Raw genomic sequence first — 72,089 nt, forward strand, 5'->3', positions numbered from 1 at the left:
CCGGGTCCCAGGGGCCCATGGGTCAGCGACCCAGGGTGGGGCCCATCGAGCCACGTCGGCGTCGGCGCCGGAGAGAGCTCCGGCGACCAAAAACGCGGCGGAGCTCGCCGGACTTGGCCGGAAAAACGCTACGGTGCTCCGTTCGGGGCGTGCTTAGGCTCGTTCGAACGAGCGTTCAACGCCGCATCCATCTACGGGAGCGGTGCGGCCGTAAACGGCCAGAAGCTACGGCGGCGGGCGGCGGAGCGGACGTCGAAGTTTGGCCCTCGCGCGAACTGCGGCTAGACGGCACGGCAAGACTACTGGGGAGGCTCTACGGGGTCCTGGCGAGGCCTAGAGCACGGTGGCGAGCTCGGGTGAGCACGACATCGACGAGGACGACGGTGACGAGCTCCGTTGCGGAGTGCGCTTCGGGCGGCGATGGCAACGGCGGCTACGGTGATGAATCCGTGCGGGGGAGCGAGGGGGGAGACGTGGTGGCTCACCGGGAGCCGTAGGGAAGTGGCAGTGTGCTCGGGGAGGCGCGGAGCATCCGGAATCAATGGCGATAGATGGCGGCGACCCGAGGAAGGAGAAGAAGATGGCGGCGGCGTGGAGGCCTCCCAGCTCGTTCCGTTCGGCGTAGTCGACGTAGTCGACGGCGGGGGGCCGTTCGGGCACGTCGGCGGGGCAATCGGGGCATGGTGGCCGCGGGATCGAGCGTCGCTACGGCGAGCTCTCGGGCAAGCTCGCAGCAGGAGCGATAGAGAGAGCGAGGGGGAAAACTGGGGGTAGCTAGGGTTTCCCGGGGGTACGGGGGCGGCCTTAGCCGTGCGGGGGCTCGGCGGATGGTCGCCGCGTGGCCATCCGCGGCCTGGATGAGCGCCCGGCGGCCACCGAGCTCGGATGAGCAGTAGGAGGAAGGAGGGGACTCCAGGTGGGCTGGGCCGCACCTGTAGCTAGTAGGCCTAAGTGCACAGTAGAACTTAGGCCCCTTTTTATTTTCTTATTTCTGTGTTCTGTTTTTCTTTTACTGTTTTATTTTAGTTCCTCTTTTATTTAGTTTTATAAATTATAATGTAAAATCCTAAATTAGCGATATTAATTATGCTACTTCCCCATTATCTTTTTGGCAACTAAATGAATAGTTTAATGTTTTATAAAATACAAAAGGCATTTATTTAATTGTTTTAACTACTGTTTTAATTATCTTAGAGCCTTTAAGCATTCTATAAAAGTGTGGTTTCTCCACCATAATCACCCATCTAATACTTGGCACTAACCGAACATTTTTGTTTTAATGTTTGAAAACTTATGTTGTTTGCCATATTTTGAATTTGAATTTTGAATCGGTTCCGAACTAACGCGTGATTAGCAACAGTAATCGAAGTGACATGGCATCATTAGCAGAGAATTACTGTAGCTTGATTATCCGGGCGTCACAATTCTCCTCCACTACAAGAAATCTCGTCCCGAGATTTACGCGGTGTAGTAAGGGGGGAAGGTGCTGGTAGCGAAAACCTAACGAGTCTTGTCGGTCTTGGCTCCCCTTTCGAAGAGGTTGATCCCTTTCGTTGATGTCTTCATTTCTGTGCTTCAAGTCACCATGTTCAAGTCGTCATCCTTTCTTCGGGAACTCCATCGTACTTACGAAAGAATAAAGGGTGGTTATTCCGGAAGAACGGACCTCTGCAAGGTTGATTACCTGGTAGCTAACATCGGGGAAAGGTGGCGGGAAGTAACTCTTGAACTGAAACTTAAGAAAATTTCGAGAGCAAAGTAAGAAGGTACTATGAGAAGTTTAAGCGGGTAGGCAATCATTCGATGCCTGAACAAAGTGTGAAAGGGGTCCAGAGTAACGAGAATAAGTATTACGTCTGACACCAAAGTATATTACTAGGAAGATGATCCATGAATTATATACGAAATCAAGCGCGAGGAACAACTTTGGCAACATGGGGGTACAGGAGAGTCAGGTCTCGATCCTGTGGAACTGTGGGTTATGGGCCCACCATGTGGGATAAAAGTCAAAAGGGTGGAGACGTCTTGCGTGATCATGCAAGCAAGGCATGTCAGAGGGTAGCCTGTCGATTATGTCGGCAACAACGTCGGTACCAAGGGCGAGGGACAAAGAGAACCATTTTCCTGCTCGTTGAACGAGGCAGACCAATAGGCAAGGTTCTCGTCCATCGGTGGCTACCGGAATGTCATCAACAATAGTAACATGGTATACTGAGAGAGTGGTACAACGAGGTGCTCAACTAAGCAGGGAATTATCTCTGCTCAGCTAAGTCAGATTACAAGAAAGGTTAAACAAAACAATGGAAAGGAAAATATGATTATCAGAGTAAACAGAACAATGGAAAGGAAAATGTGTTTAAACACATATTTCAAGGGTATAACCTTCCCAAGGTCAAGCAGAGCATGATATCCATGACAGGATATAATGTAGAAAACCCTTTAGGTAAGGGGAGAGAAATTTCATGTCATTACCCATACAACGGTGTCTGGATAATTGAGCAAGAAACAATTAGCTTTGGGCTTCAAATGTTTTTATTGAAGATCGGAGTACCATAGACATTCTTTGAGATAGCATTGACATGGTCAACGGGTGAATATCAGACTTTGGAAACAAAAAGGATCCATCAGGAACAACTTATAGAATAAGTCTTACAATTTCCTCATGGAAGAATGGCTAACCTTGCTAAAAGGAAACTATAACAATAGGTCCCCCGGGCAGGTGTGTTAAGCATGGCATCACCTTACCGGGTCTTATAAAGACCAATGTTATAACTCTTGGAAAAATGTTCCAACCATCATATCTGACCGAGATTCAGATCTGATTGGTGTCAGGATAACTCAGACTCAGGATGCCTGAGAAGAAAGGTGCAACACAAATTGTCGAGATGACATTGTAAGATTCTCGAGAATAGAACTATGGAAGCGAGTTCCGAAACAAGATTTCATCATTAAACCAAGGAGAGGATGAGGGGGTGGCTGATGGACTCAGCGACAATTCCTCGAGATTTCCAAAAAGAGGGATTTCCACACTTATGTGAACAAGGAGATAACATTTGTCAGATCAAATGATATAATGAGGTATGCTCGAGGAAAACATACACAATTAAACATTGGTTGAAAGGTGCACCCGAAAGATGGGCTGGGTTGCACGACCAACGTCGGAATGGTGATTCAATAATCAATAGTCTAAGAATGAACATCCGACCATTAACTTCAAAGGATAGGGTTGCTAGAAGGGCAGAATCCAAACAACACAGTTCACTTGTGGGTACCTCGGTTGGAATCAACACGAGGACCAAGAAAGAATGGTGATGGTGAGAAGTATCATTATAGCAAGAATTCTTAAGAGGTGGAGCAATCCTCATAACATCCTTGACATCAAAGATGGTAATACTCCGCGGGAGAACTTAACATAAGTTGGATAGCAAGGAAATCAAAGTACAACACAAAACACGAACAAGTTTGTGTTGAATGGAAGGCAATAAGATGGTCGATGATAAAACAAATCATCGAGGGCAAGGATGGTATTTCTCATCCAGAATTCGATAGATATCTTGGAAGAGCTTAGAATGTTGATGATGTTCACGACCATTTGTAGCGAGAATTTATGAAGAGGTAATCGATCGGCGATGACATCAAGTCAAAGGAATGATGAAGCGAAAGGTTATTGGAACCAGGGGTACGACACAAACTCGAAATCAAGCTTGTTGTTCAAGGCTAAATGATATGGCAAGGAAAATCAACGTAAGCTTAGCTCATCATCGAAGTGGTGTTCCAAGAATAAGGACCAGGTAGCACAGTTAAAATCACCACGACAATGATATAGCCATACAGGCTAGGAATGACTTGAAGGATTATTAAACTCGTAAGCAACGAAATTTACTTAGAGTTATTGAATCGAAGTGCGGGATCGATTCTCTTATCGGTGTTCTCGAGTGACTGATAACTCAGAACCCGGGGGAAAATCTGAAATCGGGGAGAATATTAGTTGATGAAGAACTCATAAGAAATTAAGTAGTTCCTTGGCATTCTCGAGATACCAGGGGGGTAATACTCGACGATAGACCAAAGTAGAGGTTGGACGGGGGTATTGCTCTGCAGAGGACAAGTGCTTAAACTTGCACGAGAAATGGTATTTAAAGGAGAACATGGTCAGAACCACGTCCACGGATACCAAATGAACTTATTACAAGGGGATAATTATTTTAAGAGAAGCTTTTAATGATAAGATCTACATCGTGTCCATGGGCATGAACACAAGGTTCAAGGTCGACTCCCACTTCTGCAATGCATAACCTTTCATTCACTGCTCTATTAAAAATAATTTGAGTGCGAAGACCTACCTGGTGAATTACCAGAGGAGTATGAACCTTGGAAAACTTTCGGGTTCACACAGATTAAGGAAGGCATAGGTTCAACCCATCAGGGCATCTTAGGAACATATACCACAAACTTCGGAGTAAATATTACAAGCTCGAAAGAAGAGCATTGTTCAAAAGCAGATGATACAATTTACCAAAGGCATTATATACCCATGGGAAGGCTCACAAGGTTATTCAATATGAAGGACACTGTCGGATAAAATCCAACAAAGGAACCGATGGTCCACAAGGGATCTGATGTGAGCATCGGTACTCAACCAGAGGAAGAAGAATGCACGGAGATCTGATGATAGAAACAACTGACTAACTCAAAGTTCAAATGCAAAAGAATTATGATCTCCAATTCAGGGGGTCAGAAGCAACGCTCTGATCAAGGATGGATAAGTTGAGTAGGCTTAGGGGTACAATCGATGGCAATTTGATAGGTCGAGATCCAGCTCACGTTTAAAATGACGTCTGAGCCGGAAGGATGAATTCTAGGATCTGATTGAGGATTGCGGGCATTCGCAACAAATTGAATCAACGGACTCAAAATGATAATGACAAGAGATGCCAATAAGGTTACGAGAATTATGGGATTAACCATAATGCAAGCAAACGAGAATTTCAAGAGCAATAGGCTCCTGAGGATTTTCGGAAGATCGAATAGTATTTTGAAGACTATTGTGAAATACATGAATCAACTGGGGATGAGTCGATACTCGGTAGGTGCGAGTAATTATCCGTATGGGTATTTCTGCGGCAAGGAACTACAAGGCAGTGGTACAAGGGATTCTTAAAAGCCGGAGAGTAATTCGATGTATCTGGTAATAACAAGAGAAACTCAGAGTAATTGTATGAACATCAAGTGTATGTCATTATCCATATGAATATATCGGTAGTAGGGAATTGAAAAGGCAGAGGGCACAAGGGTCTCGGGAATGATCGAAGAGTATCTTCAACATCTTCTGGTGCAGTCGGCGATCATCTGGCCGGAAAGGGCTCTCCGGGAGAAAGTATTTATGAAAACCTACAGTTAGTCCTTTTAGCAAAATCATTTAACCTGAATAGGAGAGAGATCAGAGTCCCAGAGTAAAGGTCCAGGAGTAAAAGATCCTAGTACCACCCAATGGCGACGTGGGCCCGTAAGTCACACAGCCATGTTAGTAAAAGTTTAGCAATGACTAGACTCAACTTCGGCCAAGGAGTTGGAAAGGGGGATTCCTACAGGCAGTCGGCTCTGATACCAACTTGTGACGCCCCCGATTTGACCGTACACTAATCATGCACGCAAATGTGTACGATCAAGATCAGGGACTCACGGGAAGATATCACAACACAACTCTACAACATAAATAAGTCATACAAGCATCATAATACAAGCCAGGGGCCTCGAGGGCTCGAATACAAGTGCTCGATCATAGACGAGTCAGCGGAAGCAACAATATCTTGGTACAGACATAAGTTAAACAAGTTTGCCTTAAGAAGGCTAGCACAAAAGTAGCAACGATCGAAAAGGCAAGGCCTCCTGCCTGGGACCTCCTAACTACTCCTCGAAGCCGAACTCCATGTAGCATCATCCTCGGGATCTCTAGCTCCTGGACTCCAGCATCTGGTTGCGACAATCAGGAATAGAAAGGGGAAAAGAGGGAGAAAAGCAACCGTGAGTACTCATCCAAAGTACTCGCAAGCAAGGAGCTACACTACATATGAAATGGGTATATTTGTAAAGGGCCATATCAGTGGACTGAACTGCAGAATGCCAGAAGAAGAGGGGGATAGCTAATCCTGTCGAAGACTACGCTTCTGGCGGCCTCCATCTTGCAGCATGTAGAAGAGAGTAGATTGAAGTCCTCCAAGTAGCATCGTATAGCATAATCCTACCCGGCGATCCCCTCCTCGTCGCCCTGTTAGAGAGTGATCACCGGGTTATATCTGGCACTTGGAAGGGTGTGTTTTATTAAGTATCCAGTTCTAGTTGTCATAAGGTCAAGGTACAACTCTGGGTCGTCCTTTTACCGAGGGACATGGCTATTCGAATAGATAAACTTCCCTGCAGGGGTGCATCACATAACCCAACACGCTCGATCCCATTTGGCCGGACACACTTTTCTGGGTCATGCCCGGCCGCGGAAGATCAACACGTCGCAGCGCCACCTAGGCTCAACAGAGAGGTCAACACGCCGGTCTAAATCCTATGCGCGCAGGGGTCTGGGCCCATCGCCCATTGCACACCTGCACATTGCGTGCGCGGCCGGAAGCAGACCTAGCCTAGTAGGCGTTCCAGTCCAATCCGGCGCGCGCCACTCCGTCGCTGACGTCAAGAAGAGCTTCGGCTGATACCACGACGTCGGGATACCCATAACTACTCCCGCGTAGATGGTTAGTGCGTATAGACCAAATGGCCAGACTCAGATCAAATACCCAGAACTCGTTAAGCGTGTTATTTGAAGTAACCGCGAACGCCGACCAGGGCCAGGCCCACCTCTCTCCTGGGTGGTCTCAACCTGCCCTGTCGCTCCGCCACAAAGATCCACTTGGGGGCCGTCAGGAACCCAGGCCCACCTCTACCGGGATGGAGCCACCTGTCCTTTCAGCCCCCCTCATCAGAATCACTTGCGGGTACTCCTACGAGCCGACCCGACTTTAGTCATCACATGTATCATGTATAAAGTATATAGTATATACCCGTGATCACCTCCCTAGTGATCACGGCCCGATAGTATAGCATGGCAGACAGACAAGTATGTAGGGCCACTGATGAAATACTAGCATCCTATACTAGGCAAGTAGGATTGCAGGTAAAGGTAACAACAGTAGGAGCAAGGACAGGCTATGCATCAGAATAGGATTAACGGAAGCAGTAACAATTGCTACACTATTCTAATGCAAGCAGTATAGAGAAGAGTAGGCGATATCTGGTGATCAAGGGGGGGCTTGCCTGGTTGCTCTGGCAAGTAGGAGGGGTCGTCAACTCCGTAATCGAACTGGGCAGCAGCAGCGTCGGTCTCATAGTCTACCGGAGAGAAGAGGGGGAAGAAATAGTAAATATAAAGCAAACATAGCATCACAAAGCACAACGTGGTAATACGACATGTCGGATGTGACCTAACGTATGTCTACACGAATAGGTGAAGGGGGGAAATTCAACCGGGAATGTTTTCCCGGTCCCGGACCTGTGCCACACAGATGACCGGAGGGGGAAAGTTCCATGTTCAGCATGCTAGAGGCATGTGACAAATGAACGGACCGCGTATTCGGATTCGTTGGATTTTTCTGAGCAACTTTCATATAGAAAACATTTTCATCCGAGCTACGGATTATTTTATATGATTTTTGAAAGATTTAACAATATTCTGGAATTATTTATATTAACACAAAAGGAATATGACGTCAGCATTGCGTGGGGATGACGTCAGCAGTCAACAGACTCGCTGACCATGGTCAAACCGGGCCTGTGGGTCCAGTGGGACCCACATGTCAGCCTCTGTTAGTCTAACAGTAATTTAAACTAAACTAACAGTCTAATTAGAGGGATGGGCCCCATATGTCAGTGAGTGTTTAGGCTAGTATAGTTACTTGTTTTTATAAAAACGTTTATTAAACTAATTATCAGATCGGGGGCCCACATGTCTGTGACAGAAGCCGGCCCAGTCAGCGTTGACCTCAGTCAACTGGTCAAAGTGGGGCACCTGGGCCCACCAGTCAGTGGCTGGGGCCTGCCCAGTCAGCAGTTGACTAAAGTCAACAGGGCAGCCGGGTCCCAGGGGCCCACGGGTCAGCGACCCAGGGGCGGGGCCCATCGAGCCACGTCGGCGTCGGCGCCGGAGAGAGCTCCGGCGACCAAAAACGCGGCGGAGCTCGCCGGACTTGGCCGGAAAAACGCTACGGTGCTCCGTTCGGGGCGTGCTTAGGCTCGTTCGAATGAGCGTTCAACGCCGCATCCATCTACGGGAGCGGTGCGGCCGTAAACGGCCGGAAGCTACGGCGGCGGGCGGCGGAGCGGACGCCGGAGTTTGGCCCTCGTGCGAACTGCGGCTAGACGGCACGACAAGACTACTGGGGAGGCTCTACGGGGTCCTGGCGAGGCCTAGAGCACGGTGGCGAGCTCGGGTGAGCACGACATCGACGAGGACCACGGTGACGAGCTCCGTTGCGGAGTGGGCTTCGGGCGGCGATGGCAACGGCGGCTACGGTGATGAGTCCGTGCGGGGGAGTGAGGGGGGAGACGTGGTGGCTCACCGGGAGCCGTAGGGAAGTGGCAGTGTGCTCGGGGAGGCGCGGAGCATCCGGAATCGACGGCGATAGACGGCGGCGACCCGACGAAGGAGAAGAAGATGGCGGCAGCGTGGAGGCCTCCCAGCTCGTTCCGTTCGGCGTAGTCGACGGCGGGGAGCCGTTCGGGCACGTCAGCGGGGCAATCGGGGCACGGTGGCCGCGGGATCGAGCGTCGCGGCGGCGAGCTCTCGGGCAAGCTCGCAGTGGGAGCGATAGAGAGAGCGAGGGGGAAAACTGGGGGTAGCTAGGGTTTCCCGGGGGTACGGGGGCGGCCTTAGCCGTGCGGGGGCTCGGCGGATGGTCGCCGCGTGGCCATCCGCGGCCTGGACGAGCGCCCGGCGGCCACCGAGCTCAGATGAGCAGTAGGAGGAAGGAGGGGACTCCAGGTGGGCTGGGCCGCACCTGTAGCTAGTAGGCCTAAGTGCACAGTAGAACTTAGGCCCCTTTTTATTTTCTTATTTCTGTGTTCTGTTTTTCTTTTACTGTTTTATTTTAGTTCTTCTTTTATTTAATTTTATAAATTATAATGTAAAATCCTAAATTAGCGATATTAATTATGCTACTTCCCCATTATCTTTTTGGCAACTAAATGAATAGTTTAATATTTTATAAAATACAAAAGGCATTTATTTAATTGTTTTAACTACTGTTTTAATTATCTTAGAGCCTTTAAGCATTCTATAAAAGTGTGGTTTCTCCACCATAATCACCCATCTAATACTTGGCACTAACCGAACATTTTTGTTTTAATGTTTGAAAACTTATGTTGTTTGCCATATTTTGAATTTGAATTTTGAATCGGTTCCGAACTAACGCGTGATTAGCAACAGTAATCGAAGTGACATGGCATCGTTAGCAGAGAATTACTGTAGCTTGATTATCCGGTGTTCATGATAGGCATACTTCGTATCTTCGAGGTTGCCCTCCTCTTCTTCCTCTTCATCCTCTTCCTCCATACTAACCTTGGCCTTTAAAGCAAGGTTGGGCTTCTTTACTCTTTGAGAACAAAGAACCGCATTGTCGGCGGTCTTGTCCAAGATGCTCATAGCAACAAATTCATCCAACACTTCACTTGACGATAAGGTGTGGAAGTCCGGCCTTTGACAAATTACGGAGGACATGGCTTTGTGGTAGGGCATCATTGCCTTGAGGAATTTGCGCTTGATCCAATTGTCATCCGTGTCCTTACTTCCATGATCTCGGAGAGAGACCGCGAGTTTGGTTACTCTCCGAAAAAGCTCACGAGGTTCTTCATCTTCTTTCATTGCAAACTCGTCGGCTTCATCTTGCACCACTTCATAGTTGGAGCGTTGAATGCTAGCGCTTCCCTGATAGAGGGAAACAACTTGGAGCCAAGCATCTTTGGCCACAGTGTAAGGCCGGAGATGAGGAAGATCTTCGGGTGGGATTGCTTCTTGGATGATGAAGAGAGCATTCTCATTGAATTGGTGATCCACAACTTCTCTTGGAGTGAAGTTACTTCGGTCATGCGGATAAAAACCCTCTTCAATGATTCTCCAAAGGTTAGTGTTCACATGATTTAAATGACGCTTAAAACGATAGACCCAAGAATCAAAATCTACATTCTTCTCAATCTTAGGGGCCGGGCCGGCATGATTCAAATGAGTGGAAGGGAGCGGTCCACCATAGACAGGTGGAGGTTCCACATGGGCAAAGATGCCGGTCCCATTTTTATCACTAGAACAAGGAGCCTTCTCGCTAGAAGCTTCCCCCTTGTCGAAGGTAGCATCCGTCACCTTGTTAGCGGGATCACCCACTTTCAACGGTGCGGTGGTGAGTTTAAGCCCTTCTAAGAATTTATTCAACATGCTTTCGACCTTGGTCGTCATGGAGGTTTTCAATGTGTCCAACGCCACATTGAATTCCTCAAGAGAGACCGCGGTTCCCCCATCTCCCGTAGACGAGACTGGATTCTCACCGGAGTGCTCCTCTGCACCGTCTACGACGTCAACCATACTCTTTGGACGGTAAATTCCTTAATAAAGAGATGAGGCTCTGATACCAATTGAAAGGATCGATATAGTTGACTAGAGGGGGGGTGAATAGGCAACTAACAATTTTTAGCTTTTCTTTACCAAATTAAACTTTGCATCAAAATAGGTTGTCTAGATATGCAACTATGTGAACAACCTATATGATGCAATGACAACAAGCACGTAAGCAAGTAAGATATATAACTCGAGTAAACTTGCGAAAGTAAAGGAATGAGATAACCAAGAGTGGAGCCGGTGAAGACGAGGATGTGTTACCGAAGTTCCTTCCTTTTGAAGGGAAGTACGTCTCCGTTGGAGTGGTGTGGAGGCACAATGCTCCCCAAGAAGCCACTAGGGCCACCGTATTCTCCTCACGCCCTCACACAATGCGAGATGCCGTGATTCCACTATTGGTGCCCTTGAAGGCGGCGACCGGACCTTTACAAACAAGGTTGGGGCAATCTCCACAACTTAATTGGAGGCTCCCAACGACACCACAAAGCTTCACCACAATGGACTATGGCTCCGCGGTGACCTCAACCGTCTAGGGTGCTCAAACACCCAAGAGTAACAAGATCCGCTAGGGATAAGTGGGGAGAATCAAATTTCTCTTGGTGGAAGTGTAGATCGTGGCCTTCTCAACCAATCCCGAGCAAATCAACAAGTTTCATTGGCTAGGGAGAGAGATCGGGCGAAAATGGAGCTTGGAGCAACAATGGAGCTTTTGGGGAAAGAGGTGAGTCAACTTTGGGGAAGAAGACCCCTTTATATAGTAGGGGGAACAAGCCAACCGTTACCCCACTACTGCCCCGAAGAGAGCGGTAGTACCGCTGTGCCAGCGGTACTACCGCTTGCCACTATAAGCGGTACTACCGCTCCTCATCGCGGTACTACCGCTTGGCCCACAGCGGTACTACCGCGGTGGGAGGGCGGTACTACCGCACAGGAGCGGTACTACGGCCCCCCACAGCCGCGGCCAGTACCGTAAAACCCGACACGAAAAAGGAGCCCTCGAATCGAGGCGGTACTAGCAAGAGACCACCGCGGTACTACGGCTTGGGGCTACTAGCGGTACTACTGCTCTGGAGCGGTACTACCGCTCCCAGAGCGGTACTACCGCTTGTGGCACCCAAGCGGTACTACCGCTCCGTCCCGCGGTACCACCGCTGGGACCAGAGTTAGTACACAAATGGGGGCTACTAGCGGTACTACTGCTCTGGGCGGTACTACCGCTCCAGAGCGGTACTACCGCTTGTAGCACCCAAGCGGTACTACCGCTCTGGCCCGCGGTACTACCGCTGGGACCAGAGAGGGCACAATGAGAAGAGAAACAAGCCCATCATCAAAACAGAAAGGCTCGGAGGGAGGGGCAAAGGAAGTGTACGTGATGATTCCGCCCTAGCCTTTCCAAAACGGACCCCCTCTTGATAGTACGGTGATACCTATGAAACTAGTCCACCAAACTAATCCGAAAGGACTACACCGTCTTCACTTCAAGCTCCGAGGGGAGGAAATCGTCTCGTGCCAAAAGGATGAATCTCTGAAAAACACTCAACGCACACGATTAGTCCGCAAAAGCATTGTCATCAATCACCAAAACATCTTAGGGATAAATATGCCCTTACACTAGGGTTGGAAACCCTAGGGGGGAGGGGCACCTCCCACCTGCTTGGGGGGCAAGTTTCCCCTCCTGGCCGCCGCCCCCATCTAGATGGATCTAGGGGGGGGGGCCTCTCCCCTTCCCCTATAAATAGTGGGGGGGAGGGCTGCAGTACCCCTTCCCTGGCGCAGCCCCTCCCTCCTCCTACACCTCCTCCTCCTCCGTAGTGCTTAGCGAAGCTCTGCCGGAGAACCACGAGCTCCACCGCCACCACGTCGTCGTGCTGCCGGAGTTCTCCCTCAACTTCTCCTCTCCCCTTGCTGGATCAAGAAGGAGGAGACGTCCCCGGGCGTACGTGTGTTGAACGCAGAGGCGCCGTCCATTCGGCGCTTGGATCAGATCTTCCGCGATTTGAATCGCCGCGAGTACGACTCCATCAACTGCGTTCTTGTAACGCTTCCGCTTAGCGATCTTCAAGGGTATGAAGATGCACTCCCACTCTCTCTCGTTGCGAGCATCTCCTAGATTGATCTTGGTGACACGTAGGAAAATTTTGAATTATTACTACGTTCCCCAATAGTGGCATCATGAGCTAGGTCTATGCGTGGATTCTATGCACGAGTAGAACACAAAGTAGTTGTGGGTGATGATTTGGTCAATTTGCTTACCGTTACTAGTCTTATCTTGATTCGGCGGCATTGTGGGATGAAGCGGCCTGGACCGACCTTACACGTACACTTACGTGAGACTGGTTCCACCGACAGACATGCACTTGATGCATAAGGTGGCTAGCGGGTGTCTGTCTCTCCCACTTTAGTCGGATCAAATTCGATGAAGAAGGTCCTTATGAAGGGTAAATAGCAATTGGCATATCACCGTTGTGGCTTTTGCGTAGGTAAGAAACGTTCTTGCTAGAAACCCATAGCAGCCATGTAAAACATGCAACAACAATTAGAGGACGTCCTACTTGTTTTTGCAGGGTATGCTATGTGATGTGATATGGCCAAAAAGATGTGATGAATTATATATATGTGATGTATGAGATTGATCATGTTCTTGTAATAGGAATCACGACTTGCATGTCGATGAGTATCACAACCGGCAGGAGCCATAGGAGTTTTCTTAATTTATTGTATGACCTGTGTGTTAATGAAAAACGCCATGTAATTACTTTACTTTATTGATAACCGTTAGCCATAGTAGTAGAAGTAATAGTTGGCGAGAGAACTTCATGAAGACACGATGATGGAGATCATGGTGTCATGCCGGTGACGAAGGTGATCATGCCGCGCCTCGAAGATGGAGATCAAAGGCGCAAGATGATATTGGCCATATCATGTCACTTTATGATTTGCATGTGATGTTTGTCATGGTTGCATCTTATTTGCTTAGAGCGATGGTAGCATAAAATAAGATGACCCCTCACTAAAAATTTCAAGAAATGTGTTCCCCCTAACTGTGCACCGTTGCGAAGGTTCATTGTTTCGAAGCACCACGTGATGATCGGGTGTGATAGATTCTAACGTTCGCATACAACGGGTGTAAGCCAGATTTACACATGCGAAACACTTAGGTTGACTTGACGAGTCTAGCATGTACAGACATGGCCTCGGAACACAAGAGACCGAAAGGTCGAACATGAGTCATATAGTAGATGCGATCAACATGGAGATGTTCACCGTTGATGACTAGTCTGTCTCACGTGATGATCGGACACGGCCTAGTCAATTCGGATCATGTATCACTTAGATGACTAGAGGTGATAGAGGCAAAGGTGTCCCGTCTTTCGATGAGATGGTGGCTATCGTTTTGGAGGAAGTCGACTTTGACGATCCGACTACGAATGTGCGAGGACGTCGCGCCTTAGCAATCGCTAAACCAATTCCGAGAGGTTATTGACCACGCCGGAGCACGATCAACCTGACCACGACGGTCTGTTTCCTGCACGCAAACGAAGAACAAGCAAGAAACTAAGATTGCAATCTGGATATTGCGAATATAAGAGGAAAGCTTTATTAATGAAAGTGGGGTTCTGTGACGCCTTTGTCTGGTCGTTGAACACAAACGAAGTACACGAAGTTGCAGCTATGGCCAACTTAATCTAAACAAAACCCAATGTCTAAACGGTGCCCTAAGGGCTGTATATATGGAGGAAGAGGGGGGGGGGATTTCGTGGCCCTTGGGGAAGGGTTCTGAAACCAACCATATCTCTTGTTTCCCCACACATACAGACTCTAAAAATAGCCTATACTTATGTATTTCGAAATTACATGTGCCTGGCCCAATAATAAGATGACGCAGCATCTAGAATAGCATCTGGACAAAATTTATGAAGTGGCATCTTGTATATTTCATCCAAGGCTTCATGCACTCCTTATGGTGGCTTCAAAGTCCTGAAATCATCACTTGTAACTCCGTTCTTGTTCCCCTTGCGCATGCCATCAACTCCATGCTTGTTCTTGCTCCAATGTTCATCCTTCTCCAAGCTAGGCCCTTCATTTGTAAGCAAAACAAATGTATCCAATTTAGGCAGCATCATATTCTCATGAACATTAGAATCATTACCAAGAAACGAAAGTACCTGGTAATTTAATTGGCGTCCGCGAGCTCTAGTAATTGGTCCAGTATATGTAACAGTAGGGGTTGTGGGTGTAACAATGGTATTGATGTCCTCATCAAGAGGGATGTCTATCTGAGTGGGAGTTCATTAGATAATTTGATTAGATGAACTTAATTATCATGAACATAGTCTAAATTGTCTTTTCAAATTATGTTGTGGATTAATAGCTCGCGCTTTAGCTCCTTGTTTTAATACGTTCCTAGAGAAAGACTAAGTTGAAAGATATTCTAAGCAATTGTGCGGACAAGGGCCGGAGTCTGAGGATTGTCCTCACTACTACACAGAAGGCTTCTGTCCTTGATGCACCGCTCGGTGTGCCAACCCCTCTGGCGTCGTCTGTGGATGTTGTGAACATCTGGCAGACACGTTCTGATGACTACCTGATAGTTTAGTGCGCCATGCTTTACGACTTAGATCGGGGCTCCAAAAGCGTCTTGAACGTCATGGAACATAGAGATGTTCCAAGAGCTGAAATTGATATTTCAGGCTCATGCCCGTGTTGAGAGGTTTGAGACCTCTGACAAGATCACAAGATGGAGGGGAATAGCTCAGCCAGTGAGCATGTGCTCAGAATGTCTGGGTACTTCAATCACTTGAATCAAGTGGGAGTTAATCTTCGAGATAAGAGAGTGATTGACAGAAGTTCTCCAGTCACTATCACCAAGCTGCTAGAGTTTCGTGATGAACTATAACATGCAAGGGAAGTTGATCCCGGAGCTGTTCGTCGTGCTTAAGGCTGTAAAGGTAGAAATCAAGAAGGATCATCAAGTGTTGATGGTTAAACAAGACCACTGGTTTCAAAGAAGGGCAAGAAGGGAAACTTCATGAATGGCAAGCCAGTTGTCGCTCCAGTGAAGAAACCCAAGAACCCAAACCCGAGACGAAGTGCTTCTATTAGGGGAACGGTCACTGGTAGCGGAACTGCCTCAAATACTTTGTTGATAAGAAGGCTGGCAACTTCAACAAAAGTATATTTGATATATGTGTTATTGATGTGTACCTTACTAGTGCTCCTAGTAGCACATGGGTATTAGATACTGGTTCAGTTGCTAATATTGGTAACTCGAAACAAAAGCTACGAAATAAACAGAGACTAGCTAAGGGCGAGGTGACGATGTGTGTTGGAAGTGTTTCCAAGGATGATATGATCACCATCGCACGCTCCCTCTACCTTCGGGATTAGTGTTGAACCCAGATAAATGTTGTTTGCATTGGTGTCTGCGTTGAGCATGAACATGATTAGATCATGTTTGTTGCAATACGGTTATTCATTTAAGTCAGAGAATAATGGTTATTCTGTTTACATGAATAATACCTTCTATGGTCATACACCCAATGTGAATGGTTTATTGAATCTCGGTCGTAGTGATACACATGTTCATAACATTGATGCCAAAAGATATAGAGTTGATAATGATAGTACCACTTTCTTGTGGCACTGCCGCTTAGGTCATATTAGTGTAAAGCGCATGAAGAACCTCCATGCTAATGGACTTTTGGAGTCACTTGATTTTGAATCACCTGACACATGCGAACCATGCCTCATAGGCAAGATGACTAAAACCCCGTTTACTGGAACAATGGAACATGCAAGTGACTTGTTGGAAATCACACATGCTGATGTGTGCGGTCCGATGAGTGTTGACGCACGCGGTGGATATCGTTATTTTCTCACCTTCACCGATGAATTTAGTAGATATGGGTATATTTACTTAATGAAGCATAAGTCTGAAACATTTGAAAAGTTCAAGCAATTTCAGAGTGAAATTGAGAATCATCATAACAAGAAGATCAAGTTCCTACGATCTGATCAAGGGGAGAGTATCTGAGTTATGAGTTTGGCAATCACTAAAGACAAGGTGGAATCGTATCACAGTTGACGCCACCTGGAACACCATAGTGTAATGGTGTGTCCGAACATCGTAATCGCACACTATTGGATATGGTGCGATCTATGATGTCTCTTATCGATCTACCGCTACATTTTGGGGTTATGCATTAGAGACAATTATATTCAGTTTAAATAGGGCACCATCTAAGTCCGTGGAGACGACACCGTATGAACTATGGTTTGGCAAGAAACCTAAGTTGTTGTTTCTTAAGGTTTGGGGCTACGATGCTTATGTCGATAGGCTTTGGCGTAAAAGCTCGAACCCAAAGCGGAAAATTGTGTCTTCATAGAATACCCAAACAAGACGATTGGGTATACCTTCTATCTCAGATCTGAGGGCAAAGTGTTTGTCGCTAGGACCAGGTCCTTTCTCGAGAAAGAGTTTTTCTCGAAAGAATTGAGTGGGAGGAAGATAGAACTTGATGAGATTGTTGAACCTTTACTTCAACCAGAGAGTAGCGCAGCACAGAAAGATGTTTCTGTGACACCTACCTCAGTTGAAGAGAAAGCTAATGATGATGATCATGGAGCTTCAGATCAAGTTACTATCGAACCTCGTAGGTCGACAATGGTGTGTACAACTTCTGAGTGGTAACCCTGCCTTAAAGGTCATGTTGTTGGACAACGATGAACCTATGAGCTATGGAGAAGTGATGGTGGGCCCGGATTCCGACAAATGGCTGTAAGTTATGAAATTTGAGATAGGATCCATATATGAGAACAAAGTATGAACTTTGGTAGACTTGCCCGATAATCGGCAAGCCATTAAGAATAAATTGATCTTTAAGAAGAAGACAGACGCTGATGATAATATCACCATTTATGAAGCTCGACTTGTCTCAAAGAAGTTTTCAACAAATTCAAGGAGTTGACTGTGGCGAGACTTTCTCAATTATATAGTGATGCTAAAATCTGTTAGAATTATGTTAGCAGTTGCTGCACTTCCATCTAGGAAATCTGGCACAGATGTTCATCTAAAAGAATATGGAGAAATCGCTGTCGCCGCCGTCAGGCTTTTCCTCGGACGTGCGAGTGGCACTCAAGGCAAACGTCTCATGCACAACCTCCTCTACGTCGAGCGTCTCCGCCTCTACCCCCGAGTCGGCACTGTCGTCGTCCGGCATCGGGATAAACGGAGGCCGTGCCACGTCGAGGACGCGGTCCCAGCACACGCCACGGAAGAAGGCGTGCCGCTTCACGCCGTTGGCGCCGAGCCGCTTGCCGGAGTCCTTTTCCAAAAGCCGGGCGATGAGGTCGCGCAGTGGCGTCGGCTCGCCCGGCAGCTCCGGCTGGGCGGTGAGCACGCGTTGGAACGTCTCCCGCCGGCTCCGGCCACGGAACGGCGTGCGCCCATACAGCATCTCGTAGAGCACCACCCCGAGGCCCCACCAATCGACCGCGTAGTCGTGCCCGCTCCCGGCCACAACCTCGGGCGCCACGTAGTACTCCGTCCCCACGAACGAGTTCGACTTGGCCGTCGTCGTCCCCGCGCCTGGCGACGAGCAGCAGGAGGACGACGAGGCGGGAGAGGCCGCCCTGGAGGTGGTGAAGGAGGACGACGACGACTCCGGCGAGGCTGCCCGGCGAGAGGAGAAGTGTCCGAAGACCAGTGTCTTGTTGTTTTTGCGCTTGCAGCGACGTGAAGAATTAGGCGAAAGCGAGCTCCCGGGAGATGGAGAATTAGTGTCAGGCGGCGGCGGTGGCAACGGCGGGGGTAGGCTGGTGGAGAGGTCGAAGTCGACGAGCATGATATGGCCAGAGCCCTGGATGAGGACATTGTCCGGCTTGAGGTCACGGTACACGACACCGAGTCCATGGAGGTGCTCGAGCACGAGCACCAGCTCCGCCGCGTAGAAACGGATGGCGGCGTCGGAGAACGCCCGCCCGGCCTGGCGACGGCGGAGGGAGTTAAGGTCCCCGCCGGCGCAGCGGTCGATGGCGAAGCCGACGACGGCTTCGGTGGCCACGACGCCACGGAGCGAGGGCAGGAGCGGGTGGCGGACCGCCAGCAGGACGTCGCGCTCGAACCAGATCCTCCGGAGGCCGTCGCCGCCAGGTGCTGGCCCGCCCGCGGCGCTCTTTTGACGCGCGGCAGCGCGGGACATGGCCTTGAGGGCCATGGGCTGGTCGGCGGAGCTGCCCCCGCCTGCAGCTGCCGCGACAACGGGCACGACGTGGAAGACCACGCCCCTCGCGCCGTGGCCAAGCACTGACATGGCCCTGAGGTCTGCCAGGCTCAGCTGCGGCGGCGGCGGCGGCATGGGCGCCGTGCTCACCATGGCACGCGGCGGCGTGAAGCGGAGCTGAATCGAGAAGCGCGAGCATGCACTGCACTAGGCGCGACGCAGAAGCGAACAGAGCCTTGGGTTTAGGACCTTACAGCGTTCGTCACTAGCATGGGCCTTTGCTTAAATTAACAAGATCATTACTGGGGACCTGGGGCGTGTTCTCTCTGGGAAATTCGTAGCCTCAGCTCACGAGCGAAGAGACACGGGCGAAGGTTACGGCACAGCGTAATCTACTATAGCCGAACAGGGACAGCAGCTCACAACGGCAACAGACGTGGGGAAAATGCAAGAGCAAGAAGAGTCCGACGTCGGTCCGTCTGCATCAGGATTGATACGAATCCCCCAAGGGCCTGAACAACATTCACGGCACGTGAAATCACAGCTCTATCTTGTAGCGTCCTCCGTCCTGACGATGGTTACCTTGCAACGCCACCTGACTGCCTGCTCACGTGTGACCTGTGTGCCTTCCCAGCCGACCCGAGGCCACGTCCGCGTCAGTAAAGAGCAATGCCACAGCTCTGCCCGTGTGCTTCTACGGCTTCCAACTGTCCAACAACCGTCACGAGAACGCCAAAGATAGATATGCAAGGCAAAAGGCAAACCTCCGTGCGGGAACCTTTTCATGCTTTTCTTTTTGGTGTTTGATGAGAGAGGCAGTTAACCTGATCGAGCATGCGAGGAAGGATTGGAACTTTGGGAGCAAGACCTCTAGTCCCGCCTCGCTATGGTTAGAGCATATACAACCGCAATACCCAAAAGCCGACCCCTGAACGCCCACGGAAGCGTCGCGGATAGTGACCGGACACCACAGCAAAACGTCCTACACAATAATGAAACTCAAATTTCATAACTCAAGTACACAATACCCATGCAAATAGAAACCTACGTACTACGTACATAGGTAAAACTACTCATCGTCGGAGATCTCGACGATCTCCGTGCCGGGTAGATGGGCAAGTGCGGAAGCTCCGGCACCTCCTCCGTCCACGCCTCCTTGTCCAGTTCGACGAACAACTCCTCAGTTGCCACCTGTTTTTGCCGGATGAACTGCCGGTTGGCCTCGACATAGGCCTCGTTCTAGATGGACTCGAGGATGGCGGTCTGCTCCGCCATCTCCATCGCTTGGGCGGCCTCGTATTCTGCCTCCGTGTCCGCCATCGCGAAGCCCGCAGTCGGCAAGCCTGCTCCTCCTACATGGGCTCCGCTTTCGACAGCCGCTCCCCCTCTTCCTCCCCTGCCTGCTCCTTGCGCTCCTCCTCCTCCTCCTGCTCCTCCTCTTGATCCTCCAACGAATCCGGAGGAAGCCGGGGGCGAACCGAGCAGCCCGCCTCGCACCAGCTGCACCCTCCACTCCGGAGTGAGCATGGCGTAGGTGGTGATCCGGCACCTCGGCATCGCAAGCGGTGGACGGAAGTGGAACTACCGGCGGCGGAGAGGAGAAAGGGGAAGAAATGGGCAGGCTAGGGTTCTGTTGCTGCCATCCAGCTTAGATAGATGGCTTCCTCCCTTGGGTGGCACACCGGAGCGACGCCACACGACGCAGAGCTGAGGAGGCGCCTGTCTGACTAGCGGTCTCTCCACATTTCTGCATGGGCCCTATCAGTCAGTCCTACATGGCGTGCGTGCCCAGACACGTCCGGGCCTCCTCATATCCGCCCCAGATATGGGCCAGATATGAGGAGTGCCAGTCAGTCCGGGCGTTTGGCCCGGCTATTGGGAGATATGGGTGGCCAAAACTCGTCCAGGCACTAACTAACCAGGCAGCCCGTCCGGTCGTTTGGGGCGGGTATGGAGGGTCCGGCTGTTGATGCCCTTATCGCGCAAAAACAGCGTTAGCACCTGTTCTCTCTCAATGCTTACACCACAAATTGCAGTAGAAAACTCTCCTACTGTTTCTTCTTGAGAAAAAACAGTGTGCGAGCCGGGTTTTCCCCCTCTTTTTACAAATGATCGAACTAGTCCTGTACCAGATATCATGTGCAAACAGCATGGCTAAGGAAGGGAAAGCAGTCCCCTCAAACAAACAAAAAAGGAAGGGAAAGCAGAAACCTGGCGTGACTGCTAACGGGACACAAAATGTGGTAAGAGCTAATGTTGGCATCCACTCCACAGGAGAGAAAAAAAGGTGCCCTTCCCCGAAACAAGGGATAGCCAGTCCCGCTCCTGGGTGCTAGCAAAAAACAGCACTGGTTCATCAGAAGTACAGTAAATCTCACGAGATTAATAATACCAAGAGGGTGTTCAAAAATCAGTTGTGGAAAACACACACAAAGATGTTCTGCAATCAGAACTGCAAACGTCGATCTAGCTCAGTCAGGCAAATAATTCAAACATTGCCAATGTTAATGTATTAAGACACAATACAAGGACACTTGGGAAATGAGATCAAACAAGTTTTAAGGGCTGCATCTGAGGTCTGAAGCAATCCACCAAAGGCAGTAGAAATTAAGTTACAAAACCAATATACGTCCCATCCCAGATTTGTATGAAAAGCTCTGAACAAAGCTAATTTGCTTCGAAAAAGTCACATCATGAGAAAATTCCATGGTGTGCACTGCAACATTGGTTGCAGCAAGTTCAGCTAAAGTAGATGTGGATAAACAAGAACCTGATTCCATACCAGCACTGACTCATTTTATTGCAAGAATTTTCTTCCTTTAGAAAGGCATGATGCCGATTCCCCTCCTTTTTCAAAAATAAGAATCCAAGTGACGGGTACAGTAAGAATCCTTAAGCTACAATTGCAAATGCATGGTGGAGTTACTTCTCAAATGCCCAGTGGTAACTTGTTTCACCTCTATTGATCTGAAAATAGGAGCGCTTACCATGACATAGAGAGAGAATGGTTGCCATCTTGCTGGGAACTATCACATGACTTTCAAAATGGTACTACCTCCACCTCAAAATATAAGACGTTTTTGTAGGCTAAACTACCAATGCAACCAATGTTTTTGTAGTACTGTAATACTAATACTACTACAGAACAAGCAATGCAAGTCTAAAGATAGACAGTTCTATATAAACCAATGATCTCCAATCAAATTGACAGACCATCAAAAGGTAGATCTACGATACTAAAATCAAAATAAGTTATGAACAGAACAGGAAACAGAATTTCGACTCAAACCTGCCCCAACATGATAAAATGGATACAGGGTATTTACATCCGAAATTGCTCGTACAACATTCATCGGTTGATGGCCAACACATCACCTAATCATGTACAACTTCCGTAACAGGACTTGTTCATCTCAACTAGAAACCGGTGTCCAATCCTCTGAAATGGCAGGGTTACAACCAGCATCTCGCAAGGATGCAAATATACCATAAAAAGGATTAGACCTCCGTACAACAACAATACTAGGCATAATACCTGATCATTCAAGCAAGCCACACAACTTGCCTTCGTCAAGATTAGCTGCACACTAAAATCACTCAAACTTCGCACACATTCTCATATTTACAGAACTTATTGTCCAATCCTCCCTCTAACCTCAATATTCTATCCTCACAGGCTGAAATACGAAATTCCTAGCCTTGGGGGAGCATAGCAAGGTTGCCAACGACACAAAAAAGCTAGTCATCGTGCTGATAGAGAACGCCCCAAGGGACACCCATCCATTCTCTCCATGCCAGTCACTGAGCCAGCCATGACGATTATTTCCTGAAATTTTCCCTTCTGGCATTGTTGCATCCATAGTGCACCCTTCCCCACCGCATATCCCAGGGTTTCCTGCCAACGCTCCTGGGAATTTCCGCAACCCATCGGTTGTTGGCAAAGGCCCAGATAGGCTATTGTAAGAGAGGTTAAGCGCCTCGAGCTCTGTCATGGCAGCAATTACAGGAGGCACCTCCCCTGACAGCCCATTATGTGAGAAGTCCAGCGTCCGCAGCCTCCCCATCCCCCCAAGCCCTGCAGGGATCTGCCCAGCTAAGTAATTGCAAGAGAGGTTCAGGTACTCCAATCCCTTCATTGCAACCAACCCTTCAGGTATCTCTCCATGGAGCAAATTCGTTGATAGATCTATACCAGGAGCTGCCCGAAGATCATAACCAAGCTCAAGCTGCTGACCTGTGGAATCAACAGATGCTGACACAAACAATTGAGGTGAAATCATACCACCGGATGGAATACCCTGACCACCACCTGCGCCATTAAGCACTGAACTTGCATTGAAACCACCATCAGGGATGAAACCCTCAAATCTATTTCCAGACAAATCAAGCCACTGGAGAACCGGGAATGAGAACATCCAATCTGGTAGCTGGCCGGAGAGCTGATTATCAGCCAGCGATAGGGACCTCAGGCTCTGCCATTTCGCCACAGCCCCACTGAGCTCCCCAGTGATCTCATTTCCCAACAAGATCACCACCTCAAGAGACCGGCACCCAGCCAGCGGCAGCGGAATCTCACCAGATATCCGGTTGTTCGACAAATCTAGAACCTTCAGACTATCAAGTGCATCAAGCTCCGGCCGCAGCGCCCCAGAGAGCTGATTCCCCCCGAGACGCAGGTACAGAAGCTGGAAGCAGCCGGCAAGCCCCGCAGGCACTAGACCGGACAGCCGGTTATGTGACAAATCCAGCGCCTGCAAGTAGGTCAGGTTCCCAATCCCAGCTGGGATCTCCCCGGACAGCTGATTGTCCGCAAGGAACAGGCCCTGCAGGCTCCGTATCGCGGTTATCCCCGCAGGGATCTCGCCGGAGAAGCGGTTGTGGGAGAGGTCGAGGAGGAGGAGGCTGGATGCGTCGGGGTCGGCGACGATACGCGGCGGGACGGCGCCACAGAGGGCGTTGCTGGAGAAATCGAGGGCAACGAGGCGCGAGGAGAAGGAGAACCACGGGGAAAGTGGGAACCCGAGAGAGTTGGACGAGAGATTGAGGGTGCGGAGGGCCGGGAGCGAGGCAGGGAAGCAGGTGGGGATGGCACCCGAGAGCGCGTTGCGGGAGAGGTCGAGGTTGACAAGCGAGCGCGGTAGGGAGCAGGGGAGCTCGCCGGAGAGCGCGTTGGCGGAGAGGTCGAGCTCTCGGAGGCGGCGTAGGAGCGCGAGCGAAGGGGCCGGGAGCGGCCCGGAGAGGTTGAGGCCCTGGAGCGCGAGCGCCGCGACGGAGGGCGGAGCGGCCACGGCGGCGGCGGCGGGTGGGTGGAGCGAGACCCCGAGCCAGGACGCGGAGAGCGGACCGTGCCAGGAGGAGAGCGCCGCGTGGGAGGGCGGGGAGAGGGACGCGCGGAAGGCGAGTAGCGCGGCGCGGTCGGTGGAGGCGGGGGCCACGCGGCGCGGCCCGGCGGCGAGGAGCAGAAGCAAGAGGGCGAGGACGAGAGGGGTGGCCGGCATGGTGGTTCGGTTGGTGGTGGCTAGGGTTTTGCGGGGTTTGAGCGCGGCCGGCGTGGGAGGTGGTGGGGGAACCGGATCCTCTGCCGTGGCGCTGGGCACGGCACACGTACCGTGCCTTCTTACGACGACCCCAGCGAACGCATTGACATGGGCCAAGAAAGCCCATCTACTCAGCCGTTGCCTAATGCAATCAGTCGTTCACAGCTGCCGCAAAACTAAAAACTAAAAAAACTGCCGCAAAACTGAAGAGAAAAGCTGCTGCAAAACTGAAGAATCACACTCTTCTGAACTGAACCTGCTACGAAACTGAAGAATCAACCTCTGCAGGTTACAACCAAGTGAATTCCACTTAATAGTCTTAATCAACTGCTGGTCTCGCATTGACAATTTCAGAGCAGTATAAAAGTTAAAATACTAGAATTTCCACATGTTTTCCCTAGGGCAGATTTAACTAATTAGTACATGACCAACACTATAAGAAAATGAATGCATGACCAGGAGCATCCATCCAATCTTTAGCATTCACCACTCTTCAATTCCTCCTGTGATAAAATGGATCTTCAAGTCTACTGATGACAAAAGGGATCTGATAGAAACATGTCATTTACGTACAGTTGTTCGACACTAGAACCCTGCATCATTAAAGGATTGCTCATGTTAGAAAAAACATCGATTTTGCTGAAACCGTAAGTTAAGCACAATGGTAAATGGGATGAAGCATACCATCAATAATTCAGTGTAACTCTTAATACATCCATAACCATGAAAATCATTCTCAATGCTCCCAGTATCTTTTTCTGTCAATGAATGGGTCTCATCTTTGTGTTGCTGGAAACCCATAGGCAAGTCATGTGCACTGGTGGTCTTCGTAGCCTTTTTCCTTCCTTTGTTGGTTTTCTTGATTCCATTCTCTTTCTGCTACATGTAAAAGGAGAACAAAGTAAAAGACTATACTTGAATGGACAAGAAAGTAAATATCTTTGCATACGAAAGACATATTGTAGGAAATACTTGTGTCTTCTTAGCTTTGGTTGGTCTTTTCCGCCCTTTCATTTGTTGCTAAATCTCATTCTCTGGTTGCTGAAAACAAAATGAACATAGAGATTCAATCATACAAACATACTATATTTGAAAGGTCAACAAAGTAATTATTTTTCAGGATATAAATAACATGCCGTAGGTAATTCTTTTGTCTCTTTATCTTCAGATAGCCTTGTCTTCCATTTCTTGTGTTGCCTATCGATCCAAGTTGACTTTCGCTTCGAACCTTTTTTCTGTGGAGATTTTTTCTTTAGGCGTGCATCACTTAAATCTTGATTTGATTCTTGAGGTACCACTTGGGTATCACATTCCTCGACAAGGTGACCTTCACGTTCCTTTTTCAATTGCTCTTCCACTTCCTTCGTGAGGATATCAAGTGCATTGTCAAGTAAAATACGACACGGCTGGGAGCTTAGTGCTTGAGTGGCTAAGTTGACAAATTTGTGTGTGAGAAATTTACAGCTAAGAATGGCATCCATCATTGGATTCTCAACAACATTCCTTCCACTTCTATCTTGGATAGTTCCACACCGTGCACCTAGAGTCCAACGCTTTAAAATATAATGTGGTGGCAGTAACTTAATGTTCATCAAATCAAGAACTCTTAGAGCATGGGCGCATAGTAGTCCAATTCTCTCAAATTGCCCACAACTACATGTGGTTGTTTGTTCCAACGGATTACCAACAACCGTGCGCTCATCTTCAAATATTGGACCTCCGCGAAGGCTACCAACTGCCACTGCAAATACATAATCCCCATCCAGTACTTTACTGCAGGCTGCTATAGATCTAACATACTCTGTTTGAAAACTTTCAAATATGCCAGGAGTGTATACCTCACTTGCTTGGACTAACATCGGTGTAGTTATTTTGATTCTAGGTAGTTTCTCTCTGGACTCATACTCCGAATTCAACTCGTTGTCTCGTTTCCCTTTCACAACCCTTTCAAAATGCTTGAAAAAACGAACAAGGTCAAGGTCCGATTTCAGGTGGAGTTTCAAGTCATTGTTTAGGCTCTCGCTTAGTTGCGTGCTTCGCATCCCTAAGGTGAAAGCATCCCTCATATAACATTCAGCCCACTTTTCTCTTACTTTATAGATGCTATCAAACCAAGTTTGCTTCTCTACCTTAGTTCTCAGGGTGTAGAAAGCCTCCACAAATGTTTCCTTGTCCTCATACCCGAACACACAAGCGCTAAAATCCTTAATAAGATTTGATTCTTTAGTGCAATGAGCAGACAAATGTTTGATGGCATTTTGCATTATGTGAAAAGTGCATAGTCCATGCCTTGCTTCTGTAAATACATCCTTGATTGCATTTCCCATTGCAGTGTCTTGATCCGTGTATATTGTCCTAGGTTGCTTCTTGTTGCGTGTCGACAAAAAAGTATCAAATAACCACCGGAAAGAATCAAATGTTTCATCATATAGAAGACAAGCACCAAAAACAACAGTTTCTCGGAAATGATTGAATCCAAGGAATACCCCAAATGGTCTATACTCCTTGTTTGTTCCGAAGGTTGTATCAAAAGTGACAACATCACCAAAATGAGCATAGTCAATGATCATTTTAGCATCAGCCCAAAAAATATTTGCAATTTGTTCTTCGCAGTCCAGTTGTATGGCATACTCAAATGATTGATTCTCAATGGTTCTATCCCGAAAATATTTCAACATACTCCCTGCTTCACCATAAATTAGCTCCCTTTGCCGCTTACTACGCAAATAATTTTTGTGATCGCGAGGAGTGTATGTAAGATTCAAAGATCCACCAACTTGTCGACTAGCTAGCTCATGTGCGGCTTTTGGCCCAATACCGGACTCATCGGCATTTTCAATATCAAAAGCTTGAATTTCAGAAATCTTCCGATGTGATGGCAAAAGATGACATGTTTCCTGCAATTGCAGCTTGTGATTGTGCTCGAGAACAAGATCAAAAACTACATAATTCCCCACTTCTCGGTCTATGGTAAGGCCAATGTGAACTGGGCAATCGGTCCTAATTTCAGCTCGAGGTTGCTTACTCAGGTGATCTCTTTTGTCTGATTTCTTATGTCCCTCTTTGCGACACACGAATCTGACTGATGTGATTATACCATCAAACTTACTTGGATTTGCATACCTCTTCCTGACACCAAACCCAATTCGACCTCCGTAATACTCCCAAAAGTTCCAGGCCTCTTCCAAAGTGCTAAATCTCATACCAATCTGTGGTGCCCAGCTAGGTATGCCACTTGTCCTGCAAAAAACAAAAGAGCAGGTCAAGAGCAATTTATGTTCAAATGTTTGATTGCTAGTTGAGTTGCATCAAAAGCATAGTGTTCACAACATACATATACTGTACTGCCCTTTGCCATCTTTCCATTCAGAAATTGGTGTGAACACTCTAAACAGAGGAGACTAAATATAGTACTTGTCAGATTTGACTTACTTATTCGCTCCTTCATTGTCCTCTTCACCAATTTTGTTTGAATTTGTACTGGTCTGGTTTTCCATCTGATGAGCAATGAAGAATGGCAGAGGCCAACAAATATTGCAGGCTACAAAAAGAAATACATATAACACTGAGAATCAATAAGTGGATCTAGTTACTAACAATATGATCTATGCATGTGGTCAACCTGATTTTTGGATTACCTTTTCATAATGTGTGGAGGGTTTGGCTGGTATGAACGACGAAGTAGGAGCACAGCCTGGCCGGCGGAGCGCTCAGAGAAGAGGCCGATCGATCAAGGGTATGTGACGGCCCAAAGGAAGAATCACCAAATCATTCCGACTGACCTGCCGGCACGTGCTCGCGACGCTTCGTGAGGGAGGAGTGCAAGCTCCGCCGCATCGGCCGCCTTAGCGCGCTTAGGATGCTCTGTTCTGTGTTTTGGCGCCAGAAGACGATAGAGCGGCGTATTTTGGCGCCAGAACGGCTTGGTAGATCGGGCTAGGTGAGGAATTCCGCTGGGTGACTGGGTGAATGGGCTTTGTTATTTTTCTGGCCCATATTAGTGCGTCGCTGGGTCGTCGTAAGAAGGCACGGTACCTGTGCCGTGCCCAGCGGCACGGCAGAGGATCCGGTTCCGGTGGTGGGAGAGAGAGTGGATCAGTGACAGTGGAGCAGGAGCGGGGTGGAAGCTGCGCAGGCGTGCGGTAATTTGGAGGAAATGGTGGCGACAGGGAAGAAGTCAATATGCTGGTTTTCTCGAGCCGGAATGCACGGGTGGCGACGGCGCGTCTGCGGGATATACCGGCGAATGTCGGCGAGTTTCCCATCCGGAATCCGATAAAAAGTACTCCCTCCGTCTGCAAGACGTTTTTTGACGAGCCAATTACATTGGTGGTGTGTGGAAACTTGATTGCGGGTTCACCTTGACAGAAAACACGGAGAGACGATTGGGAGGCGATCGCAAGGCGATTGTCGCTCAGCGCTACGGTTAGGGTTTCCTGCCAGTGGTGGTGTGGATTCCGGTGGCTCAGAGGGGGGGCGACGTTCCCTATGCGGGCTGATTGGATCGTGTGTTTGACCACCGTGGTTTACCATGGCGGAGAAGAGCGGCAGAGGTGGGGCGGTGACTCCCAGGTCGGCGGCTACCCCGCGTGCGGCAGTCACGGGAAATGCATCGACGGCGTCAACTAGGAAGACGGTAGCTTCAAGGGCGACTACCAGAGAGACAAAGGAGGTTGCGGGGAAGATGGCGACAGGATCGCAGAGTAAAAGTTCATCAAAATCTCCTGCAGATGGAAAGGAGTCAGCGAAGGCGGCTGGTCTATCGGAACGCATGGGAGGATTGATTCTCACTGAGAAGGAGGCATCAGGTTTCTTCTTCGAGGAGCGGGTCGGGAGATGCCTAGAGTTGCATAGTGGTCGGTAATTGGCAAAGCTTTCACGCTGAGACCTCTGAACTTCAGAGCTCTGGAAAAGACCATGCACATGGCATGGGGTCTACATCGTGAAGCAAAATTTAAGGATATTGGGGGAAATAAATTTGTTGTCCACTTTAGAAGTGAAGGTGACTGGAAGCATGCGCTTAATGGAGGTCCATGGCAATTTGATTTCAATGTGGTGGCGATCAAGGATTATGAGGGGAATATAAGGCCGTCAGAGATGACCTTTGATACGATGGAAGCTTGGGTGAGGGTGACCGACCTACCTCTGGACAAACGATCAAGGGCTTTTGGGGAAGGCGTTGGGAAAGTGGTGAGGGTGGATGTGGAGAAATATGGATTTGCTAAAGGGGTTCATCTGAGTGTACGGGCAAAGTTGTCTATCTATGAGCCTCTAGTGAGAGGTTTTAACCGGAAAGAACCAGCTGATGACCTTGAAGGAACATGGTATGATTTTGCGTATGAGAAGATTCCTCACTTCTGTTTTGACTGTGGCAGATTGGTGCATGGAGTAGATGGGTGTGTGCATCCTGTCAAATCGGACATGCAACAGGGGGAATGGCTCCGGGCCTCGCCTGGCGCTCTTCTTCATACAAGGAAGGGATATAGAAATGAGGTGCAAACAGCAGCCATAGTTTCAGCAGTGCTCCTTCAAGCGAAAGTGACAGGAGAAGGAAAATGAATGGTCAAGTCTGTGATCATCCTACCAAAAGGAACTTACACAGAGAGTTTAACATCTCTGCTGATTCCCGCACTGGCGGGGTTGGCAGAAGGGATTATGAGGAGGTAAATAGCCCGAACAAGCAGCGACACTGGCCTGCTGAGGAAAAAGGGAAAGAACCGCGACACTGGCTGGCGGAGGAAAAAGGTAATGACTCATAGAGGAGGGACTTGCGAGATCATCTGGATCACAATAAGGAAAAGATCTGAGGAGGGAACTAAAGATTAGAGAGATGGATATGAGCCAAGAGATAAGGAACATGTATGCTTTCAAGAGTTATGAAGGTGCAGGTGGTTCCGGGCAGTACAGGGAAAGAGAGAGGCGCCCCGGGCATTATGTCAGGCATCCAAGAGCTGAGTATGAATACCAACCTAAACAAAGCAAGATCGGAATCACCCAGGCAATAGGAAGAGGGGGCCAAAACAATATTGGGTGGCAAAAGGAGAGGCAGACCGGCAGAATAGTCATGATACTTTCATTGGCGCAACGAGGCAGAAAACGGCTTTAGTGTTTGAACGTATCTCCGAGCACGATGACACATCGGCGGACCCCGCGACGTGGGGCCACCGGGACCAATGAATATTTTGGCGTGGAACTATCAAGGAATGGGGTTGGACTCGACAGTAGGCGAGCCGCGTGACCTGATTAGATCCTACAACCCAACGGTGGTGTTCTTGAGCGAAACAAAGAAGAAGGCTAGTGCTATGGAGAGACTGAAATGGAGACTGGCATTCCGCAATGGTGTTTGCCTGGATTGTGATAGCCTCAGTGGGGGTCTTGCACTATGGTGGAGAGATAACATTCAGGTGACAATTAGACCATGGTGTCAATATTTTATTGACACGGAGATACAGCGGGAGGGGAAGACCTGTAGATTCACTGGTTTCTACAGAGAGCCATGAACAGATTTAAGGAAGAAATCTTGGGATGCAATACGTTACCTCAGAGCCCACGATAATTTGTCGTGGTTGTGCGCAGGGGATTTTAATGAGGCTATGTTTCAAGCGGATCAATTTGGCGAAAACACACGGAGTTTTGCACAAATGAAGGAGTTTAGGGTCTGCTTGGCTGATTGTGGACTAGTGGATCTAGGGTACTCGGGATACCGTACACTTGGTATAATAAGAGAGAAGGCGATGATAACGTTCAGGTTAGGCTAGACCGAGCGACATGCAATGATGGATTTGCTGAGATGTTCCTGGACACAACCGTTGAACATATTATAACAGAGGAGTCCGACCATGTGGCCCTCGTTATCCGAGCGATGGAGATGGCTCCATGTAGTGCTAGAGCGGGGCCTCGCCCTTTCAAGTGGGAGGAAGCGTGGGTGAGGCACACAGAGTATGAGGCGATTGTTACTGTTGCGTGGCAAGCGGCGAGCAATGGCTACAGGGGTTTAGCTGCGGTCTGGACCAAGATAGAAAGGGTGTTAGCGGACATGCAGCTATGGGGCAGGAATGTTTCTGGGTCTATCAGAAAACAAACGGGAAAGCTAAAAAACCAGTTGAAGGATGCGAAACGACGAGCTCTTATTACCGGATTCTCACTGGAGGTCCAGGACTTGGAAGGGAAACTCCGGGATATTTATGAGAAGGGGGATATCCTGTATAAACAATGATCCAGAGTGGATTGGTTGGGACCAAAACACCAAATACTTTCAGAATCGGTGCTCGCATAGGAAGAGGAAGAATACTGTCAAGGCTTTGGTGCGTGAGGATGGATCGAGGTGCACTACAGATGAAGGAACGAGAAAGATGGCGGCCACATTTTATGAGAAACTCTTCATGTCCGAGGGATCGGCGGACGTTGATAACCCACAAGTGTAGGGGGTCGTTTGTAGACTTCTTCGATAAATAAGAGTGTCGAACCCAACGAGGAGCTAAAGGTAGAACAAATATTCCCTCAAGTTCTATCGACCACTGATACAACTCTACGCACACTTTGACGTTTGCTTTACCTAGAACAAGTATGAAACTATTTTGCAAGAGTAAAACTACGAATAAATTGCAAGACAATAAAAGTGGATAGCTTTTGTCAACAAGAAAGTCATTTGTCCCTAGGCAATCGATAACAAATACCGGTAATCATTCTTGCAATTTTATATGAGGGAGAGGCATGAGCTAACATACTTTCTCTACTTGGATCATATGCAGTTATGATTGGACCCCTAGCAAGCATCCGCAACTACTAAAGATCATTAAGGTCGTGAAACCCAACCATAGCATTAAGTATCAAGTCCTCTTTACTCCCATACGCAACAACCTACCTACTAGGGTTTAAGCTTCTGTCACTCTCGCAACCCACCATAAGCAAATCATGAACGTATTGCAACACCCTACAGCAGGGGCCCCTCATGTTTGCGCGAGATGGAGGGCACCATAGGGCAGCACCATAAATAAAATATACCATCATACCAACCAAGATCACGATTAACCCATAGGACAAAATGGATCTACTCAAACATCATAGGATAACCATAGATCATTGGGAAATAATATATGGAGTGGAACACCATGTTTAAGTAGAGATTGTAGCGGGGAGAAGAGGTGTTACGCCGCTGCATAGAGGGGGGGGGGGAGTTGGTGTTGACGGTAGCAAGATTGTTGATGTAGATCGCCGTCACGATCCTTGCCCCGGCGGCACTCCGGCGCCACCGAGAGAGAGGGGGAGAGAACCCCCTCCTCCTTCTTCTTCTTCTTCCTTGGCCTCACCCCTAGATGGGAGGAGAGTTCCCCCTCTGGTCCATGGTCTCCATGGCGGCGGAGGGGCGGGAGCCCCCCCAGATTGGATCAACCTCTCTGTTCTCTTCTGTTTCGCGCTCCTCAGATCTGGCCGAAAAACCTTTTCTTAGATTCCGGGAGATCCGTAACTCCGATTTCGCTGAGATTTTAACACGATTTTTTTTCCGGATACAAGCTTCCTTGCGCCGGAAGTAGAGCTCCAATCGACGGTCGAGGAGGGCACAACCCACCACCATGCGCCGGGGGCCTCTAGCGCGCCCTGGTGTCTTGTGGGTTGTGTGGGCCTCCATTTGCGGTGATTCCAACTCCCAAAATCACATATATTCCAAGATAATTCTCCGTGAAATTTTATTGCATTTGGACTTCATTTGATATGGATACTCCGCGATACAAAAAACATGCAGAAAACAGAAACTGGCACTGGGCACTGGATCAATAGGTTAGTCAAATAAATCATATAAAAAGTTGCCAAAAGTATGTAAAAGTTGTATAATATTGGCATGAAACAATCAAAAATTATAGATACGACGGAGACGTATCAGCATCCCCAAGCTTAATTCCTGCTCGTCCTCGAGCAGGTAAATGATAAAAAAAGATAATTTTTGATGTGGAATGCTACCTAGCATAAACTTGATCATACGTCTAGTCATGGCATGAATATTAAGACATAAGTGATTTAAAGCAATACTCTATAATTTGACATAAAGACATCAATACTCAGGCATCCCAATAAACAATCATGTCTTTCAAAATATCAACGCTAAAGAAAGCTATCCCTACAAAATCATATAGTCTTGTCATGCTCTATCTTCTTAACACAAGTATTTATCATGCACAACCCTGATGACAAGCCGAGCAATTGGTTCATACTTTTTAACGCGCTTCAGCTTTTTCAACCCTCACGTAATACATGAGCGCAAGCCATGGATATAGCACTACGGGTGGAATAGAGTATGATGATAGGGGTAAATATATAGAAGACCAAAAAGTAAGAAAGTCTCACATCGACGCGGCTAACCAACGGGCTATGGAGATGCCCATCAATCGATATCAATGCGAGGAGTAGGGATTGCCATGCAACGAATGCACTAAGAGCTATAAGTGTATGAAAGCTCAATATGAAACTAAGTGGGTGTGCATCTAATCCTATAATGAAAAATTCCCACTAGTATATGAAAGTGACAATATAGGAGACTATCCATATGAAAAACATGGTGCTACTTTGAAGCACAAGTGTGGTAAAGGATACTAACAATGCCCCTTCTCTCTTTGTTTATTTATTTTCTTTTTTTCTTTTTTTCTTTTTCTTTTCTTTCTCTCATTGTCCGGAGTCTCATCCCGACTTGTGGGGGAATCATAGTCCCCATCATCCTTTTCTCACTGGGGCACTGCTCTAAAAATGAATAATGTTGATCATCACACTTCTATTTACTTATAACTCAAAAGAATAAAAATTACAACTCGATACCTATGACAAAGTATGACTCTATATAAATGCCTTTGGCAATACCAGGATGAGCAATGATCTAGCGTAACATGTATGAAAAATGATGAACGGTGGCTGAGCCACAAACACTATGTCAGCTACATGATCATGCAAAGCAATATGACAATGAATGCTCAAGTCATCAAATGGAAGCGGTGGAAGTTGCATGGCAATATATCTCGGAATGACCATGGAAAAGCCATAATAGGTAGGTATGGTGGCTGTTTTGAGGAAGATATAATAAGGCTTATGTGTGATAGAGTGTATCATATCACGGGGTTTGGATGCACCTACGAAGTTTGCACCAACTCTCGATGTGAGAAAGGGCAATGCACGATACCGTAGAAGCTAGCAAATTGCGAAAAGGTAAGAGTGCGTATAATCCATGGACTCACATTAGTCATAAAGAACTCATATACTTATTGCAAAAGTTTATTAGCCCTCGAAGTAAAGTACTACTACGCATGCCCCTAGGGGGATAGATTGGTAGGAAAAGACCATCGCTCGTCCCCGACCGCCACTCATAAGGAAGACAATCAATAATAAATCATGCTCCAACATCATAGCATAACGAGAGACTATACGTGCATGCTTCGGGAATCACAAACCTTAACACCAATGTTCTTACTAACCACAACCGTTTACTAGTACCTCCCACATATTCCATCTCTATATCGCAAAACTATTGTAAGGAATCAAACATATCATATTCAGTGATCCACAAGTTTTATGTAGGATTTTATGACTAACCATGCAATTGACCAATTCCTTTTGACTCTCTAAATAGATATAAGTGAAGCAAGAGAGTTTAATTCTTTCTATAAAAGATCATGCTCTAACAAATATAAGTGAAGCAAAAGAGCATTCTTCAAATAACGGTTTTCTATGTGAAGAGAAACAGGCAATCCAAACTTCAAATGATATAAGTGAAGCACATGAAGCATTCTATAAAGCCATACACAAAAGATATAAGTGAAGTGCAATGAGCATTCTATAAATCAACCATGGACTATCTCATACCAGCATGGTGCATAAAAGAAAAATGAAAACTAAACGAAAAAGACGCTCCAAGATTTGCACATATCACATGAACGAAGCAAAGACGAAAACATACCGATACTTGTTGAAGAAAGATGAGATGCCTTCCGGGGCATCCCCAAGCTTAGACGCTTGAGTCTTCTTGAATATTTACTTGGGGTGCCTTGGGCATCCCCAAGATTGAGCACTTGCCTCTCCTCCTTCTCCTCATATCGAGACCTCCTCGATCTTTGATCACTTTATCCACACAAAACTCAACAGAAAGCTCGGTAAGATCCGTTAGTATAATAAAGCAAATCACTACTCTAAGTACTGTTGCAAACCAATTCATATTTTGTTTTTGCATTGTAGCTACTATAATATAACTTTTTCATGGCTTATTCCAGTGTTAGAATCGATAATTTCATCAAAACAAGCAAAACAATGCATCAAAAACAGAATCTGTCTTAAACAGGACAGTCTGTAGTAATCTGAACATTCACCATACTTCTGGTACTCCAAAAATTATGAAACAATTAGGAAAAATAAATATTTTTTATAACAAGACTGTGCAAAAAGTTTCAGAACTTTCGACGTTCCAGTAAAAAATGTAAAATCGTGCGCTACAGCCTAAGTTTCTGTTTTTGCACCGCACATACCAACAAACAATCTACTCATCCTAAAGGCAAATCTTGGCACATTATTTTTATAATACAATGGAATTGTACAAGGAGATAATTATTTTTGGTGAAAAGTTTCTGCAATTCAAGATTCACAAAGTTTCCATGGGCATGAACAAAGTTCAAGGCATGCTCCCGCTTCCACGGTGCTCGTCTATCTCACTTTCACTTTTCTTTTTGTGAAGTCTTAAGTTCCCCTCTATATTTTTTGTTTTTAAACTTTATAAAAGCACTCAACAGAAAGAAATGAATCTTTAAAATTTCCGGGTTGTCTCCCGGGCAGTGCTTTCTTTAAAGCCATTAAGCTAGGCATAAAGTGCTCAAGTAATGAATCCACCCGGATCCCAAGGTATATCAAAGTCAATTTTAATTAACAATGATTTGGCATTTAGTAGTGAGCACAAGGCAACATATATCATGCAATGACGAAGTCTAACTCTCTTCCTATGCATCGGCATGTCATACAAGAACAATTCAAGCACATCAAGTAAAGGCGAATACATAGTATAAGTAATTTCTTGCAATTCTATTGTGTTGGAAACATAGAGAGGCGGAGATATAGTTCCTCTCTCATAATAATTGCAAGTAGGAGCAGCAAGCACATGCATATTATATTCATCAAAATCATCATGTGCAACGGTAAAAGGCAACACTACAAAAAAAGACACTTCCGTGATGATACGTGTTTGTCATAGTAGGTCACGTTTTCTGTCATGCATGTACATCCATGACAAATTTATGACAGAATCAAGATAGTCATACCTGTGCTGTCATAGAAGTGTTCCATGACATTACCAAAATTATCATCATGGAAGTGTCCACTTCCATGACGATAAATCGCGCGTCATAGAAGTGCTTTCGTCAAGGGTGACCGACACGTGGCATCCACCGTAACGGGACGCCGTTAAGCTATCGGGCCCGATTTTGGATCCGATAACCCGTTAATAGCCCGGACCAATGGGAATTTTCCACGTGTAAAATTCTCATTGGCCAGAGGAAACATGTGTCGGCTCAACGTTCGGACAGATGCCATCCACTCATTGGACAGGAGGCGCCTATGATACGTCGACACATGGCACGGCCCAACAGAGGCCCATTCCGGTGAAAAGGCCGGCCCGTTTGACTTGGTCAAAAGGTAACGGGCTGGCCCACGGAAAGCCTGTTAACAGCCTGTTCGTATATAGCCCATTTACGGCCCGCTTACTACCGGCCCGTTACGGCCTATCGGAATTAAGCCCAGTAGCTTCATCTGGGCCGTCCAATATGATTCCAGCCCATTGTAACTTCCGGCCCATGTATGGCCCATGATGTCTTTCGGCCCATATGAGGCCCTTTGTAACTCTCGGCCCATTAAAGGCCCGGGATGAAACTGGCCCATAATGAACAGTGCATCGCTTTATACCCATTAACGGCCCATTATTCCGTCGGCCGTTTCCAGCCTGTGTTAACTTTCGGCCTTCTAAGGGCCCATTTATTCTTGGACTCATTTCTAGAATTCGGTTAGATACGGTCCGTTACTGGCCTGTTCCGTTTGTGGGCCAAATACAGCCCGTGGTTACATTCGGCTCGTTAACCCGTTGGGCTGTTTTCATAGCGTTATCAAATACGGCCTTTTAACGGCCCGTTATGGTCCACGAATAGTACGGCCCATGTTTGGCGAAATGATTATACGACCCGTAGAAGGCCAATGGATCCTACGGCCCGTAGAAGGCCCATGGATCATACGGCCCGTAGAAGGCCCATGGATCATACGGCCCGTAGAAGGCCCATGGATCATACGGCCCGTAGAAAGTCCATGGATCCTACGGCCCGTAAAAGGCCCATGGATCCTACGACCCATAGAAGGCCCACGGATCCTACGGCCTGCAGGAGGCCCATGGTTACAACAGTCCTGTTGCCATGATTATTGTGGCCTAGTTACCAAAACTAGGTTATTGTGGCCACTAAAAAAACGCGGAAAAGGAACTGTAGTGACTACAAGCAAACAACTAAACAAGACAATATGGAAATAAATAAGCAAGCAACTAACGCTAGCCTATTACAACTATTGCACATATTACATCCACTAGGCATCAAAGTTCGCCACCAGTGCAAATATAGGGAACAAAGCAGCATATTACATACACTGGCCGTCAAAATTGGCCACCAGTGCAAATAAACGCAGCAGCAAAACAAGTCCATAACTGAAACAACTTCAGAAGAGCTCAAGAAACGTTATCCTGGGTATCCACCATGCTGGCAATAAGCTTAGCAAGCTTATTAGCTTTGTCCTGTTTGGTGCTAAAATCCTCCAACGTTTGCTGTTGCACCAGAAAGTATGCATCTGAATGCTCCAGGGACTTCCGCAGTCCTTCCGCTTCTTGTCGTGGCACAGCTGATCGTTGTCTTTCAGCTTGTAGTTGAGACTCAAGAAACCGAACTGATTCAGACAGTGAGTTTGAATAGCTTGTGCAAGCGGTAGTGGCCAGTAACTGGAACAGTAAACCAAGACAGGACTTTGGGGTTGCCTCACTGTCTTCAAGATAGTTTTCCTTAGCTGTTTTATCAGCTTTGTTGGAGACCAACAAGGATGTCTCACGATCCTGAACCTTATCTGCATTACTTCCTTTATCATTGCTTAATAAGGCACTCTTCCCCAACATTCTGTCAGCATTCTAAAAGAACAAACAAGCAGACACATAACAGGTTTAGCATGTACTAGTATATGAAACTCATTTCGGTGAACCAGTTCATTAGTAAGGTGGACAAGATTAAACTACCAAGTCTTCTGTTGCCAAGTAGTACATTGTAAAGCATCAAATAAACATATATCTATGTCCTATAGTCACTGCATTGTCTTGCCAAATCAAAATAGAGACACGGTTCAAATCATATCAGTTCAAGAGAAAGTAGCACTGAAAGAATACAAAGCGTGGGAAACTAAACGGCACAACAAGATTTCAGATGGGTACCACGGGTCTACATGTACAACAACACTATTGGCCCTGTTATGATGCTAGTAATGTGCATGATATGAGAAGTCAACTGTATACACAATTGAAATTGAAATCAACAAAGCTATTTATAAGGGCAAACCTGTTAAAGAAACATGCGTAAACATACCTATTGTGCCATTGGAGTTTCCATTGGATAGTTCAATTTAAAAATAAGTTTGTATGAGTAAATACAGTGATACAAGAGCAAAGCAGTATGCACGATAGCAATGGAATCTTAAATGAGAACAGTTGTTCTTCAGGTTTAAGCACTTGTTATACATGAACAGAGTATAGTAAGACGCAAGCATATAGTACTTAACATAAAATGAGCTCATAGACCTTACCACATTCTTGGTTCGGGACCAGTAAAGAACAAGGTGTTCCCAGTCATCGTCCATTAAATGTGTCTCAGGAGAACGTAAGGGAATTTGATGAGTTTCTTTGCCAGTGAAGTACGTTTTCTTCAGGTAATTCCGATACTGCCACCAAGCATTCTTGAAGATAGCAGAGGTATTAGCACAGGTTACCTCATCCCGAGTTTCCAAATCAGTCCTTCTCTATAGAGAAAAATGGGAAATTTGTTGTATTATAACCATCATGGAGGTAGAATGTATGGGACAAAGCAAAGTAATTGCCATGAATAACATTACTTACACATAACTCCTGGACAAACACCTGCAACTGGCATTTTCCTTCATCTTCAGTATAATATTCCCATGATGGGAAGATATGCACATAGGATTTAACAACATCAAATGCGATAGATGCTAAACTATGAATGGCTGGTTGTGCTTCCTCCACAGGAATATGTGTACTAACTGGTGGAGTTGGGGTTCGCCGTGGTAGTACTGGCGTTTTGGGCACTGGAGCTGCCTTACTAACTGCTCTTGTTTGGGAGCTCTGTGGTGGAGATGGTGCCGTGTCAACAGGACCTGGGTTACTATCTGCTGGGGTTGGGGTTAGATTGGGTGAAGCTGGTTCTCTGTCCATCGCAGTAGGGGTAAAATCTGCGAGAGTCTGGGTTATGTGTGGTAGGGCTGGTTCTCGTGCATGTACAACCGGGGTGCTATCTCCACCAAGAGGTAGCACTATTTTATTTGAAGACCGTGTTTTTACTCCGCTAGATACTGCCATCACCTGCTCCAATTCAAATGGCTGATAAACAGGAAACATAATTGAATGTACAGACATTGTATGAGAGACAGATGCAATAGATAGTGTGGAAAAAAGAGGGCATTAAATAATTGACATGTATATTGTTTAACTAAAATGGATGGCATGACATAATTTCACATATATGATGTCTATCTAAACTGGATAGCATAGCATAACATAATTCAAAGATATGATGACTAACTAAACAGGATCGCATGACATAATTCACATACATGTTATCTAAGTAACCAGGATCACATGATTTAATTCACATATGTGATTTATATGCTAAGCGGAGGGCATTCACATATATGATGTGTGAACTAAGAACATGGTGTTGAATATTGTGTATATGATGTCTAAACTATGCAATGCAAGACACCATATGCATGATATGAGCAGTAGAACCGTGCCAAGTTAGAGCATACACCTCGGTGGGGGAATAGGACTGGACATCTGTCTCTGAATCCATCTCTGAGGAGCTATCGGGATCCAGCAAGAGATCTGCTTCGACAGGTAGCACTGTTTGCTCTGAAGGCCTTGTTTTCACTCTAGATTTTTCCATCACCCACTCAAATGGCTGATTCACAGGAAGAGTAGTTTAATGTACAAACATTGTCGACAAATGGAAATTTAATGAAGAAAAGGATGGGCTAGATATCATTCAAATATATGATGCCTGGTTAAATAGGATGGCATTGCATAATTCCCATATATGATATTGAGACTAAACAGGTGGCATTACAGAACATGTCTAAACTAAGCAGATGACATATATGATGTCGAAAGTAGGCACTGCAAGGCAACATATGCATGATATGACTAACATCATCATGCCAAGTTAGAGCAAACACCTTGGGGGGTAAATAGGAGTGGTCAGCTGCGTTTGAATCCGCCTCAGAACAGATATCTTCCTCTGGATTACAATGTGGAGAGGGGGGGGAGGGTTTGCCATTGAACATGGAGCGATGTCTGCATGACATTGTATTGCCGCGCAAAACTCTTCTTTTTTTCTCTACATGTTCAACATGACTGTGTACAATATCTGACATGCATACAAAAAAAATATAGTGAGATTATGTAAGGAGAGCATGTAGAAATCTAGAGTAATGGTAACAATCTAGAGTAATGGTAACAACCAGTGGATGGATCCAAAAATAATGGTAGCAGGCTGATGATTGCTTTAATTTAATAAAAAAACAGATGATGATTGCTTTACTATTTGTTTCCCACCCAAGATGAACAACATAGGCATACCCTAGGTGAACCAGATATTAGACAGAGATACTATTCATTGCTGCCTCGATATGTGCCCCACAACTATTGCTATGTTTTTCCGTTGAAACACAATAGCCCTAATGGATCGACATGAATGTAGAGTAATAAGTGATGCGACAAGTGTACAACCTCTTTGCCGTAGCTGTGTCGACCTCAACATCATTGGGTTGGTCGCTGAAGAAGTTGAGGCAGAGGTGGCTGTCAAGGTGTGGAGGAAGATCTGACGAATGTGTAGACGGCGTCCAGGGCACTGCTCTGTTGTGATGGATCGTTCCATCCTTGGAGCAGCTCCGGTGAGCCGTAAGACGTCAAGGCTGAAGCAGCACAAGACAGACATTGTTAATCTCAAGTGGGATTCTAATAGCATCTCCAATAGATGATGTAAAATGCATTACCAAAAAGTGATAGATGTAAAATTTACATCACCCAAAACCACCTGACTACAACAGATGAGGTAAAAACTGTTGACTTTGAACTTAACTGTAGAAACTCAAATTTACTGTGGAATCTGAATGTTACTGTCGAAACTGAACGCAATGGTAGCAGAGAGGCACTTCACATGGGATAGTTTAGGGAGGGCCTGCAGTTCATCTTCAACCTGCACCCCGCTGAGCCGCCAGCCACCACCGGCCGAACCCCGCGCCGCCTCGCCGCCCCGAAACAACTCCCCACCGTCGGTTGAAAGTGCAACTATCCCTGGGTGGTTTTGGTAATTCCTAACAACATATAGCTCATTGAGCTAATGCTATTCCAAGATAAACATTTCAGGAAAGCTCAATGATTGGCATGGCATGGATTAGAAAGTGGACCCTTCAAAATGCTAAGGACAAAGGATTGGCTCAAGCTCAAAGCACAAGACTCTACATTTTCTATTTTAGTGATCCAAGATCACATTGAGTCTATTGGAAAAGACAATACTATTAAGAAGGGATGAGGTGTTGCTTAATGAGGATCTTGCTCAAAATGCTTAGTGATATGCTCCAAAACCCTCCACTACTTTCTCATATCCACATATGTCCTAATCCAAAAAGTCCAACTCGGCCCCACCGAAATTTCATATCCGGAGCCACCGAGTTCAGTTGTCATAGCCACTGCGAGAAACCCTAATCAATTCGGTCTCACCGATAGGGATCTCAGTCTCACCGAGATGGGGTTGTAATCTCTCTGTTTCCTTTTCGTAACATTTTGGTCAAACCGAGATGAGCGATCGGTCCCACCGAGATTGCAATGCAAACTCTCTGTTTCCCTTTCGTAACGTTTCGGTCCAACCGAGATGAGCGAATCAGTCCCACTGAGTTTGCGTGACCAACTCTCTGTTTGACTATTACCAAAATCAGTCTCACCGAGTTTGTGTAATCGGCCTCACCGAGATTACGTTATGCCCTAACCCTAATGACATCGGCCCCACCGAGTTGATCCAGTCGGTCCCACCGAGAATCCTAACGTTCACATTTTGAACTAAATCGGTCCGATCGAGTTTCATGATTCGGTCCCACCGAGTTTGGTGATTTGTGTGTAATGGTTAGATTTTGTGTGGAGGCTATATATACCCCTCCACCCACTCTTCATTCATGGAGAGAGCCATCAGAACATGCCTACACTTCCAACACATATTGTCTGAGAGAGAACCACCTACACTAGTGTTGAGGTCAAGATATTCCATTCCAACCACATAAATCTTGATCTCTAGCCTTCCCCAAGTTGCTTTCCACTCAAATCTTCTTTCTACCAAATCCAATCCTATGAGAGAGAGTTGAGTGTTGGGGAGACTATCATTTGAAGCACAAGAGCAAGGAGTTCATTATCAACACACCATTTGTTACTTCTTGGAGAGTGGTGTCTCCTAGATTGGCTAGGTGTCACTTGGGAGCCTCCATCAAGATTGTGGAGTTGAACCAAGGAGTTTGTAAGGGCAAGGAGATCGCCTACTTCGTGAAGATCTACCCGAGTGAGGCAAGTCCTTCGTGGGCGACGACCATGGTGGGATAGACAAGGTTGCTTCTTCGTGGAACCTTCGTGGGTGGAGCCCTCCATGGACTCGCGCAACCGTTACCCTTCATGGGTTGAAGTCTCCATCAACGTGGATGTACGATAGCACCACCTATCGGAACCACGGATAAAAAATCCCGTGTCAACATTGCGTTTGCTCCTTCAAACTCATCCCTTTACCTTCATATGCAATTGTTTTACATTCCGCTGCTATACTCTTAGAATTGCATGTGTAGGTTGATTGCTTGACTTGTGCTAAGTTGCTAAAATCTGCCAAGAACTAAAATTGGGAAAAGGCTAGATTTTTATTTGGTCAAGTAGTCTAATCACCCCCCTCTAGACATACTTCCGATCCTACAAGTAGTATCAGAGCTTTGGTCTCCATTTGCTTTGATTTCCATAGCTTTTGGTGGTCATAGCCTTGGTTTCACAACCTAGGAGAGTATGGCGTCTAGCGAGGGAAATTACCACCGTAGAGGTCCTTACTTTGATGGTACTAATTTTGCTAGTTGGAAGCATAAGATGAAAATGCATATTCTTGGACATAACCCCGCCGTTTGGGCTATTGTGTGTATTGGCTTGCAAGGTGAATTCTTTGATGGGAGAGAACCGAACTGTGAAGCTACCGCGGAAGAGTTGAAGATGCTACAATACAATGCTCAAGCTTGTGATATTCTCTTCAATGGATTGTGCCCCGAAGAATTCAACAAAATCAGCCGTCTTGAGAATGCAAAGGAAATTTGGGATACTTTGATTGATATGCACGAAGGTACCGACTCCGTCAAGGAATCCAAATTGGTTGTGCTTCAAAGTCAACTTGACAAGTTCAAAATGAAGGATGGTGAAGGTGTCGCTGAAATGTACTCTAGGCTTGCTCTCATCACAAATGAGATTGCCGGCTTAGGAAGTGAAGAGATGACCGATAGATTCATCATCAAGAAGATCCTAAGAGCCTTAGATAGAAAATATGATACCGTGTGCACATTGATCCAAATGATGCCCAATTACAAAGATCTCAAGCCAACGGAAGTCATTGGAAGAATTGTTGCTCATGAGATGTCACTCAAGGATAAGGAAGAGCTTGACAACAAGTCAAGTGGTGCTTACAAAGCCTCGTGTGATGCTCCCACATCATCAAGTGAGAAGCAAACCTTCAATGAAGAATTGAGCTTAATGGTGAAGAAGTTCAACAAGTTCTACAAGAGTAGAAGCAAAGAAAGAAGCTCCAAGTCAAGGTCCTACAATGACAAAAGATCTTCTAGTCGTGAGCGAAATTGTTACAATTGTGGAAGACCCGGACACTACTCCAATGAGTGTACGCCCCCCTGCAAAAGAAGATAAGATTCTCCCAAAAGAAGAAGTAGAAGAGAAGAATCACCACCAAGAGAAAGGAGGAGTAGAGATGATCGTTATGAACGAAGACCCTCTCAGAGAAGCAAGGATTCGGAAAGGAAGGAAAAGTCATCAAGGAGCTACACAAAAAGAAGACATCAAGCTCATGTTGGTGAATGGGTATCCGGCTCCGACTCCAACAATCACTCCAAAAGAAGTTATCACTCCGACTCCGAATATACTCAAGATGAAGGTGTTGCTTGTCTAGCACTTGTGTCAACCAACTCCTACGACATATTTGACTCACCAAATGAAGGAATTGGAAGATGCTTCACAGCCAAAGGTCCAAAGGTAACACATCCCGAGTATGTTGATTTCAATAGTGATGAAGATGATTTGCTAGGTGATGATGATTTACTTGTTGACAACTCTAGTGATGAATACTATGATGAAACGTCAATTAATCATGCTAATCAAGATAAAACGAATGATGATGATAAGAAGGAGATTGAGCGTCTAACTCAAGAACTAAACACTCTTAAGTTAGCTCATGAAACTACCTTGGAAAATCATCGAGAACTTTTAAAGACTCATGATAAGCTACGCTTTGAAAAGCTCAACCTTGAGCAAGAGCATGAGTTTTTAAAGGCAATCAATGATGATCTTCGCAAGAAAAGTTCTTACATTGCCAAGCGTTTACTCTTGTCTACTTACATGCCACAAGTTAAATCTAGCAACAAGAACAAGAAAGATTCTTCATCTAGTAGTAACAACAATCATGCTAAATCCAATGTTGTTGCTTCTAGTAGTTCTCTTGATTCCACTAATGATTCTCTTAGCCAAGTTACACTTGAGCAAGAAAATAGCTTATAGAAGGGAATCATAGAGAAAGGTGTTTACAAGAGTCTTGCCGTAAGTAAGCAATTTGAGGAAATTGTGCGCAAGCAAGGAAGACACCGGAAGAATCAAGGTGTTGGTTTTGAACGAAAGTTCAATGCCAATGGAGTTGAGTGGGAAGAAGATCAATACCCCAAGACGAAGTTTGTTCCTCAACAAGAGAAGTATGATCCTACTTCTTTCAAAGGAACACAAGCTCAAGATGATCTTCCACCACAAGACCACAAGCAAAAAGGCAAGGACAAGCTTCAAGAGGAAATTGATGCATTTGAAGAAGCACCTAAGGCCTTGGTCAAGTCGGTTCCCAAGACAACATCAAGTTCTACTTCATCAAGCACAACTACGATTCCAAGGATTCCCATCAAGATGATGTGGATCCCGAAGAAGATGAACTAGAGAGTTCTTGAGGGTGACTCCGCCAACATACTTCACTCTTATCATTTTGGCGAGGACAAGTGCAAATAACTTCCATATCTTGCACTAGTTCAAGGAGTCACAAACCCTCTTGTTGGTAAGACAAGGGACAAGGTAACCTAATGCTTTCATGGACATCATCTTGTGTATGCATCACTCTATGTCTATGGATATCCTTGTTTGTTCCTTGTGGGACTAACCCGTGTAGGTATTGAAAGTGCAACTCACTTCAAAGGATTGCTCCGAATGATCTACATCAACATTGAGCATCTACATCTTCAACACCTACATGAAGTCATCATTGACAAAACCCAAGGTTAGTTCATCCCTTTTAGGGGGATATCACATCTAGGGGGAGCTTTACTCAAATCAATGAGCTAAAGCAACTCTAATGGTGTGATCACAACAATGCTTTATGTAAAAGTGGTAACCCCACTTGTGCTTAAATGATGAGTATGACCTATGATCAAGTGTTCTCATTTGACTCCTAAGTCAATATACTCATATATAGATGACCTAGTCATCGCCAATTGCTTGATAGATGCTAGAATGTTTGTGCATGCTTTGTCACATATTTCATTTGCCATTTTATTGTGTGAGCATGTTGGTTGCATATTTTACTCATTCGAGGACATCCATTTGTTGCTTTGATTGTTTGGATTTTTCTCTTTTTGCCAAATGGATGGACAAGAATGCCTAAGAACACCCTCTAGCTATCTATGCTTTTCTCGTCTCAAACTCTATTCATGCTACATCACAAAGTTTGATCAAGTAGGATTTGAACCACTCTGTGTGAAGAGCACTCGGAGATCCCGATTCGTCATAGACTTAAACCTCCAAAACCTATTTGTGCATCTCGGTCTGACCAATTCATCCTTTTCGGTCCTACCGAGTCACCAAGTTGATCTAGGGTTTTCAATCTCGGTGCAACCGATTAGAACTTTTCGGTCACACCGAGTTGCAGTAACTGCTTGCAGTTTTGCATCTAGGTGCCACCGAGTCGTTCCACTCAGTCACACCGACAGGGTCAGGTTATATATACCGCCGGGCCAAATTTTGGAAATTTCTCCGAACCCCTTCGCCCGCGCGTAACCTACTATGCCTCCTCTGGTCTCCGGATCGTCCTCTCGTCTCCAGTGACCTCCCGCCGCTGGTCTCCGCCGCTGTCAACGGAAATCTCCACCGCCGTTGCCGCCGTAGCAAGTTCGTCGCCGCACTAGGGTACGAACTTGAACTTTGTGCTAATCCTTAACTCCAATTCTTAGCACATTGCTTTGCCATGATTGAAATCATCCTGTCCAGCGAAATCATCCCGTAGATTAGTTTTGGTTTGCAAATTTAGGGTTAGGTCTCCGCCGAACTCATCTCGGACCGACCGAGTTGTAGAAATCGGTCTCACCGATTTTGGCTTAGGCCAGAGCACATGCGTTTTCGGTCTGACCGAAAATTGCAAATCGGTGTGACCGAGTTCGATTCTTTGTGAAACCCTAGCAGTCTCGGTGCCACCGAACTGTGACTCGATCTGACCGAGTTCACTAGTTTAGGTTCCAAAAGCTGCTTCGGTATCACCGAGTTTACAAATCAGTAGATCCGAAATGCTTTTTGTGAAGAACTAAAACTAAGTTTTTAAGTCATCCTTTTTGCAAAAACTCCTGTACTTTGTGATGCTCATCTACTCTACCTCATCTATAACATATTCACAGGGTCTGCTGTCAGAGTATTTGCAGAGATGTCTGACCAAAGTGACAGCCAGAACAAGTCAGAGGAACAGGTTCAGTTGAGTGAGGGCACTAGTCCCTCTAGCAGTTATGATGATGGCAGCAGGAGCACTCCAAGCAATCTGCTAAAGGCTGCCACAAGGACAAGGAAGAAGAGAACTTCTGACTCTGAGGATGAAGATTATGTGGCTGTTGAAGATGAAGCCACTTCAAAGAAGAAAGTGCTGAAGAAAGAGTATGGCACAGCTGCTGCAACTAAGCCAGGTCTGAAAACAAAGATGCCAGCAAGAAGACAGCCCATGTCTAAGCCAATAAAAGTTGCCACAGGTGAAACCATGAAGTTCACCATTGAATATGAAGAAGAAGCAGCTGGTGAGGATAAGAAGAAGAAGAGGGCCAGAACCACTACTGCCAGAGTTCTTGGGAAGCCCTCAATGAGGAAAGATTCTGAAGAGGAAGAGGATGCTGCACCAGCACCCAAAGCTCAAAAGCTCATGGGAGATGCAATCAGATCAGGGGCTGCACCATCTAAGCCCAAAGCTGCTCCCAAGGCTGCTGCTCCAGCTCCAAAGCCAAAACCCAAGAGGAGCACTAGGAACATCCCTGCTAAGGAGAAAAACAAGGCCCTAGTGCCTCAAGCTACTGAAGAAGAAGAAGAAGATGATTCTGTTGTTTTGAGAAAGCTGAAGCCCAAGATCCCTGATCACAATGATGCACACCCAGTTGCAGAGAACATGAAAATCAGGAAGGATTCAGGATTGAGACTATGGAGAGAGTCTGATCCATATGCTATCAGGAGAAGGACTGCTGTGGACTACAGATTTCACACTAAGGAACAACAGGACTTCTATGAGACAATTCTGCTTGACAAGAAGCCCATAGTGTGTGACATGAGATGGGTTGACTGGGAATTCATCAAGGAGAATGAGGATCACTTCCCTAGTGTATATGATAGCTTCAAGGCATGTGGAGTTGATAAGTTTGTGGCTCAAAAGTTCACCAAGTGGAATGATGAGCTCATTATGCAATTCTACTCCACTGCCCACTTCTATCCAGATGGAAGGATTGTGTGGATGTCTGAGGGTACTAGGTACCAGTATACAGTTGAAGAATGGGCTCAATTGATCAATGCTCCTGAAGAACATGAGGATGACTTGGATATCTATGCAAAGAAGAAGAAAGACCACAACTCTATGGCCAACATGTACAAGGAGATCCCAGATGCTGCTTTGGAGACACATAAGTTTGGATCTGTACACTATTTGTTGTCTGGTCTGCCAACTATCAATTCAATTCTAAGGCACACACTGCTACCCAAGTCAGGTGATCACAAGATGATCAGAGGACATGCTATCAACTTGCTGCACATATTTGATGTCCCACAGAAGTTCAAGGTTATGAGCCTGATTGTGGAAACAATCAAGAGGACTGCAGCTGATCAGAAGAGAAGTTGTGGATATGCCCCACACATCCAGGAGCTCATCAACTCAAAGATGGGCAAAGGCAAGTACATTTTGGATAAGGAGCACCTGCCCATGTACCCTGAATTTGAGGACAACACTGTTGTCATGACTGAGAATGAACCATCATCTGTGCAAGCACAAGAAAAGAGAGAGAAGGCTAAGGCTGAGAAGGCTGCAAAGATGCCAACTATGGAAGAGGCATCTCAGGTATTCTTGAAGAGCAAGCAAGACCAGCTTGGATATCTGATCCAATCCACTCTGATGATTGAGCAGGGCTTGGCCACCCTGACCCAGAACCAGGAGAGCTTGGAAAGAATTATTGAGACAAAATTCTATGACCTTGATGTCAAGGTAACTGAAACCCAAACTGCAGTTGAGCAACTTCAGAAGGAAGCAGAGGAGAAGAAGGGCAAGTCTACCACAGATGCATTTGCTAGAGTGCCCAGAGGACAGAGGTCTGCTGCAGTGCCAGTGACTGACACCAGAGCTACAACATCAGCACCAGCAGCTACAGCTCCAGTTCCAACTCCAGCAGCTGCTCCACCAGCTCCAGCTACTTCATCAGAAGCCTTCGTTCTTGGAGTTCTCTCAACACCACCTCCCAATGATCAAGCCTGAGAGTCGTTTAGCACTATACTTTTTTGAACTTTTTGGTAACTTGTTGCCAAAGGGGGAGAAAAATGTATAGATCATAGGCTTCGAGAGAGAGAGTGTTGGTTTTTATCTCTCTTTGCACTTATTGGTTTGATTTGAAACTTTATTGCGTGCTTGTGTGAGCTACTTGTGAGATACTTGTTTGATCATATGCTACCCTTTATGCTTGTTGGATGATATTATCTTTCATATTCTAGATGATCATTCACTTTGCTTGGTGATGAGTGCATGTTTTTAATCTCTATCATTTTGAGCGCTCCACCAAGATGTATGTGACATGGAAGAGTAACCCATGATCCTAATCGATTGTGCATTTGCATTCAAAAGAAAATCTTAAATAATGCACAAATTTAGGGGGAGCTCTTGCTTATCACATACTTCTCAAAGCGACGATGTTTCCTCAATCTTATTATCATTTGTCAAAGCTTTGATCTATATGTTGTCATCAATTACCAAAAAGGGAGAGATTGAAAGTGCAACTATCCCTGGGTGGTTTTGGTAATTACTAACAACATATAGCTCATTGAGCTAATGCTATTCCAAGATAAATATTTCAGGAAAGCTCAATGATTGGCATGGCATGGATTAGAAAGTGGACCCTTCAAAATGCTAAGGACAAAGGATTGGCTCAAGCTCAAAGCACAAGACTCTACATTTTCTATTTTAGTGATCCAAGATCACATTGAGTCTATAGGAAAAGCCAATACTATTAAGAAGGGATGAGGTGTTGCTTAATGAGGATCTTGCTCAAAATGCTTAGTGATATGCTCCAAAACCCTCCACTACTTTCTCATATCCACATATGTCCTAATCCAAAAAGTCCAACTCGGCCCCACCGAAATTTCATATCCGGAGCCACCGAGTTCAGTTGTCATAGCCACTGCCAAAAACCCTAATCAATTCGGTCTCACCGAGATGGGGTTGTAATCTCTCTGTTTCCTTTTCGTAACATTTCGGTCAAATCGAGATGAGCAATCGGTCCCACCGAGATTGCAATGCAAACTCTCTGTTTCCCTTTCGTAACGTTTCGGTCCAACCGAGATGAGCGAATCGGTCCCACCGAGTTTTCCTGACCAACTCTCTATTTGACAATTACCAAAATCAGTCTCACCGAGTTTGTGTAATCGGTCTCACCGAGATTACGTTATGCCCTAACCCTAATGACATCGGTCCCACCGAGTTGATCCAGTCGGTCCCACCGAGAATCCTAACGTTCACATTTTGAACTAAATCGGTCCGACCGAGTTTCATGATTCGGTCCCACCGAGTTCGGTGATTTGTGTGTAACGTTAGATTTTGTGTGGAGGCTATATATACCCCTCCACCCACTCTTCATTCGTGGAGAGAGCCATCAGAACATGCCTACACTTCCAACACATATTTTCTGAGAGGGTACCACCTACACTTGTGTTGAGGTCAAGATATTCCATTCCAACCACATAAATCTTGATCTCTAGCCTTCCCCAAGTTGCTTCCCACTCAAATCTTCTTTCTACCAAATCCAATCCTATGAGAGAGAGTTGAGTGTTGGGGAGACTATCATTTGAAGCACAAGAGCAAGGAGTTCATTATCAACACACCATTTGTTACTTCTTGGAGAGTGGTGTCTCCTAGATTGGCTAGGTGTCACTTGGGAGCCTCCGTCAAGATTGTGGAGTTGAACCAAGGAGTTTGTAAGGGCAAGGAGATCGCCTACTTCGTGAAGATCTACCCGAGTGAGGCAAGTCCTTCGTGGGCGACGGCCATGGTGGGATAGACAAGGTTGCTTCTTCGTGGACCCTTCGTGGGTGGAGCCCTCCGTGGACTCGCGCAACCGTTACCCTTCGTGGGTTGAAGTCTCCATCAACGTGGATGTACGATAGCACCACCTATCGGAACCACGGATAAAAAATCTCTGTGTCAACATTGTGTTTGCTCCTTCAAACTCATCCCTTTACCTTCATATGCAATTGTTTTACATTCCGCTGCTATACTCTTAGAATTGCATGTGTAGGTTGATTGCTTGACTTGTGCTAAGTTGCTAAAATCTGCCAAGAACTAAAATTGGGAAAAGGCTAGATTGTTATTTGGTCAAGTAGTCTAATCACCCCCCTCTAGACATACTTCCGATCCTACACCGGTCTGCGGCCACCTCGCCGCCCCGAAACAACTCCCCACCGCCGGTCCGCCACCGCCTCGCCGCCCCGAAACAACTCCCCACCGCTGGTCCGCCGCCGCCTCGCCGCCCCGAAACAACTCCCCACCGTCAGTTCGCTGCCGCCCCGGCCAGCCCTCTACCCCCGCGCCAAGCTTTTTCTCCGGCGATCCCCATGCCACCGCCCCACCACCGGCGAGCAGCACCCCACCCAGAACCCTAAGATAGATAGTGGGGTACCTCTTCAGTGAGCCCCCTCCCCACTTCGGGTGGTTCTTCCTTAACTCCGGCGAGACCCACCACCCCCTGAAAATCGACTGACCCAAAAGTCTATTCAGTCAACTGGAAGTGTAGCTAAATCGGAGCAGAACAACGGCACGAGCGAGGGGGAGAGCAGCATCGCGAGCAAGCGAGCGAGAGCCGGAGCAGCAGCAGCAGCACGAGCAAGCGAGCGAGAGCCCGGGCAGCAGCAGCAGCAACGCGAGCGAGCGAGAGCCGGAGCAGCAGCAACAGATCCGGCTGGTATGGACGCCGCCGCCGAAGGGGCCTCACACTGGGGAGAGCCGCTGTGGAGGTGTCGCCCACGGCGCCGGCTTCAAGGTAGCCGCTCCATGGGGGTGCAGGATGGAGCACCATCTGCGCAGGGAGGTCGAGTTAAGGAGAAGGTGCGATGCGATGAGTGTACAACCTCTTTGGTGGCGCCGAGTAGGCCTCGGCTTCGTCCGAGGAGTCGGTGAGGATGTTGTGGTTCCGGTGGAGCAGGTTAAGGCGGCGCTGTGGGGATGGAGTAGCCGCGATAGATGAGGCGATCGTCGGAGCATCTCCTTGGAGGTGGAGGACAGGGCAGCTGAACCGGCGGGACGACGGGATGGACAACAGATCCTCATCTAGGGAGGCGGATGAGGGACGTCGAGCTATTGCGGTGGATGACATCGTCGGGGAAGAGGCTCCGGCTGGGCAGCGGTGAGGTGGCGGACGGTGGAGGGTGGGGTTTCGCGGCTGGAGCGGAGAGGTTATGGCGGCCAGATTTTGAATGGCGATAAGGAGGCGATGGGAGGGGGAACCATGACTTAGGGACGCGCTTGTCCAAAATGTAGGGTGTGTTACAAAAGTACTCCCACCGATTTGAACTAGCGGCCCTTTCGGCTCAAGGTTAGAAGGGGGATTTTGCGTGTCGGGATTTGGCAGCTGGAGGGAGTTTTCGCGCGCGTTGTAATTTTAGGATAGCAAGGCGCGGGTTGTGAAGGCGCCAGTTTTGGGAGCACGATATCTGAATTTTCGGGATATAACAAGGCGCGGGTTGAATTTTAGGGACAAGCCTAACGTGTAATATTGTACTTGTACGTACCAAATCAATTCGCACTTCCCTCAATGAAAAAAATGAAAAAATAAAAACTATTCACACCAGACAAAGAGAGATTCTTGTCCCGTTTTACTATACAAATGCTATTCAAAGCTACAAAAGAGAGAGTATGAATCCATGTTATGTCCAATTAAATTTTTTCGCTGGCTGTCTAATGCATGTAACCTACTCATAGCAACATTTTAGTGCATTCCAAATGTTTATACTACCGCTGCAATTCGAACTGAATTTGAATCCGTTTCTCTATTTCAATAAGAATCTACAATCATGATTGTTGCCAACTTCAACCATCATTCGTGTATTACCTTAACAACACACCACATGATTACTATAGAGATAGATATGAACTATGCGTACTATATGAACTCGAATTCAATCTTTTGAATACACTTGATGTTGATTCCAAATAATAGTACATTTGATGTACTAACTATATATTCATAATCTAAACCATGTTCCATACGTACACCGTGTTTATCACACAAAGTATAATGCCCCGCCCCCTACATTATGACAAGTATTTAGCCCTGAGCTGCAAAAGCCACACTGTCGGTGTCAAAACCGGCGGATCTCGGGTAGGGGGTCCCGAACTATGAGTCCAAGGTCGATGGTAACATGAGGCAGGGGACACAATGTTTACCCAGGTTCGGGCCCTCTCTATGGAGGTAATACCCTACTTCCTGCTTGATTGATCTTGATGAATATGAGTGTTACAAGTGTTGATCTACCACGAGATCGTAATGGCTAAAACCCTAGAAGTCTAGCCTGTCTGACTATAATTGTATATATGTTTCCGGACTAAGCCCTCCGGTTTATATAGACACCGGAGGGAACGAGGGTTGTACAAAGTCGGTTACAGCGAAAGGAATCTTCATATTTGACCGCCAAGCTTGCCTTCCACGCCAAGGAGACTCCCATCCGGACACGGGAGAGAGTCTTCGGTCTTGTATCTTCACAGCCCATTAGTCCGGCCCATGTCCAACAGGCCGGACGCCGAAGGACCCCTTAGTCCAGGACTCCCTCAGTAGCCCCTGAACCAGGCTTCAATGACGAGGTGTCCGGCGCACAGATTGTCTTCGGCATTGCAAGGCGGGTTCCCCTTTCCGAATACTTCAAGATAGTCTTCGGGCGCAACGAACGTGTTTGGATCTGCAACACAAATACCACACACACAGCCGTAGAGAGTATAATATTTGACGAGTCCCATCCGCTGACAACTTTTTGCAAGATGACATCACGTCTGCTCGGTCATTATTTCGAACCGTTTTCGTCTGCCGTTTTGCATTTCGAGATGCGGTTTCCATTGGCACGTCTTGTCAAAGCAGAGATTGTGTCCCCTTATTGTGGGATTCTCATCAATACGGGCGTGGGTAATCCAACCGTGCCGTTTGCACAACCCTTGGGAATAGGCGAGTTTTAAGGCGAGTGGGGAGGCATTCGATATTCACTGCCTTTATAAGGGGATAAGGATTCCCTTTCTTCACCCACGCCTTCCTTCTTCCTCTGCCTTTCAACTCTCGAGCTCCAGCGCCCAAGTTCTCATCTTTTCCACCTTGAGCAAGCACCAACCATGTCCGGATCCGGAGGGCAAGGCAAGTGGATGGCCTCCTCCGTTAAGGAGAAGGATATCGCCGAGCTTCGGGAGGCCGGGTATCTGGCGAAGGAAATCGCCCACCGGCTTCCGGCCAAGGGGCAAGTCGTCCCTACACCGAAGCCCAACGAGAGGGTGCTGTTCCTCCCTCATTTCGTCCGCGGGTTGGGGTTTCCTCTCCACCCTTTCGTCCGCGGACTTATGTTCTATTATGGGCTAGATTTCCATGATCTAGCCCCGAACTCTTTCCTCAACATCTCGACATTCATTGTCATGTGCGAGGCTTTCCTCCGCATCCAGCCCCACTTCGGACTGTGGCTCAAGATCTTCAATGTGAAGCCGAAGGTGGTGGATGGCCAACACGCGGAGTGCGGAGGAGCCATGGTGAGCAAGATGCCCAACGTCACATGGCCCAAAGGCACGTTCGTGGAGACTGTCAAGGAGTGGCAGAAGCTGTGGTTCTACATCACAGAGCCTCGCGACGCCACCTGGGCCATAGCTCCAGAGTTCAAATACGGAGCCCCAATGCGGCTCACCTCCTGGATAGAGAAGGGCCCAAATTGGTCTTCGCTGGACGAGCTGATAGCGCTGCAAACGCGCATCCAAAGCATGGTGGATAAAAACATCAAGCTCGTCGACGTGATCCAGGTGATGCTAGTTAGCCAGATCCTCCCCTACCAGAGCCGAACCTCCCCTTTATGGGAATTCGATCCGGAGAAGCACCAAACCTTGGTGAGGCTCTTCGGAACCACTCACGAAGATGCCTGGAAGTTGCTCTTCAAGGGCGACGAGAAGCCACCGGCCATAGACTCGGACCGCGGGCACGATCTTGCCCATCCCGCCAATGCGGTAAGTCCTCCATGTCTCAAGGTGTACCCTCTACTTGCTTGTTCAAGTAAAGTAACTAAACTTTATTAATTTATTCTTTCAGGTATGGACGGAGAAAGCGGAGCGGATTCGGTGTCCGGCTTCGTTGCCCGAGGAACCAGTCATCCCACTCTTGGCGAAGATGCTGGTTCCGGCGCCCTACAAGGCGCCGGATAAGAAGGCCAAGAGGAAGGCCAAGGGGGCCAAATGTGGCCCTCGCCGCAAGGTCGCTTCGGACGTGATGTCCGAAGACAAGACTCACTCCTCTGCCGCCGAAGATGACGAGGAGGAGGAAAGCAACTCTCCCCCTGATGGGGGGAGGAAGAAGAGGGCGGCCTCCACAAATCTGGAGGCGGAGGCTCCCAAGAGGGGGAAGGGTCCCCTCGCGGATAACTCCGCATGGGATGTCGACAGCAGCCCAGAGCGGCGTCCCCGAAACAAACCCCTGGCCGCATCGTAAGTACTAAAAACCCGTATACGTCCATGTGTCTGCTTCATGGTATTAATACGTTAGATTATACTATTATAGTCCGGCCCATGATAGCTCCCAGCGATCCTCATCAGGAGGTTCGCTAGATTCAAAGGCGATGGCCAACGAGTCACCGCCGGCCGCTCATTCTCCCACGGCCAAGGGCGACGACGAGGTGGTGTCTCAAAGGACCTTCCCAGGCCAGGGAGAGGTTCAGGAGGCCGTCAGGGTGGCACCAGAGGATGACTCCTTGGCTGCCGGACACATGGGGGAGGAAGCCCCCATGGAGACTGGCGATGGGGGCCATATCCAATTCGGCCTCCAGCCGAATACCATTCCGGAGACCTACACGACTCCGGAGTCAAGTGAGCAGCCTTCCCCGAAAGGAGGAGGTGTGCCTGTTCCGTCGGTGACCTCTGTCCAACCAGAGGCACTGGATAATCTGCTGGAAGCGCTATGAGGCGCTTCCATTGTGGATGAACACCGCATCCTTATGGGTACGGTGATTGAGAAGGTTCAGTCCGTCAAGAGCGGACTGACCGAAGCCTGCAGCAATCTGCTGACATGTTTTGAGGTAAGCGACACAAAAGAGAAAATCCCAATAGAGATAGTATCCCCTGAGACACTGTCTGGTGTTCGGAAAGAAAAGCCGGACAGAGGATCAATTAAATTTCGCAGGAAACTAACTGAATGTGTTTTATATGAATAAGCAGGCGTCGTTGCTGGCCGCTTCCTCACACACTGCCGAAGTCTCCGGACTAAAGCAGAGACTAGAGCGGGCCGAGGAGGAGCTCGGCCAAGCAAGGAAGCAGCTAGAAGACCAGCAAGGTATGTAATGACTCGCTATACATTCGAAAAGAATAAATAATGTGTATTGACCGGAGTGTCATGATACGTGTAGGAGCGACAACTAAGGTCGAGGCCCTTAAAAAGGCCCTGGCTGAAGCCGAGGAGAAAGCTTCCAAGGAGCAAGCCGGCCGTAAGAAGCTCAAGGCCAGGCTTAACGAGGTCCAGCAAGAGCTCCAGGACGCTGTGAAAAAGTGCGAGTCCTTGGAGTGTGATGTTTCGGCTCGAGAGACCGAACTCGCCAAGGCTCGCCAAAGCGTGGAAGAGGCCCGGGTTGAAGTCCAGGGAGCCCTTCAGGAGATCCAAGAGGCCAAGAAGATCGCGGCGGGTAAGGCGTTTAGTATGCAAAGCAAGTATGTGAAGAAGAAGTATTTCTTACTAACCCGAATTCGGAGTTCTCTAGGGGCGTTTGCGGATCTACCGCGCAGTGTGTCAGACGCTGCGGAGTTCTTTTGAGCCGAAGAGGGGAGATCAACGGAGAAGCTGTTTTGGTCACAATACCTTGCACCAGAACATCCAGTGCCCTTCACCGATCAGCTAAAACAGCTGGTCGAGCTGCATAGGTGGCCGAACTGGCCATGAAGGATTTAATAATCCGGCTGTGGCCTACCGAAGCTATACCCAACAGCTAGTTCGGTCTCGTGAAGTGGCTGGTAGATGCCTGCCCTCGGCTGGATATCATCAAGCGATCGGTCTGCATCGAGGGCGCGCACATGGCCTTCGCCCGTGTCAAGATGTGGTGGACGAAGATGGACGCCGCCAAGCTGGTGACCGAGGGGCCGCCTGAGGGCAAGGAGCACCGCACGCCCGAGCGATATTTTGAAGACGTCCTGGAGGGGTCTCGCATTGTGGCGACGCAATGTGTGCAAGACATTATCTTTGAATAAATACATTCATGTTGTCTCTGCCTTGTATGATGAAACAAAGTTGTTATGTAATATAATATTTGTTATGTTGTAAAAAAAATTTACCTCCTGTGCGGCCATATTTTGTAAAATCTGAGAGTTGGCTAGTCGTCGGCTTCTGCCCCCATGTAAGTAGTACGGGGGTGTTCGGGATGTAATCTATACACTCTTGATCCAATTGTTTGGTCCTTGAAGGAGGTGTTTAGCGCAATGAACCAGGCAATCAGACTATGCGGCTTTAGCACCCTCACTTAGCCATAGGAGTTTGACAATAAAAAATTTAGGCGCAGCCCCTGGTATCTGAACTGGGAAGCTGTAAACACCTGATCAGGCAAGTACCAATCCTTCGCGTAATGCGGAAAAAATCTCTAAGGATTTGAGACCTCCGAAGAGCTGACCGGCTCTCGCCGCATCATGACAGTCAGTTTTCGGCTTTCTCTACTGAGGTGCGCGTCCGGGTAAACCAGGGCACAATCGCAGTAGTTCTCCCTTTACTACCCTAGCCGATATAGCGGAACATAGGGTAGCAAGCACAGGAGCCGGGCAACCCAACTATTGACCAAAGACATGATTCCGAGCCAATGCATATAGTGCTAAATTCGGGGTGCCTAACTATACTGTAAGAAAGTGTTCGGACTCTGTTGCCGTAGTGCGGGACGCTATGAAGCCCCTGGCAAATTGAAACATACCAAAGTGTACGGGTGCTATTTGATAAGGTTATCAACAGAAAAAAGGAAAAAAAAAGGAGCAAAGGTAATGAGCTAGGGCCGCAGAATTTGGGCCGCAAACTGTTTCCATTATAATTTGATTAATACGTCAAAGCGCATTGATACAAATAGTGCGATAATCAACAGGCTATTTGACATGCCACAACCAAGGGAGAGCTGCGTGTGGGTCCTGAAAACAGGTAGAGTGATCGTTAAAGAAACCACCTAGAAATTTCCCTATGCATCTGTGCTTCTTGCCATCTTGGTGTATTTGTCCTTCGAAAGGACCGGTGATCAGGCCATCAGGGAAGGTCTGTGGAAAAGAAACCTGAAAAGGAGAAAAAGGAAACAGTGAAAGTATATGTGTCCGGGAGCGGTCGAGCCGTATTGTGGATCACAAGCTAGTTATGCCTCCGTCTATGCCCATGGTATTTTGAGTACGTAGTTATGTACGCGCGGTGCGAATGCCGCCACTTGATAGGGACTGGGACAGAGGCCAAATTGCTAGTCGAGCTCTTGACGAGCCGAGCTATCCTGCTGCAGAATAGTCCGGACCCTCTTGATAGTGTCCGGGAGCTCGGCCGCCGAATTAAGGTTCTGCTTGAAAAGGCCGCTCTGTAGTTCTGCTGCTAAGGCAGCGGTGTGCTCCTCGGTACAGAGGGAGCGTTTCATGTTTCCATTAACTGTTATGACGCCGCGTGGTCCGGGCATCTTGAGCTTGAGGTAAGCATAATGAGGCACCGCATTGAATCGAGCAAATGCGGTTCGTCCGAGCAGTGCGTGATAGCCGCTGCGAAAAGGGACGATATCGAAGATTAACTCTTCGCTTCGAAAGTTGTTCGGAGATCCGAAGACAACCTCTAGCGTAATTGAGCCCGTACAGCGAGCCTCTACACCTGGTATGACTCCTTTAAAGGTAGTCTTTGTGGGCTTGATCCGTGATGGGTTAATGCCCATTTTGTGCACTGTATCCTGATAGAGCAGATTGAGGCTGCTGCCACCGTCCATGAGGACTCGCGTTAGGTGGAATCCATCAATGATTGGGTTGAGGACCAGTGCGGCCGAACCGTCATGACGGATACTAGTCGGGTGATCTCGGCGATCAAAGGTGATCGGGCATGACGACCATGGATTGAATTTTGGGGCGACTGGCTCTATCGCATATTCGTCCCTAAGCGTGCGCTTGCGCTCCCTCTTAGGGATGTGTGTGGCATATATCATGTTCACCGTTTTGACCTGAGGGGGAAACTTCTTTTGTCCCCCTGTGTTCGGCTGCCGGGGCTCCTCATCATCATCCTTGCTTTGTGATCCCTTTTCCTTGTTCTCGGCATTTAACTTGCCGGCTTGTTTAAAAACCCAACAATCTCTGTTGGTATGGTTGGCTGGTTTGTCTGGGGTGCCATGGATCTGGCACGGACGATCGAGTATGCGGTCCAAGCTGGATGGACCCTGATTGTTTCTTTTATATGGCTTCTTCCGCTGACTGAACTTGGAGCCACTGAATCCGGCGTTGACTGTCGTGTCATCGGTGTTGTCAACATTGCTTCGGCGTTTGTGTCTGCTGCGTCGGAGCTTGCCATTGCTATTTTTGACCTCGGAGGTGCCCATTTCACTTGTTGTGTTTTTGCTACGGGCCAGCCAACTATCCCCACTCGCGCAAAAGCGGGTCATGAGTGCCGTGAGGGCTGCCATGGACTTCGTTTTTTCCAGGCCGAGGTGGCGGGCGAGCCATTCGTCATGGATGCTATGTTTAAAGGCCGCCAGGGCTTCGGCATCCGGACAGTCGATGATCTGGTTCTTTTTAGTTAGGAACCTAGTCCAGAATTTCCTGGCTGACTCTCCAGGCTGTTGAACTATGTGACTTAAGTCATCAGCGTCTGGTGGCCAGACATATGTACCTTGGAAGTTGTCAAGGAAGGCTTCTTCCAAGTCCTCCCAGCTTCCAATAGAATTTTCAGGCAGACTATTTAACCAGTGCCGAGCTGGCCCTTTGAGTTTTAGTGGGAGGTATTTGATGGCGTGAAGGTCATCTCCGCGGGCCATATGGATGTGGAGAATAAAATCCTCGATCCATACCGCGGGATCGGTTGTTCCATCGTATGATTCGATATTTACGGGTTTAAACCCTTCTGGGAATCCATGATCCATTACTTCTTTAGTGAAGCAAAGAGGATGTGCGGCGCCTCTATATCGGGCCGCATCACGATGTAGGTCAGATGGAGTCCGTCTGCGGTTTTCGGCCCAGGCGTTACTAGGTTTGTCACGTCCGAATAGATAGCCGTCGTCGCGTATCAAGGCACGTCCTTGCGATCCATAGATCGATCTTGTATGTCCTGCTCTACTGTCCAGGTCCTATCGAAGGTCATATGTATAACCCCGAGCTGTTTTATTCCTGCCTTTACGGCGGGGTGGGGTAGTCTGGTGTTTTGCTTGAGTTGCCGCTTTATCCCGACCGCGTGGTGGTCGGTCAGCCGCATTGCGCGATGATGGTACAGGCTCCGGCGCCTCGTCATCGAACTGAGGTAGCAATTTGCGCTTCGGGTAACTTTTGGCTGGGCGCTTAAGGCCATATTCTTCGTCTGCTAGGACATCAGTCCATCTGTCATTGAGCAGATCTTGGTCAGCTTGAAGCTGCTGCTGCTTCTTTTTCAGGCTCCTTGCAGTGGCTATTAGCTGGCGCTTGAAGCGCTCCTGCTCGAGAGGTTCCTCAGGAACGATAAAATCCTTGTTGCCGAGGCTCACCTCCTCCTCGGAGAGCGGATGATAACTACCATCCTCCGAGTCTTCGTCTATGGCCTATTCATCAGGGCTGACTTGCCCATCTTCCCGATTGTCCTCTTCGGTAGTTTGTTCGTCGGGGTCTTCTATGTCTTCGGCACCATCCGGAGTGTTATCGTCTCTTGTGCCGGTGTTGCTATCTTTGCTACGGCGGGATTAAGAGCGGCGCCGCTGACGCCGGCGCTTTGGTTGTGTCTTAGGAGGATCATCCTCAACTGGATTTTCCTTGTCCTCGCCGTTATTCTCTTTGGGTGTATCCACCATGTATACGTCGTACGAAGAAGTGCCCGTCCAACGTCTGGTAAACGGCGGGTTTTGGGCCTCCTCTTCTCCGGCATCGTCGTCCATACCATCGATATCTTCGGAGTCGTAATCGAGCGTGTCGTTTAGGTCTTCGACAGTGGCTATGAAGTGGGCGGTGGGTGGGAAACGAAATTCTCCATCATCAGCCTCCAGTTCAAACCGGATATAATTCGGCTGAGAGTCCCCCGCTAGGGATAGATTTTTTAATGAGTTGAGCACGTCGCCTAAAGGCGAGTGCCGGAAGATGTCCGCATCGCTGAATTCGGCGATTGATGACCGATCCTGCTTGACATACGCGGACGCACATGGTTCGGAACTCATAGCCGGAAACGAGTCCGAGGTTCCGGAGACACAGATATCACCCGAGGTTAGGTCTATGTGCGGCTCCAATGCCGCGGAATCTACGGCTTCTGTGGCGGGGTTGAGCTTCCTGTCCTCGGATGGCGCGATCTGCTCCGGCTCTAAGGCCAGGGCGGTTACCGGCTCGTGGCGACGGGGAGCGACTGCCGTGGTCTCGAATCCATTGAAGATCAAGTCTCCGCGGATATCCGCGATGTAGTTCAAGCTTCCAAATCTAACCTAATGGCCAGGGGCGTAGCTTTCGATCTGCTCCAGATGGCCCAGCGAGTTGGCCCGTAGTGCGAAGCCGCCAAACACAAAGATCTGTCTGGGAAGGAAGACTTCTCTTTGGACATCATCGTTGTAGAGGATAGAAGGAGCCATCGAACCTTTTGACGACGGCACAACGGAACTCTCAATGAAAGCACCAATGTCGGTGTCAAAACCGGCGGATCTCGGGTAGGGGGTCCCGAACTGTGCGTCTAAGGTCGATGGTAACAGGAGGCAGGGGACACAATGTTTACCCAGGTTCGGGCCCTTTCTATGGAGGTAATACCCTACTTCCTGCTTGATTGATCTTGATGAATATGAGTGTTACAAGAGTTGATCTACCATGAGATCGTAATGGCTAAAACCCTAGAAGTCTAGCCTGTCTGACTATAATTGTATATATGTTTCCGGACTAAGCCCTCCGGTTTCTATAGACACCGGAGGGAACTAGGGTTGTACAAAGTCGGTTACAGCGAAAGGAATCTTCATATTTGACCACAAAACTTGCCTTCCACGCCAAGGAGAGTCCCATCCGGACATGGGAGAGAATCTTCGGTCTTGTATCTTCACAACCCATTAGTCCGGCCCATGTCCAACAGGCCGGACGCCCGAGGACCCCTTAGTCCCGGACTCCCTCACACACATTAGCCCAAATTATAATCAATGTTCTATATATTATATGTAGTACTAGCAAGATGCCCATGCGTTCCACGAAACATCAACATGATCAAGGGGAGGCCTTATTTGCAAATATGGAGAGGGGTGTGGGTATCTTTTTTCAAAATTGCCATAGTTTCCTTCCTATCCGTCACATATAAATCGGACGGCCTATATTGCAGGATGGCAGGCACACCATCATCAACAACTCTGTTTTTTATAAGAGTAGAGATAAAATATATTATATGTAGTATAACATGTTCATAACCACACCATGTGTATCACCGTTATATATATCCACGCATGCGTCGGTTTAAAACACTATGATAAATTCTTCAAATATCTGAATTCGCTTTTTATAATGAATTATGGATCTCTATTCGTCTTTTACACCCACACAATCATCTTATCTTTGTAGCTAGCGCCAACTTCTCTCATGCATGCACACGCCCGCATCCCTCTCACCCTCCCTCAGCATTCTCTAGCTCCATCGCGCAAATTCGTCTTTTCACTTTAGGTCGTTCACCCATGGTGTGTGTAGGCCCCCAGCTCCTTCTTTACGGCACACATCGATCGATATGCCTCTCTAGCCAGGTGTGCCTACCACAAATACAAGCTTCCCCTCTTCTCTTCTCACCGTCCATGCCTCACTCCCACCACTCTTTTCATCGATCTCGTACTCGCACACTCCTTCCCCCTCGATATAGTATGCCTCTCGCACCACCTCTTAGATGCATCCCTCTCTCTCTATCCTTCTCCCCTGGCCTTATTTGCTTCTAACACATACATGCATGTATACCGATCGATCTCCCTACACATACCTAGGTTGACTTTAACTATTTTACCCCCACCCATCGATCGACGTACCTCACAAGTTATGTCTCTCCTTTCTCTGACAGAGGACGATTGATCTTCCTACGTAGTTATGTCTGCTTACCACAGCCATATCGTCCCCCCTCATCATTCGTGCATGCCTCCTGACCCGTCTCTCACACGCATGCGCACAGACAGATAGCCATCCCCTCTCTTATTGATATTGCAGGCGTGCCCTCCGTTTGTCTAGCAAGCCTCTCCCACCATTTGTTAGAAGCAACTCCACTACCACCCCCTCCAACACTCTAGCTCTGTCTCTCTCCCAACCTTATTCCTCTCCCACACATATGCATGGATGCCGATAGATCTCCCTTAATACATAAGGTAGGACTCTCTCCTCCTCCACACATATACCAGCCATTGTACCTCTCTAGTTAATAAGGCCTCCCCCCACCACACACCGATAGTCGAGCGCTGTAGGTAGGTATCCATGCCACAGAGACAAACTGCACCTGTCCCCTATATCTTTGACGTGGGCACACACAAATTCAACGGCACTCTTTATCGATCGTGCGCGCACACACACACACACATCATCCCTCTCTTCGATTCTATGGATACCTCAAGCCGATGATACCTCCACTCTCTTCTCGTGATCGCCCCCTCTATATATATATGATATATATAGGTCTCTATTTTCACACACATTGCATATGTTACATTTTTGATTGACACCCAAAAAAACACTCATGAACCCACACACTATATCTCTCTACGTTTGTATCTCTCACACACAACCCCACATAGGTGGTGTACATACACGAAGAGAATAGGTGCACATACTCATGCTTCGTGCCCAGCCACACCCGCGCAGGTACATGGTGGAGCTCATTTCTGTACGAAATGGCAGCCCACGTGCTAATTTGAACGCGTGTAGCGGTTGTTTACCTACGGAGGTCGTGTACCACGCGTGCACAAAACAAAGTTCGACTTGATGCGTTGGTGCATTATTTTTAAATAAAGTTATATCGCTCAATGGCACATACACAGAATATAAAACGATTTTTATGGAGAAAAAGGTAGTCCGCTCCACTATATACAATGGAGCCTGCCTGCCTGGGTTTGTCTCTCTTCAGAGTATCTCACACAAGGCGGCGGTGGCCTCTCTCTCTCACCGTTGGTCACTGATCCGGCCATATCCCGTCCACCGGCGGAAAGGGAGGATGTGCATCGTTTCTCCGTTCGACGGTGCCGAGGCAGCACCTCTCGATCTATGGTACCCGCCATTCTCTCTGACCAAGCTCCGGCGCGGTAGGGCCTATGCCACCTGCTCGCTGCCACAGTATGGGCAGATCCCGCCCGCCGCCGCTCACCTAGTTACATCCCGACGACCCCCAGGTATCCCCTCCGGCCTTGCTCCACTGCCCGTCTTCCCACGTCACTGCATGTGGAAAATCTTGCATGTGGATCTAACATAGTTCTTTGCCCGCAACGTAGCTCGTCCGGCGTACTTTCCATATTGCAATCTCGTCCTTACACCATTTTAGACAAAAACAACCGGGTTGTTATCTTCCCTTAGGACATGTATGCTCTTTTTTGTCGTCGCATGTGTCATCAACTGTTATTGGCCAGTAATTGTTTCCTTTCTACCTCTTTTTTTTTGCAAACAGGGCTATCCATTTCACCTTGTTGCTATTGCGACCTTTTGGTGAACTGCACAAATCACTTTTTTCTTAAGAGTGTTTTGCAGTTGTACTAAAATGTCACATGGGCAACGTCTACATTTTAGTGCGACTGCACAAAGGGAGATTGGTTTTTCTCTATCCTCCTCATCCAACTCCGAGCCTAATCTTCTCCAACTATTTGCTTAATCTTCTCCAACTAGTTAGTCTTAAGAGAGACTGCAAAGATGATCGGCTTCTATTTGTGTGTTTATTGTTTCTTCAGCAGTCCTCTATTATCGTAATCACACTTAATATCTTTGGAACAGGGACGCTCAGCTCTATTTTAGTGGAACTGCACAAAATGATCGGAATGTTGCATGCTCCAGACAGCTACTTTTTTTCCCAACATGCCTTGTTGATTTAGACAGAGCTGGGGGGACGTTCCTGCCAATGAAAGCATGGATCAATTTTAATTTAACACCTTCTCACAACTTTGTCTTCAGTTGTGATGTAAATATTAGCTCTGATCTGCTAATCATTGAGATGCATTAGCAAGGAAGTTAGTTTTTTATTGTTTCCGAAAGAGCATCGATGGCAAGACATACGAAACAAAAGCTGAAAGCTTAGAGCATTGTACAATTTCATGTCACTAGAAAATTATTTGTATAGTACGTCAATTATGTAACAAATGTTGGAATCTTGATAGCATTGCCAGAAGCCTCTTCAGCATCTGGGTCCATGTGCCATGCACAAAATTATAATTCCTCCGTTCCTAAATATTTGTATTTTTTACAAATTTCAAATGGACATATTTTAGAGTGTAGATTCACTCAGTTTGCTTCGTATGTAGTCACTCGTTGAAATCTCAAGAAAGACAAATACTCCATAGTATATTTAAGAACGGAGGGAGTAGTGCACAACCGCATGGGAGACTCAGCCCGGTTGTTGCACCACACTAATAGTGAGTAGTAATGAGCAGCCAAATCATAAGCCCCACCTTTCCCACCGTAAGTGTAACGCCCACGATGCGGCTATATCTCCCACGTGTCGAGGCACGACTTAGAGGCATAACCGCATTGTGGTTTTGTCGCAAGAAGGGTCATCTTCACACAATCCCATGTAATGAACAAGAATGGGATAAAGAGTTGGCTTACAATCGCCACTTCACACAAAACTTAAATAAATCATACATCAATCAGAATACACACATAGGTCCGACTACGGAACCAAAAGAAAAGAAGACAACCCAACTGCTAGATCCCTGATCGTCCCGACTGGGCTCCACTACTGATCAAAAAGAAAAGAAACAACACAACGAACAAGATCTTCATCGAGCTCCCAATTGAGCTCGGTTGCGACACCTGCGCTGGTATCCTCGACACCTGCAACTGTTTGGAAGTATCTGTGAGTCACGAGGACTCAGCAATCTCACACCCGCGAGATCAAGACTATTTAAAGGAAAGGATGGGGTAATGAGGTGGAGCTGCAGCAAGCACTAGCATATATGGTGGCTAACATACGCAAATAGAGCGAGAAGAGAAGCAACGTAACTGTCGTGAACTAGCAATGATCAAGAAGTGATCCTGAACTCCTACTTACGTCAAACATAACCCAGAAACCGTGTTCACTTCCCGGACTCCGCCGAGAAGAGACCATCACGGCTACACACGCGGTTGATGCGTTTTAATTAAGGTCAAGTGTCAAGTTCTCTAACACCGGATATTAACAAATTCCCATCTGCCACATAACCACGGGCACGGCTCTCGAAAGTTTATACCCTGCAGGGGTGTCCCAACTTAGCCCATTATAAGCTCTCACGGTCAACGAAGGGTAAACCTTCTCCCAGGAAGACCCGATCAGTCTCGGAATCCCGGTTTACAAGACATTTCGACAATGGTAAAACAAGACCAGCAAAGCCGCCCGAATGTGCCGACAAATCCCGATAGGAGCTGCACATATCTCGTTCTCAGGGCACACCGGATTGTCCAAGCTTTCGGTAGGCCAGCCCAGAGTTGCCCCTGGTGGCCACCGGCGACTGACGGGTTGGACCAACACTCAGAGGAGCACTGGCCCGGGGGTTTAAAATAAAGATGACCCTTGAGTCTGTAGAACCCAAGGGAAAAAGGCTTAGGTAGGCAAATGGTAAAACCAAGGTTGGGCCTTGCTGGAGGAGTTTTATTCAAAGCGAACTGTCAAGGGGGTCCCATAAATCACCCAACTGCGTAAGGAACGCAAAATCAAGGAACATAACACCGGTATGACGGAAACTAGGGCGGCAAGAGTGGAACAAAACACCAGGCATAAGGCCGAGCCTTCCACCCTTTACCAAGTATATAGATGCATTAATTAAATAAGAGATATTGTGATATCCCAACATAAACATAAACCAACATGGAGCAATCTTCATCTTCTCCTGCAACTAGCAACGCTATAAGAGGGACTGAGCAAAAGCGGTAACATAGCCAAACAACGGTTTGCTAGGAAGGGTGAAAAGGTTAGGGGCTGACATGGCAGTATGGGAGGCATGATATAGCAAGTGGTAGGTAGCGCAGCATGGCAAAAGAACGAGCAACTAGCAAAGCAAAGATAGAAGTGATTTCGAGGGTATGGTCATCTTGCCTGAGATCCCGCTAGGAAGAAGAGCGAGTCCATGAAGAAGACAAACAGATGTAGTCGAACGAATCCTCACAACTCCGGAACGAAACCGAAGCTAACGAGAGAAGCAACCCGGAAAGAAACAAACAACATAGTAAACAACCATCACAGAAACATGGCATGATGCACAATCAAGTATGATGCATGTCCGGTTTAATGAGGCATGGCATGGCAAAGTGCAAACGAGTTGCAAATTGACGAAACACCACATTCCAGTTATTTAGTTCACTCTTGTTTATGTACCCAACAATATTAAATGTTATTAAACATGGCAAGGGGTGAAGCATAAGTAAACTAACTATTTTAGGCAATTTAAATGAGGCCGGAACAACAAACGACAATACCGGAAAATCCCCATATGTCATTTAGCAATTTTAATGCAAACATCAATTTTAGACATTTTAAATGTTGTTATCATGATGCGAATGACATATGCAAGTTTTAAGCAATTTTATGAAAATGTTGACATGAGCATGTTATGAAGCATTTGTCACCGTGGTGGAAGAAAGGGGTGCCACGACAACGAATCCGAAAATGATGCCACGGCAACATATCGGTTCCGGTAGCTCATGGAGATACCGGCGCAAAAGAGAATTGTGCGGATGTGTGAAACACGCAAGAGAATGGGTACTCCCGGTTACCGGGTTCCCACGGTTCGACGGCATGGCAAGGTAACGAGTGACAGCGTGCGACGAACAAGTCGGGCACGTTGCAAACGCAGGCAACTCAGACAACACATGCTTTCGTTCCACGGACGTCGACTCGGGTTATACCTTCGAGGCGTGACTTTTCGGAACGGATCAAGTTCGTAGAGGAAGTAGTTGTACATGGCGACGGTATTAGAAGTAGTGGTTCACATCTCGCAATCGTGCAAACTCCGTAGATGTTCGGGGTCGTCGGTAGAGGTACTTGACGCAATCCATGCAAACGGTGCTTGTTCGGGCATTGGTGTTGACGAAGGTGTACTTGGCCAACGTAGTGGTACTCGACGTCTTGTCGAACCCAAGCGACGGTAGTCGTACACGACGCGTTGTGGAAGTAGTTGAACTCGCGGTCTTCGCGGCGATGGTAGTCGTACACGTATTGATGAGGTACTTGACGTTTCGGTGTGTAGTCATTCGAGCGTCCGTGTGGTCTTGCCGATTTCAAGGGGTCTCGGTAGAGGCCATGGCACTCCCTGGTGGCACCGAGGTGGTCTAGTAGCAGCAGCAAGGGCGTCGGGGAGGTGATGGCCGTGGCGGGACTTGGCGCACGGAGGAGGTTCGAGGCGGCAGCGTTGAGGAGGAACACCGGCGACGCGGCTGCGGGTACCAAGAGGAATGGCTCCGACGGACAGAGCCGGAGACGAGGTGCAGGAGGGCGGAGAGGGACTCGGCGGGATGGCCTGAACCTGCTGCTGATGGCGCTCGTGGCCATGGGACGCGGAAGCCGAGGTCAAAGGCGAGGCGCGGTGGAGGTTCGAGCGCGGCGTGTCTCCGGCGGTTGAGGCCGAATGGAGGGAGGAGGCAGAGGAAGCAGCGGGTAAGGCGATGCCTCGCTGGACTTGGCGCGGCCGCGGACGAGGGCTGGAGGCGGCCAGCTGCAGGATGCAGGGCACGGAGGCGGCGCCATGGAGCTTGGCGAGGCGACGGGGACGGCGGCATGGACGGGCAGAAGGCGCTCGGGCTGCGAGAGGCGGGCGCTGGTCGTGGTCGCTGGTGATGGAGGCGGAGCAGAGGACAAGCGAAGCAGAGGAGGCGGTGGCGGACGCGGGCGGCAGTGCACTCCGGCGGCGGGGCTCGCCGGATCAAGGACGCGGGGGGAAGCTCCTGGAGGCTGGCACGCTGGGGAATCGGGTGCGGGGCTCCTCCCCTGGCTCGAGGTGTTTACGACGCTGAGGGGGAGCGTGAGGGAGAGATCGAGAGGAGAGGAGTCGGTCTCCTGGCAGCTAGGGTTAGACAGGGCGCGGGCTGGGCCTTAGAGCTGCGGCTACAGGATGGGCCGGCCTGGGAGGCTGGCTGGGCTCTCTCCCCTTCTTCCTTCTTTTCTCCCAGAACAGAAAATATGAAAGAAGAAAAGGGGAAGAAAGGAAGTGTTAGGGATAGAATTTGCGCGGGAGGTTAATTTTTCCGGAATCATAAAAATGAGCTTGAACAAAAAAAATAGAAGTGGCCTGAACGAATTTTAAATTCAAACTCTTTGAATTTAATTCAAATGGTTTGAACTAGAACAAGGTTTTAGAAGTGTCCAAAAATGTTCGGATTTTTGGTGGAGCTCCGGGAAATGAAGAAAGAATTTAGGGCAGAGTTTGGAGACCAAACTTGAAGCAGAAAAGCACGGAATTATTATGCAAATGTGTTATGATTAGTTCCAAGGTTAATGGAATATTTATAATAGCTCAATAAATATTAGGAGGATATGTTATAAAGAGAAATCACCATGTGAATTCCCTCGATTTAAATGGATCGAAGATCCAAGCAATTTACTTGGTTGAGTTACTTTAAAAAAAATTAATGACATGATGGCATGATGACATGATGCAATGAAAAATAAAAGAGCAAGCACAAAAGAAACACACGACGATCACGAAAATAAGGAAGTCTTCTGAAGCGTCGGTCTCGGGGCGTTACAACACTCCACCACTACAAGAGGATCTCGTCCCGAGATCTAGGATGGCACCGGAAAAAAACGGAAGAGGAAGAGAAGAGGTAAAACTAATTGCTTCTTAGACAATGAGTGAAACCAAAGAACCTTGAGAGGTTGCAAAACTTGAAGAAAAGACACGACGGAGGTGAACAAAAATTTAAAACACTCCGTTCCGCAAGAGGAACAAGGAACATTACAAGAACCTTGTAGGTTGAAAGACATAAGAAAAAGGGTTACAAAGGACAAGAAGTATATGCAAGCACTCCGGTTGAAATAAGATGTACAAGGAACGATAAGGATCAATTACAACAACACTCCGGTTGGAAATGGAAGGCATAGAATATGAACTTGGCAAAAGAAAGCACTTGGATGAGACTCCGGTTAAAACTAGATAGAGAAGGAATAAGATTAATATAATTTGGGCAGCACTCCGATAGAAAATGGAAGGAATTTGAACATGATCTTGACAAGATGAGAGGATACTCGATGAAATTAACAACACATTGCCTCCGGAACTGATGAAAGAATGGCACAAGGGGTAAGAAAGATTTCAGGCCGCACTCCGATTGAGGAAGGAGACAAAACTTGATAAGATGAGAGAACTCGAATGAAAACACGACACTCCGGCTAAACGGATAAGAAAGGAAAAATTACATGATCTTGAGAAAACAAGATGATTGGTCGAAGAGAGCAACATCACAAAGCCTCCGGAAACAATGCATGATAGTTAGATAGTTGGAGTGAATAGAACGAAGAATGAAACCAACATCTCCTACCATAAATGAATTTTAAGGAGCATCCTTACGAAGTAGGATTGAACGGAGTTGTTGGAAAACCAACAACGAAAAGAATAAGCTTGTAGTGGGCTTATGGGAACATCCCAACATTATGAGGTGACAAACGGCCACTAAAGGAAACCATTGATTTGATTGAGAGCACCAAAGAGATGAAAAACTTCTTCACCGAGATGAGAAGGAGAAAGTTGGATCATAGATATGCACCACAAATAGCTACATTCCTTAGGGAAGGCTGTAGGTGAAACATGACACAAGATAAATCCAACGAAGAGATTGGTGGATTTAAAATATCTCATTCTTGACAACATGTGAATCATGAAACGCGAACTCAAACTGTCAAGAATGACATAACACCACCTCAAATGATAAGGTAGAACGAATTGCACTTCGGAATGCAAGATGAAGAATGCTTGAACTCCTCAAAACAAGACATGTGTTGAGCACCATGTCTATTTTAGAGTATAGCTTGACGGATCTTAACTCCGAGAAGATCTTGAAGAAC

General features: G+C 47.4%; 3 protein-coding genes across 3 annotated transcripts; all 3 read right to left on the reverse strand.

The window, feature by feature from the left end:
* Nucleotides 1-17,578: 17,578 nt before the first annotated feature.
* LOC109740254 (serine/threonine-protein kinase OXI1-like) lies at nucleotides 17,579-19,240 on the reverse strand. The gene has a single exon (XM_020299292.4). It carries the CDS (start codon nucleotides 19,021-19,023, stop codon nucleotides 17,719-17,721), a length of 1,305 nt encoding a protein of 434 aa, XP_020154881.1. The 5' UTR covers nucleotides 19,024-19,240; the 3' UTR covers nucleotides 17,579-17,718.
* Nucleotides 19,241-22,146: 2,906 nt separating this feature from the next.
* LOC109740258 (leucine-rich repeat receptor-like protein FASCIATED EAR2) lies at nucleotides 22,147-24,462 on the reverse strand. Its single transcript, XM_020299296.4, has one exon. It carries the CDS (start codon nucleotides 24,366-24,368, stop codon nucleotides 22,527-22,529), a length of 1,842 nt encoding a protein of 613 aa, XP_020154885.1. The 5' UTR covers nucleotides 24,369-24,462; the 3' UTR covers nucleotides 22,147-22,526.
* Nucleotides 24,463-24,934: 472 nt separating this feature from the next.
* On the reverse strand, nucleotides 24,935-27,631 carry LOC141026040 (protein FAR1-RELATED SEQUENCE 5-like). The gene is made up of 3 exons (XM_073501990.1): nucleotides 25,544-27,631; nucleotides 25,092-25,286; nucleotides 24,935-25,000 (listed from the first exon to the last, which is right to left on the reverse strand). Exons 1-3 carry the CDS (start codon nucleotides 27,608-27,610, stop codon nucleotides 24,935-24,937), a joined length of 2,328 nt encoding a protein of 775 aa, XP_073358091.1. The 5' UTR covers nucleotides 27,611-27,631.
* Between the last annotated feature and the right edge of the window lie 44,458 nt (nucleotides 27,632-72,089).

Source organism: Aegilops tauschii, chromosome 6 (genome assembly GCF_002575655.3).
Source record: "Aegilops tauschii subsp. strangulata cultivar AL8/78 chromosome 6, Aet v6.0, whole genome shotgun sequence".
NCBI lineage: Eukaryota > Viridiplantae > Streptophyta > Magnoliopsida > Poales > Poaceae > Aegilops > Aegilops tauschii.

Excerpts from the sequence above, each read along its gene's own strand:
- LOC141026040 (XM_073501990.1), bottom strand. The coding sequence starts at position 27,610 with ATGAGATTTAGCACTTTGGAAGAGGCCTGGAACTTTTGGGAGTATTAC. Across the intron at positions 25,287-25,543 it reads AGACAAAAGAATTACCTACG|CAGAAAGAGAATGGAATCAA; the intron begins GCATGTTATTTA and ends TTTTACATGTAG. Across the intron at positions 25,001-25,091 it reads GTTACACTGAATTATTGATG|GGTTCTAGTGTCGAACAACT; the intron begins GTATGCTTCATC and ends TTAATGATGCAG.
- LOC109740258 (XM_020299296.4), bottom strand. The coding sequence starts at position 24,368 with ATGCCGGCCACCCCTCTCGTCCTCGCCCTCTTGCTTCTGCTCCTCGCC.
- LOC109740254 (XM_020299292.4), bottom strand. The coding sequence starts at position 19,023 with ATGGTGAGCACGGCGCCCATGCCGCCGCCGCCGCCGCAGCTGAGCCTG.